Here is a 72,089-nt window from a genome sequence, read left to right as displayed (position 1 = left end):
CTTTTCAAGCAGTCATCCACGTAGAAATTTCTACGCACAGTGTCAATTACCTCTTCCGCAAAGCTGTCCTGGTGGTCATCTGCAGTTCTTCTTAATGCATAACATGCACAGCTTGGAGATGACACTGCTCCAAATAAGTGCACAGTCATTCTGTACTCCGTTACTTCCTTGGTCAAATCTCCACTGGGCCAACATAAGAATCTGAGGAAATCTCTGTCTTCCTCTGGCACTTTGACCTGATAAAACATGCATTTTATATCAGACATAAAGGCAACAGGTTCTTGTCTGAACCTGAGAAGCACTCCAGTGAAGGAACTTGTAAGGTTTGGGCCCTGCAGCAGTTGATCATTCAGGGAGGTTCCTTTGTACTTAGCTCCACAATCGAAAACTACTCGCAACTTGCCCTTGCATGGGTGATAAACACCATGATGAGGGATGTAACACACATTGGTTTCACCACACCGCAATTCATCCTGTGGGACTTTCTCAGCGTAACCACTGTTGATGATGTCTGTCAGAAAGTCTGTGAACTCTTGATGGAACTTTTTATCCCTTTCCATTTTCTTTCTTATTCCAGTGAGGCGCTGTTGAGCAATGCAACGACTGTTTGATATTGTCACCTCTTTGGTTTTGAAAGGTAGTTTCACGCTGTAATGACCATCTTGCACCTTGACAGACTGTTCCATGATTTCAATGAATTTTGTCTCGTCCCTTGACATTTCCTCTTTGTCTTCGGCAGCTCTTTCATTGAAATCGTGTTCATACTGCTTTTCCAATAGCAGCTCCAGAGACTCAACAGACACTCTATTCACAGTGGCAAAATGGCAGTTGTCATCATCACGATTGCCTTTCCAATCCCCACATGAGCCATTGAGAACCCACCCCAGTAGGGTTTTAATGGCAAAGGGTCCCTCACCTTGACTATTTACAACTTCCCATGGCTCCAGCAACTTCGATGCCTTTGTACCAATCAACAACTCTACTTCTGCATGGATTTCAGGGATGTTGATGTTATCAAGGTAAAGCCATTTTCTGAGGGTTTCTGTGCTGATTATGTTTGTTTTACCAACCAGCATGGTTTTTTGTGTGTAAACATTTGGAAGACTGTGGTACCTTTTTCCATCAAGGCCAGATACTTCGAGTTCGTTTACAATGTATGTTGATACCTTTGTCTTTTGCCTCATGGTTAACAAACATATCTTTGTTTTCTTTCCAGTGAGGTTCAGTTTTCGCATCAAAGCTTCAGTGCAGAATGTGGATGTTGATCCATTGTCCAAAAATGCATAAGTCTTAATCACTTTATTACCTTTTCTTGCCTTCACCTGAACAGGAAGGATCGGGAGGATTCCGTTGCTACCGGCCCCAGTTTGGCCTCCAATGTCTTGACTTGACACAAGTGTGTTGTTGACAGTTGGCTCTGGTTCAATGGTGTGCATGCCGTTGGTGTTGACTGCTTTATCAACCTTTTTGTTGATGTGAATATGTAAAGCTGTTGGATGGCTCTGTTTGCAATTTTTGCAGACTATGCGCTTGTTGCAATCTTTGCTCAAATGCCCAGTGTTGAGACACCCAAAGCAAGTTCCCTTTTCCTTCAAGAAGTTGATTTTTCCATGATGTGTAATTCTGGCAAATTGTTGACAGTCATCCAGAGCATGATCTTGTAAACAGAATAAACAGTTGATATTTTTTGTGTCATTATGTTTGTGTTCTTTTGTCTCCTTGTGTTTGTTGATTGCACAGACGTTTGTTGCAAAGTTTTCTCGTTTCAGTTTTGGCTTGATTGATTGTTTGACCATTTACACATCCTTTTTGATATGCATTCCTCTTTCTGTCATGTTGATATCCCCAAAAATGGGATCAGACAAAAGCTTGACCTGACGTTCGACAAAGTGCACGACATCTGTGAAATTGGGTGTGCGGTTTTGGGTTTCTCTCATGTCACATGCAATGCTTCTAAATTGCTCCCGCAATTTAAAGGGAAGCTTTGAGATAATGATTTTGAGGTTGGCAGACATGTCCAGTTCTCTCATGTCAGGCAGATAAGACATTGCATTATTGCAGCCACGCAGAAATAAAGCATGATCCTGGAGTGATGAAACATTTTGAGCTTTAACAGTAGGCCAGTTGAGGACCTTTTCCATATAGGCTGCTGTAATTTTTGTTTCATTGCCGAAATGCTCATGTAGGAGGGCTTTAGCTGTTTCAAAGCCTCTGTCGTCACTCATGTGTAAACAGCTTTGCACAAGATCTCTTGGACACCCTCTGGTGTATCTTTCCAGGTAGTACATGGAGTCCCCTTAAGTTGCACTTTTATCTTCCACACAGTGCTTGAAGGCTTGCATGAACATCATGAACTTTAAAGGGTCACCTTCAAACACCGGTATATCTCTTGGTGGAAGTTGACTTGACCTTTGCTGTTGTAGTAGCAGTGCAGATATTTGATTTTGCCGCTGTAAAATCTGTAGTATGCTGTTATCAGTTGCATGTATAACATTTTCAGCCTTTTTTCCACTTCTTTCCACTCTTGACACAGATACATGTACTGTTTTATTTTCTGTCAACTCCTTGAACCTTGCATCAGGATTAACAGGTGTTTGCTTTGGTCCTTGCTTCTCAAAATACAATTCCATTCCATCTTGTTCTGCTGAAAATGCCTGCAACACAGATACCTCAGCACCTGCAGCTTCAATCTCAGCCTCAAGGTCCACTTGCTCCATTTTTTTGCGCAGTGATTCTGCCTGGGTCTCCAGTTCATGTTTCTTTTTTAGTGAATCTGCACGTGCCAGCAGCGCAGCTCTCTTAGCTTCAGCTTGCACTCGTGCCATTGCTATTGAGGATTTGTTGGATCGGTTTGATCTCGACGATCCTGCGCTGCTGCGACTTTTAGTTGAGCGGTTTGTGGCTGATTCAACATTTGATATGCTGTCCATTGGTGTTATTTTATCATCAATGCTTTCCACAGCTCCACCACGTGCACACTCCAAATATTTAGTGACACTCTGAGAAAATTCATCCACACTTAGAAGTTTTGCCTTGAACCATATTTCATGCTTTTCTGTTTCCTCCACAGGTAACAGCTTGAGCGAAGTATTATGTGCACCTTTTGCATCATTAAGCGACACTCGATATTTATTAAAGTTGCTTTCTATTTCAGGTTTATACCCAGGTTCACACAACTCTTGGACTGTTTTTTTTAAATTCAGCAGCTTTTTTCAATTTAGATGTTCTTGTTTTTTCTAAATCATCTATTTTGTAAAGCAGTGCTTTTGTGGTAAGTTTTACTTTTCTTTTTGTCACAGAGAGTGCTGCCTCACTGACAGTTTGAGAGTCAGCAGGTAATACTGCATCAGTAATTTCCTCTTCACACAAATCAGCATCATTACCTTGATCATCAGTTTTAACCTTTGAACCCCCATGGTTTCTCAACCATTTGTTCATCAACCACACACAGTTTTTTGTTCAAAAGCCTTTTTTTTGTTTTGAAAGTTCACAAAAAGCACGACATAAATTATGTCCATGAAATAAAGTTTCTTCCCTAGAAGTACGGTCTTGAACTTGAAATAGAGTTCACTTTACTTTGAAATGATAAACCAATGCATTGGTGTTTCAAATAGTCATTTGTGTGCACACATTTTACTTAATGGCCACATGTGTGTGTTTGGTAGCGCTACCGTGTACCTCCTTTACTTGGCCTTGATCCAAAAGAAACTTTTCCTCCTCTGTCCGCTGACTCTGCGCCACTGCCCCACTGCCCCAGAGTCTCCAATCTCCATCCGCACACAGCCTGCTGCGCTGTGTCCAGTCGTCCACACCTCGCTAATGAGTGGTCCACTGCCCGTCACTGTGCCCAATGCACCGCGGCTCCTCCTGCTCAGGTCTCCCCGTCGGCCAGCATGAGCCGAGGTTGTGATAAACAATGAACAGGTCGAGATTATAACTTAACTTTTCTATATGATTAATTTAAGAGGTTGTTTTTGACTAATGTTGATGCACCGTTTGGTTCTGTTAAAGGACGGTTGCCTCCTCCTGTGGCTGGTGTGCTCTCGTCCTTCGTCGTTGTAAAAAACACCAATATATTTCAAAATTCACAAAATCAGCCGTCCACACTCATATGGCTTTTGAGCGGATATGTCAATCCATTTAGCTTGGAGTTCACAAAATTCAACAAAAAGAGCACTGTCATCACACAGTACATGCCACGGTAAAAACAATAGACCTCTAGCATGCGACACACCTGTGTCAATTAGTGTGGCCTTTAAAGGGCCACTGTGTAAAATGGGTTGAAAACCGTTGAAAACAGTGACATCAGTGGTCAAATTCTAGATTGCAGGGCTCACTCGCTCACCCCTCCCGTCAGGTAAATGACGGTGGCCTCATAGGGACAAAAAGTCTTGCGCACGAGTTTTTCAGGAGACGAGGTGAATATTTATTTAGAAATCTAAACCATGTTACGGTATTGTAATGAATCACTCACGAGCAGGAGACCAGAGGAGTGTTCGGGAAAAAGGCCAGTTTATTTGAGCACTCCAAAAACTCCAGTAACACTCCAGGGGGTAAAAGACTCTGACCCAAACGCTGACTCTTCTAGCGTAACAGACACACTTCATACACACATACTCATTTACTATACCTAGCGGGCACCCCCTCCCCTCTCTGCTCCGCCAATCTCCAGCCCGCACACTGACTGACAGCGTAGCCTGTAAATAGAGCTCAGCTGTTTATTTAGCCTAGCAATATCTCCGGACTATAGTAGCTGCAATGGACAACTTTGAAAGCGATTTTGAAGAGTTTCTTGTAGCGGACACAGACCCAGAGCCATACCTGTTTGAGCCGGAGCATACAGATGAGGAACTCCATGTGTTTGATGCTGAGTGGGCGAGAAGAGAGGCTGAATGCACAGAATGGGATTCGGTGCTACTGCTACCATCATTGGGGAGATATATCATCAGGAGGAAAAGCGCCGCAGAGAGTGCATCACAAGGAGTGAAGTTGCGTCTTCTTTTCCTCGCAGATGAGGGTTCGGGTTCATTCTCTCCTGTTGCGTGGTAAGTGTGGTCCATTCGCAAACTTTATAACTAAAAAAACTTTTCACGGGGCGTCAGTAGCGTAGTGGATAGTGCCGGCGCCCCATGTACAGAGGCGATGCCTCGCTGCAGCGGTCACAGGTTCGACTCCGGCTTGCAACCCTTTGCTGCATGTCAACCCCCACTCTCTCTCTCACCCAATTTCAATCTGTCCTGTCCATTAAAAACAAAAAGCCCAAAAAAATAATCTTTACAAAAAAAAAAAAAAAAACCTTTTCACTACTCTCTGTCGACGAACTACTAACACTCTCTGCTGTTTCCTCCTCCTTCCGCTGTCTTCATTGGTTTATTTATACACGCGAAACACGTTCTCTGGCTGGCTGGATTGTCCGCTCGGTCTGCCGTACATACATGGCGGCGCAAGATGGCGACCTCTCTAAAGCAAGGCCCTTGCTATATATATATATATAAAAGCATAATTATTAGCTACGAAAACCAAACGAATTTTATTTTATAGTGATTATACACTTGTATAAACATATTAATGGGTAGAATATTCAGATTCAGATTCAGACTGACAATAAACCATGCCAAATATTACACACTGGCCCTTTAAATAAACAGGTATATTATTGTCACAGCACCGCCCAGCAGCTGCTGATTGAAATGGCTCCAACAGTGCCTTTTGTGTATAATATTTCCCCCAATCCTTCATTGTAATATGATGTTTATATTGATTGAAATTTTAAAACTCAAGACATGTATTTTATTAGGACACCATTATATTACATGACATTACATATCCAGTGTATAATTTTCCCTAAAATTCAGCCTGTGTGTTGTATTACTGAAAACTTTGGACTATAGATTATATTTCAGACAAAGGTCTGTGGGTTTAAGCAATGTCTGGCTATAAAACAGTTCAGAACAGAGTTCTGCAGGGATGAAGAGGTTAATCCTGCTCAGATTGATAGGCACAGCACAAACTTCAGTTTTTGGAAAAAAATTTAGTCAACATTACACATCATAATACAACTCTTAGGAATATAGGCTACGAGCTGTGATACATAACGCCATATTTAATCTAAGATAATATTCTGGAACAGGACGAGAAAACAGACACACGTTCTGATGGGTGAAGTCAGCACATTAAACCTTTGTTTTCAGGCACTGAGATCCCACTGATTACTCCTTCAACCACCTGCTTTGCTCTCTCTGCTTTACTAAAAGGCTTAATCAACATAATACACTTATCTTGTTGTGAAGGTGCACTATCTGATCTTGTCCACCTCACTGGAGCTCATTTCCTACTCGACCTTGAAATCCACCTGGCACCAGATTGGCATCAGTCCTGTTCAGGGACAAAACACAGTAGTATGATTAAATCCACAAAAGCCTTCGGTGAAACCTACCTTGGTTTAATGTGTTTTATAATGAGTTTCTCGCCTATTCACACACACACACACACACACACACACACACACATATATTGTATATACATATAGATATATATGTATATTGTAGATAGATGGATATCCATGCACAGCTGGTAGGGTCAGGTGCTGGTAGGTGGCAGGAATATGTATATAACAATAATAGGAATAAACCTTTGCACACTGATAAGTAGATTTTACTCTAGATCTTTATTAGTGAACAACACGTTTTGTGTGTAGCGTCATCATGTAGAGTAACGTCTACATATCAGTGTGCGGAGGTTTATTCCTATTATTGTTATATACATATATATACAGTACAGGCCAAAAGTTTGGACACACCTTCTCATTCAATGCGTTTTCTTTATTTTCATGACTATTTACATTGTAGATTCTCACTGAAGGCATCAAAACTATGAATGAACACATGTGGAGTTATGTACTTAACAAAAAAAGGTGAAATAACTGAAAACATGTTTTATATTCTAGTTTCTTCAAAATAGCCACCCTTTGCTCTGATTACTGCTTTGCACACTCTTGGCATTCTCTCCATAAGCTTCAAGAGGTAGTCACCTGAAATGGTTTTCCAACATGATGTCTTGAAGGAGTTCCCAGAGGTGTTTAGCACTTGTTGGCCCCTTTGCCTTCACTCTGCGGTCCAGCTCACCCCAAACCATCTCGACTGGGTTCAGGTCCGGTGACTGTGGAGGCCAGGTCATCTGCTGCAGCACTCCATCACTCTCCTTCTTGGTCAAATAGCCCTTACACAGCCTGGAGGTGTGTTTGGGGTCATTGTCCTGTTGAAAAATAAATGATCGTCCAACTAAACGCAAACCGGATGGGATGGCATGACGCTGCAGGATGCTGTGGTAGCCATGCTGGTTCAGTGTGCCTTCAATTTTGAATAAATCCCCAACAGTGTCACCAGCAAAACACCCCCACACCATCACACCTCCTCCTCCATGCTTCACAGTGGGAACCACGCATGTGGAATCCATCCGTTCACCTTTTCTGCGTCTCACAAAGACACGGTGGTTGGAACCAAAGATCTCAAATTTGGACTCATCAGACCAAAGCACAGATTTCCACTGGTCTAATGTCCATTCCTTGTGTTTCTTGGCCCAAACAAATCTCTTCTGCTTGTTGCCTCTCCTTAGCAGTGGTTTCCTAGCAGCTATTTGACCATGAAGGCCTGATTCGCGCAGTCTCCTCTTAACAGTTGTTCTAGAGATGGGTCTGCTGCTAGAACTCTGTGTGGCATTCATCTGGTCTCTGATCTGAGCTGCTGTTAACTTGCGATTTCTGAGGCTGGTGACTCGGATGAACTTATCCTCAGAAGCAGAGGTGACTCTTGGTCTTCCTTTCCTGGGTCGGTCCTCATGTGTGCCAGTTTCGTTGTAGCGCTTGATGGTTTTTGCGACTCCACTTGGGGACACATTTGAAGTTTTTGCAATTTTCCGGACTGACTGACCTTCATTTCTTAAAGTAATGATGGCCACTCGTTTTTCTTTAGTTAGCTGATTGGTTCTTGCCATAATATGAATTTTAACAGTTGTCCAGTAGGGCTGTCGGCTGTGTATTAACCTGACTTCTGCACAACACAACTGACGGTCCCAACCCCATTGATAAAGCAAGAAATTCCACTAATTAACCCTGATAAGGCACACCTGTGAAGTGGAAACCATTTCAGGTGACTACCTCTTGAAGCTCATTGAGAGAATGCCAAGAGTGTGCAAAGCAGTAATCAGAGCAAAGGGTGGCTATTTTGAAGAAACTAGAATATAAAACATGTTTTCAGTTATTTCATCTTTTTTTGTTAAGTACATAACTCCACATGTGTTCATTCATAGTTTTGATGCCTTCAGTGAGAATCTACAATGTAAATAGTCATGAAAATAAAGAAAACGCATTGAACGAGAAGGTGCGTCCAAACTTTTGGCCTGTACTGTATACATATATATATATATATATATATATATATATATATATATTTATACCATTTAAGGCTTCAGTCTCCCGTCTGTTTTGATTATATGTTCTATTTTCTGTCTGTTTTGTGATCTAATACAGAGATCAGCCATGTTGTTTGTACATTTAAAAAAAACAACAAAAAAAACGTACTTTTCCTGTGGTCAGGCAGCGTCATGTCTGGGCCAATCAGAGGCAGAGTAGGGTGGAAAAAAAGTATTGTTTCCCAGAAACACAAACTTGCAGAGGTTTGACAGTATGTACGACTGGGGAGTTCAATTCAAGGTAATTCTTAAATTTAAGCTGGGAAATGAGATAACATCGGTTAGCCAAATTACTCAACAAACGGTCTGAGGAAGGCAGTTGGAGATATAGAAATGGCAAAGGTACTGCGTGACAGAAGTATGTTGATAACATGCAGAATTGCCAGTCAGAGGAATAAAGTGATGAAAATGCAAACTGTGTGTAAAAAAGAAATTGCGGAAAGAAGGATAGTTGGTGAGAAGAGAGGAGCTAGGGGAGTCATAACAGGCATCCCCACTGGAGAAAACCTAGACAAACATAGAAAAATGTTGAAAGAAGGGAAAGTAACAGGAATCAAATGGCTAATAGCCTTCAGAAATTGAGAAAAAGTTGACAGTGAATCTGTGCTGTTGCAGTTCAGTGAAGAAGAACTTACTGTAAAAGTGATGGTTGGGTATGTGAGCTTCAATGTAAGAGCTTATGTTCCTCCACTGTTAAGATTTTATAACTGTCAAAGATATGGTCATACTGCTAATGTATGCAGAGAAAGAAGAGATGTGGAAGATGTGGAGGTGAGCATGATGTGATTAAATGTTGTAATTGCAAAGGAAACCACACAGCATCTTATGGGGGGTGCACAGTCAGGAAGCAGAGAGAAAATGGAGTCAACCAGACCAAGTCCAATACAACAGCAGGATCAGGACAAGCTCAGAACAAAAACACAGGACATCAATGGACAGATGAATGCTATTTTTAGCTTATCAACTGCTCAGAACAAGCAAAAACCAAGTTTACCAAATGACCTTTAATAAGATTTAATCCTTAATCAGGTAAAGGTGCTAAACTGCATAAGTTGATTAAGAGTGAAGTTCATATAACCATGTTTTATGTTATAAGTTCCTATAAAACTGTTTGTTATGCATCTATGTGTGATAAAACAATGTTATACAAGTTTATGTAGTCATAACATAGGGATATGTATTCACATTGAGGAGCACACATACAACACACTATCTATTGTTTAAATAACCATGTATTGTTTAATAATAACACACACACACTCTTTAATGCTTGTATTGCATGACACACACTCAAAAGCTCACACTGCATGAAAGCACAGGGGAATGTATAGAGAAAGTTCCCAGGTTTCATACATTTTTAAAAAATAAAGTGAAACCAGCCCCGAACCTAATGGTGGGAGAATTTGGGGATTTCCAGGCCTAGGTCATGTTTGGACAAGGGCCCAAGGGGCCTGCCACCAATAGATTTGGACCAGATGGAAAAGGGCTAAAAAGAAAAAGATCTGCCACCAGTAGATTTGGGTTTAGGTGGGATTAAAGGAAAAGGAAATCACGACAGAAATTAAAGATTTCCAATCGGAGTTTAAAGCTTATTGTGTGGAGACTGAGAGAGACATCAAGAAAATAATAGAACAAACTACAGACAACACAGAGTCGGAGAAATGCAAGACCAACAAATATCCTGACAGAAAACAGAGTACTTGACAACTAGGATGAAAGAAATGGAGACACAGATGGACTACTTTGAAAGTAAGTTCAGACAAAATAATATCCGCATGTACAATGTCCCAGAGAAAACAGAGGGTGATGACATGACAAGCTTTCTCGCCAACGAAAAGAAAGAGACTTGACGGGGGATTTTTAATATTCTCCAGGCACATCCTATCTACAGAGATAACACAGAACAAGCCAGGCCGATTATTGTAAACTTTATGAACTATGATACGAATAAAAAAATACTACAGTACAAGCAGCATGGGCAAAGAAAGTGACCCTGGAGTAAATGCGGATTTTCTTCGACCATGACTTTACAAGAAAGGTGAAACAACAGAGAGCCATGTATAGACCCATGAGACCCCAGCTGAGGAAGAAAAATATTAAATCACATATCATTCCCCCAGCAAAGCTGAAAATCTTCAATGAAGATGGATCTTCAACAACATATAGTGAAAACCTCTGTAGAAGCATTTCATTTTTACTTCTGCTTATAAGATCAGAAGGATAGTTGATTAATTTTAGTTTAGAGGAAAGGAGAAATTTAAAAAAAAAAAAAAAAAAAAAGGGAGGAAAGGAAGTTGCCCCTTATATCGGTACATATATTTTCTTTCAAGACTAGCCATGCGATGAGATACGCATGGAGAAAAAACAGCTACCTAGTCTCTAAGGTATCATATCAGGAAGCCAACTGCACTGCTGACGCAATGTTTATGATAATATTGCACATGTGGGATTGTTGTTTTACTTCTTTTTGTTGCAGTATGTTTTGTTCAAACTCTTCAGGGCTGAATAACTACATAGAGGGTCTGTGATCCTGCCCAAACTCTAGTAAAGATGAATATTTAACTCTGCTTCATGTACAAATCTCCTGAAAATCATGGAGGACCTAAATATTATCTCCCACAATGTAAACGGCATTAATAACTGCATTAAAAGAAAAAAGATTCTGAAACTGAAAAAAGAAAAGAGAAATGTACTGTTTCTCCGAGAAACTCATTTAACACAAGAGGAACATAAGAAGTTGGGCAGAATTGCAAATGCTAAAGTCTTTTTCTCCCCATATAGCTCATCAAGGAGAGGAGTAGTGACTATTATAAAACATCACATACCATTTCAGAAGATAAATAGTGTAATGGATAAGGAAGGAAGGTTTGTTTTAGTAATGGGCAGGATAGAAAACATAACTCTTATAAATATTTACTATCCACCAGACAAAGGCATTGAATTTATGAACCAAAGTCTAGATTTAATAGTAACTCATGAAAAGGAACAATTATTACTGGAGGGGATTTGACTCTTGTCTTAAAACCTAGCTTAGATTCAACGGCAGGACATAAACATAAAGCAGACAAAAATGCAAGTATCTTAAGGAAAGCATGTAGAGAGTTAGGAATGATAGATGGAGAACACTGTATCCAAGAACAAATGATTATACATATTACTCTAAAAGACACTCAACATATAATAGATCGGACTACTTCTTTATGTTTAATAAAGACATAGCAATTATTAAAAAATGCACTATTGGAACAATAACATTATCAGATCACGCTATGGTCACCTTAACAGTGAGATTAAATTCAAGCAAAGGGATATATGTATGGAGGATGAATAATTCTCTCTTACAAGATGGAAGTTTAAAAGAGACAGTCAAAAAAAAAACTTTAATTAATACCTGAAATTAAACAATACAGAGGAAATTAACAATATAATTCTGTGGGAGGGGGCAAAAGCTGTTTTCAGGGGAGAAATAATAAAATATTCATCAGTAAAGAAAAGACAACGGGAACAAATTAAGACAGAACTAAAATTACAAATAAAAGTACTGGAGGACAAACATTAAAAAAAGCACATGATCAGAATTTAAACAAACAGCTGAAGAAGAAACGTGATGAATAAGACAGACTGCGGACAGAAGAAGTGGTGAAATCATTAATACTTACAAAACAAAAACACTGTGATGGGGGCCAAGATCAATGAAAATTTTAGCTTACAGGCTTAAGAAGCAAAAAAGTAAATCTTATGTAACCCAGCTAAAAGATGATAAATCAAAAATACTGACAGACATGACTGCAGCGAAGAAAATTATTGTTCTGAGGTGGCTTCCACCGCACCAGTTATCAATAAAACATTGGTTACAAGCTCTTCTCGAGGTGATCTACCTGGAGTGGTCATCAGCTTGTATTAATAATGCTAAGCTGAGAAGGTTGGAGATGTGGGGAAAAAGCTGCAGAGGATGTTAGAAAACTACTGTTGTGACTTTTGAGGCTCTCATCTATGGTAACTCTGTATGTCCAGTTTATAATCCTGATCATCACTTCAGCCTAATCGGTTGTTTTTATTTTTTATGCTATAAACTTGTCACTATTAATCTGTATGCACCATAAGGAGGGGGAATATGGGAGGGAATTTGGGGGGGGGGGTGTTCTGGGGGGTGTTCTGTAGTTAATGTATGTGTAGTGTGTGTTTGCGATATTAATGTTGAATGCAATTATTGAAATGAATGTAACTACTGAAATGTTACAAACTGAATAAATAAATAAAAAGTTTATTGCAAAAAAATAAAATAAAATACTCACAGACAAAACCAAAATTGTGGAAGTGTTTGCAAAATACTATGAGGAATTATACAGGGACAATGTTGAAAATATAGATACAAGAACAGAAATATAACTTGAGAACCTTAAATTAAAACAAGTCTCATTATTTTTTATTATCCCAAAATGTTAATCTTATTAAACCAGTGACTTGCAGATGAAATAATACAACAGATTAGAAAGTTAAAAAAAAGGGAAGGCCCCAGGAGATGATGGCTACAATAATGAAATTTATAAGGAATTGGGGAACTACTGACACCTGTATTACAAAAAGCCTATAACTTTGCCCTAGAATCAGGTAACTGGGCTTCAACATGGGACTTATCCATAATTACAGTCATTTATAAACTGGGAAGGATAAAATGGAAAGATCTTCATATAGACCAATATCTTTACTAAATACAGATCAAAAAATACTATCAATATTAGCAAACAGGCTTAAAGACATCTTACCAGACATAATAGACACAGATCAGTCTGGATTTATCTCTAATAAACTTCTATCTGATAATATAAGATGAACTTTAAATATGATTGATTATTCTCAGAAAAATAGAAAAGACTTAGTTTTGCTGCAACTTGATGCAGAAAAAACTTTTGACAGAGTTCTGTGGCCATATATTTTCACGACAGTAAAAGCATTTGGTTTTCATCCAATCTTTATTTCATGGTTAAAATTAATGTATAAAAACCCAGTAGCTCAAGTAAGAGTCAATGGCACCCCATCAAGACACTTATGATAAAGGAACTAGACAAGGAGATCCACTGTCAGCATTAATCTTTACTTAATGTATGGAACTCCTCACTGAAGCGATCAGACAACTAGATAAAATAAAGGGATTAACTATAGGCCAAGAATGTCATAAACTCGCACTTTATGCAGATGATGTCATACTTTATCTTACTTCCCCTGAGACTGCACTCCCAGAACTCATTAAAACAATAAGCCAAGGTATTCTCCGTGCTTGATGCCAAAGACGGATACTGGCAAGTCAAACTTGACAAAGAGAGCAGTTACCTGACCACCCTTTGGACTCTGCTTGGCAGATTCAGATGGCTGAGGATGCCTTTTGGCATAAAACCAGCAGCAGAAGAACATCAACGCAGACAGCATGAAGCCTTGCAAGGCTTGACAGGTGTGAGTGTCATAGGGGATGATATTCTCCTCTACGGCTGTGGAGATACTACAGAGGAGGCACTAGCCGACCACGACAGAAACCTCACTGCCTTGCTGCAGAGGGCCAGAGAGGTTAATCTGAAGCTCAACGAAAAAAAAGCTAAAGCTGAAACTGCACGGTGTGCCATATATGGGGCATCTCCTTACCACAGGGGGCCTCCGGCCGGACCCAGAAAAGGTGCCAGCAATTCAGTACATGCAAACACCCGCTGATGTTAAATCTATACAGAGATTCTTGGGGTTTGTGAATTATCTTGCCAAATTTCTTCCGCATCTCTCAGATGTGTGTGAGCCCCTCCGACGCCTGACGGACAAGGATGTGGAGTGGGCATGGCTGCCACTACATGACGCCTTAGACACTGTGAAGCGACTAGTCACATGTCACCCAGTACTTAAGTACTACAGCCTGCAGGATGAGGTCACACTGCAATGTGATGCCAGTGAGACGGGACTTGGTGCAGCTCTTATCCAAAATGGACAACCTGTCGCATTCGCCTCCAGGACTCTGACCCCCACCAAACAGAGATATGCACAAATCGAGAAAGAGTGTCTCGCTATTGTCTCTTGCATGTGACAAATTCGACCAATATCTCCACGGAAGAGACTGCATCACTGTTCACAGTGACCATAAACCCCTGGAAGTGGTCTCCAAAAAACCTCTCCTAACAGCCCCAAAGCGGCTGCAGAGAATGCTACTGCGACTCCAAAGATATCATCTGGTAGTGATATACAAACAGGGAAAGGATCTTCATGCAGCAGATTTGATGAGACGCTGGGAGGGGACGACGCTGGCATTGTTTGTTCACCGCTTCTCCACCCGCAATTTTTGATTGCTCTTATAGTTTTCTGTGCTAATTTTGTGCAACTGTTTACAAGCTCTTTTCTCTATTTTTCTGAACTTCGGATCCTTTTTTCTGCTGGTGGAGTAGCTAGGTAGCTAGGCACCTACCTGCTACAGACGACTTCCAGCTGTCAACCTTGTCCCACCTGGAAAAGGGCTCTCTGGATCCAACCATCATATCGCCTTGACAGACAACTTTCCTCCCTTCCACCACCAGTACCAGTTCCAGTACTTGGTGCTAACGTTGTCTGGCTAGCAGTTAGCGAGGCTAGGCAGCATCCCTCCTTGGTCAGCATGGTGTTCAGCTATTCCAGCTCACAACTCCGCCGGCTAAACCCCGCAACCACTCCTGGACTTAACATCCCCATCATCAACGAACTTGGACTTCTTCGCCGCCCTCGTTACATTCACAGAGGATCCAGTCGAAAATTCATCTTCCATAACCAGCCAAGCTGCTCTGCTACAAACATCCCATCTCTCTGGCCATCTGTCGCACGTCTGACGTGTCATCAGAGCGCTGTCGCTCCAGCTACCATCAACACGGGAAACACCACGAGATCTCTGCACTCCAGCATGGGAAACACAGCGAGATCCCTGCGCTCTCGGCTGGATGGATTTCGTGGAGTGGATTCCAGTCTGCACGGAGTGGATTTCAATGTTTTGCGACCTGTACAGAGACTCACCCCACAGTCATTGGTCAAATTCAAACTTTTCAACACTCAATCCATCAACAATAAATCCACCCTAATTGAAGAACACATCAGGGAAAAAGGACTTGACTTCATGTGTTTGACAGAAACCTGGCACCAGCCAGAGGTTTACTCTGCCCTCAATGAAGCCTGTCCCCCCGGTTACAGCTACTTGGAGGCAGCTCGCAGCACTGGCCGCAGTGGTGACCTAGCTGTCATCCACTGACAGGACCTGGAGTTGTCCCCCATCTCTCCTCACAACACTCTGTACTACCTCTGCCAATATCATAATCCTGGGAGATATAAATATTCATGTCGACACCCCCTCATGCCACTCCGCTGCCGATTTCCTTCAGCTGCTGGATTCCCTCAACCTACAACAACATGTTGATGTCCCCACACATTCCAGGGGACACACACTCGATCCGGTTATCTCTAACTCCGTCCCCATCAGCAACTTACAGGTTTACGACCTTGGTGTTTCAAATCACAAGGTCGTGTCAATGGAACTGACCTTTCCTTCCCCCCACTCCAAACCCAAGCGGCAGATCCACTTCAGAAATCTGAAAAACATCAACGCGGATGCCCTGGCCCTGGACCTTCAACTTCTCTCCTCTGGCTCTACTGACTTCCTCTCTGTTGTTGACTCAGTGGATTTTTACAACCAGTCCCTGAGCAGTCTCCTGGACCTCCACGCCCCCTTAACATCCAGGTCAGTCTCATTCTCACGCTCGGCACCCTGGTACACCTGCGAGCTGTGAAAGATGAAGGCGGCTGGGCGTGTCCTTGAGCGGCGGCTCAAAGCCTCTGGACTGACTGTTCACAAACAGGCATACAGGGAACACAAAAGGGCGTATGCAGAAGTTCTGAGGGATGCTACCATCTACCATCATCTACCATCATCAACAACAGCCCCGGTAACTCCAAACAACTTTTCTCAACAATAAATCACCTTCTCAAACCCCCTTCACCCTCCCATTCTGAGGCCACCGAGGAGAGGTGCAACATGCACGTCGCTTTTTTCAGACAAAAAGTTGACAACATCTGCTCACACCTCTCCACCACTGCTGTCCTGCCCCCCCAAACTGCTGACTCACCGTTTGAGATTGTCCAGCCCCTCTGCTCCTTCTCTGATGTCACACAGGAAGAGGTGGAGGATGTCATCAGAAAAATGAAGCCATCCACCTGTGCCTTGGACCCTTTCCCTTCAGCCCTGCTGAAGGCCAACATCTCTGCCATCTCTCCATTCATCACCAAGATCATAAACCCCTCCCTCCTGGCCGGCCATATCCCATCTGCTTTAAAAACTGCTGTCATCAGACCACTACTGAAAAAACCCACTCTGGATCCAGAAGTCCTCTCCAACTACAGGCCCATCTCCAGTCTTCCATTTCTTTCTAAAGTTCTGGAAAAAACAGTTGCAGTACAACTTCAGGATCACCTCAAACACAATAACCTTTTTGAGAAGTTTCAGTCTGGCTTCCGCCCTGGCCATAGTACAGAAACAGCCCTGGTCAGGGTCACCAATGACCTCCTGATGGCAGCAGACACCGGTTCCTCATCTCTACTCATCCTCCTGGACCTAACAGCTGCTTTTGATACAGCTGACCACAACATCCTCCTCCACCGCCTGCAATACACCATTGGACTCTCAGAAAATGTACCCAACTGGTTCACCTCATATCTGACCGACAGAACCGAGCACGTCGCCCTGGGCAAAGCTAAATCACACACCCACAATGTCACCTGCGGTGTCCCTCAGGGCTCGGTGCTGGGCCCCACCCCTGGGCAATGTCATCAGCAAGCATGGGATATCCTACCATTGCTATGCTGATGACCTCAGGACAACCCCCACTTCTTCTGCTCCCCTACCAACATCCACACTGACCACCTGCCTGGAGGAGATAGAGGCGTGGATGAAGCTCAACTTCCTACAACTAAACAGTTCCAAAACGGAAGCCATCCTAGTTGGCACACCACATCAGCTCCGTTCTTCCACCATCACCAGTATCACATGGCCAAAACATCCCCCTTACCACATCTGTCACCAACCTGGGTGTTAAAATGGACTCTCAACTCACCTTTGACACCCACATCAAACACCTCTGCAAGACCTCATTCCACCACCTCAGGAACATCACCAAACTCCGTCCAACACTCACCCTGGCAGATGCAGAGAAGCTCGTCCACGCCTTTGTCTCCTCCAGGCTCGACTACTGTAATGCACTCCTCATCGGGATCTCTGGCAAGAGCATACAGAGACTGCAATACATTCAGAACAGCGCTGCCAGAATCCCGATGAGGGATCAAACATGATCACATCACCCCCATCCTGAAATTGCTTCACTGGCTCCCTGTCCCACTCAGAATTGAGTACAAGGTCTCCCTCCTCACCCACCAGTGCATTCACGGACATGCCCCCCTTTACCTCAAGGAACTCCTCACCCCCCAGACCTCCTCGCACACCCTCCGTTCTGCAACCACAAACACCCTCCAAGCCCCCAGAACCAAGCTCCGCACCATGGGTGACCGGGCCTTATACTCTGCTGCTCCGAGGCCGTGGAACGCCCTCCCTGACCACCTCAGGGCCCCACAGACTACTGATGTTTTTAAACGAGACCTAAAAACGTATCTTTTTACAAAGGCATTCTGCTAAATGTCTTTTATAGGTGCTCCTTTTAACTATTTATCATTTCTGATCATTTTTAATAATTCTTTTAAATTGTATTAATTCTAACTGTTTCAATTGCTTTTTGGTTTGTTTGTTTTGTTTTTTATCTGCTCTGTAGCACTTTGAGATTGCTAAAATGTAAAGTGCAATACAAATAAAATTATTATCCTTCTTCTTCTTCTTCTTCTTCTTATTATTATTATTATTATTATTTCCTTTCCAGGACAGCACAGCCAAGCACACAGCATGCTCAAATGCAAACACCTGCCACAGTCTATGCCATGGGCCTCACTACCGATGCCCTACAACAGGTCAGCCACCTCACAGACATTAACATTTCAACAGCTTCGCTGGAGTCCATTAGAGCTGCCACAATCAACGACCCATTGTGCCGTGCACGACAGACTCACATATCAAAGGGATGGCCCACAACCACACTAGCAGTAGCTCCAAGGCTGCGACCCTTTTGGACATACAAGGAGGAGCTCACCACAGACAGTGACCTGATATTCAAAGGCAACAGGGTTTGATTCCTGGCATCTTGCGGCCAGAATTCCTGCAAAAAATCCACTCTGGACACTCAGGAATAGAAGCTAGTCTCAGGAAAGTGCGTGAAGCGATCTTTTGGCCGGGTTTAAGTCAGGATGTACAAACCTGTATAGGCAGCTGCAATACCTGTAATGCTTTGCAGCATAAACAACCAAAAGAAACACTCACAGCTCACCAAATACCCAGCTTTCCCTGGTCGAAGTTGGGTATGGATTTGTTTGCACTGCATGGAGCTCAGTACCTCATAAGTGTGGATTATTACTCCAACTACTGGGAACTGGATGTGCTCACAGACACAACTGCATCCACTGTCACTGAGTGTTGCAAACGTCAGTTCAGCTGGCATGGGGTTCCACATCTGATCATCACTGACAATGGGCCACCCTTCTCCAGCATGGACTTTCAAACCTTCTCCAAAACGTGGGACTTCAAACATCTCACATCCTCTCCGTATCACAGTCAGAGTAATGGCAAAGCTGAATCAGCTGTCAAAATTTCCAAGGACCTGTTAAAATAAATAAAAAAAGGCGGCATATGCTGGTAAGGACAGATGGGAGGCAATATTAGCATGGAGGAATACTTCCACAGAGGGACTCAACAGTTCTCCTGCTCAGCGACTCCTCTCCAGATGCACACGTACATTCCTACCCTCTCATCCGTCACTGCTGGTGCCTGAAATGATACAGGGGGTACTCCCTCTCAAGCTGGCAAAGGGCATGGTATCGAAGCGACTATATGAGCACCATGGCCTTGACTTCAATCAATCAATCAATCAATTTTATTTATAAAGCCCAATATCACAAATCACAATTTGCCTCATGGGGCTTTACAGCATACGACATCCCTCTGTCCTCAAGACCCTCACAGCGGATAAGGAAAAACTCCCAAAAAAACCCCTTTAACGGGGAAAAAAAACGGTAGAAACCTCAGGAAGAGCAACTGAGGAGGGATCCCTCTTCCAGGACGGACAGACGTGCAATAGATGTCGTACAGAACAGATCAACATGATAAATTAGAGAGAGAGAGAGAGAGAGAGAGAGAGAGAGAGAGAGAGAGAGATGCAGGTAATGACAGTATCTTACAACAACATTAATGAAAGTAATAATATTATAGTTATAGTTCTGGTTACTGCGGTACAATATGTTGAAAGTATGTATTAATACCTGGCAGTATACATGTGTGACAATAATCATATGTGTATAATAACAGAAGAAGTATGACTAATGACTAATGATGGCAGCAGCAGCAGGAGGCATTTGGCGGGACCACGGCAGCAGCACAACCACACACGTCACGCTGTCCAGGCACCACTGTGATATGAGTTAACCTGAGAGACAGTGGAGCACAAAGGCTCCGGAGAAGAAGCCGAGTTAGTGACATCCAGAATGGCCGGGTTAGCTAGATGCAGTAATAGGATACGAGAGAGAGAGAGAAGGAGAGAAGGGGCCCGGTGTATTATAGAGGGGTCCTCCGGCAGACTATGCCTAAGTCAGCCTAACTAAGGGCTGGTACAGGGCAAGCCTGAGCCAGCCCTAACTATAAGCTTTATCAAAGAGGAAAGTCTTAAGTCTAGTCTTAAATGTGGAGACGGTGTCTGCCTCCCGGACCGTAACAGGAAGATGATTCCACAGGAGAGGAGCCTGATAGCTGAAGGCTCTGGCTCCTGATCTACTTTTGGAGACTTTAGGGACCACGAGTAACCCTGCGTTCTCAGAGCGCAGTGTTCTGGTGGGATAATATGGCACTATGAGCTCTCTAAGATATGACGGAGCTTGACCATTTAGAGCTTTATAAGTTAACAGTAGGACTTGCCCACAGTGATGCAGGGGGACACAGTTCGGGTCCTCCTACGACCCAATGAGCCCACCAGTACATGGTCACTGGGGATTTGCACCAACTAACTGAGTGACAGGTCATATGAAGTACTTGTTCATGGCAAGGGGGCTCCAGAGGTGGTACAGGCTCCAGAAGCAGCTGGCATGCCCGGTGTCCCCAGCCCTGGAAATTTGGGCCTCAAACGTACCAGAACCAGATCCAACATCGGACCTCCTGAGAGGTACTGCAAAGAATATGTTGTTTGAACTGGCCGAGAGTTGTATCTCATGTTTCATTCGTTTTTTGCCACGGTTTGAGATGAGTGATTTTTTTTTACAGTTAAGGGGGTGAAACTAGTATTTTTTCTTATTTAAATTCTCAGCCAGATATCATTATTTACTGTTATGTGCAAGCACTTTCTTTCCATATGTTAAAGGAGATGTTATGAGAGTGAGCCACCAGGCGGCAGTCACGCACCCCCTTGCATGCAGCAGAGCTAGACAGGATAAGCATTGTGTTGTTTACTGGCCTGCAATAAAGTCGTGCTTGATCATATAGCTGGACTGGATATCAATCATTACATAAACAGTTTGATAACTCTGCTGCTGGAAGGTTGAGACAGACCCAAGTCATCACTGCTGCACTGTTGCATTTTAACAGTTTTTCAAGTATCTTAGCATTAATGATCTGTGAACAACAACATATCAGTATTCACAGGGAAGCTATTGGCTATACTTTTAGCACTCAGTTGAACTGATAATGTAAAACCAAGCAAAGTGTTACTAGGATCATATTCAAGCAGTGCATTAACCAGTTTCAAGAGTATGCAGTCAGAATCAAGACAAGACATCCTGATGGAAATAGCTCAAGCCATCTTCAGAATTGAGTAATAGTGAAATTCATGTGGATAGCAGCACATATAGGGGTAGAGGGGAATGAATTGGCAGACAAATATGCAAAAGTTGCCAGTGCCACTAACAAAGTATAAGTAGATATGACAGTAAATTAAAGGAAGGCTGAGGTAAACAGTATATTTCGTTTGTATAACAAATGATTAAAAAAAGGCAGGAAAAAAAATGAAACAGGGAAACTAAAGGTAGACATTACTACAGTATCCAAAAGAAAGTAGGAGGAAGGAGAGACACTAACAGAACTAAAAAGGAAGGAGATATAATTCCGAGAATGAGATTTGGACACACTGGTCTGAATAGTACACTTAAATTAATTAGAAAACATGAAACCAGTTTGTGTGAGTTTTGTAACATGCAGGAAACTAACACCATGTTAGTGTTTGTTGTCCAAAATACCAGCAGGAAAGATGGATTCCCATAAGCAGATTGGAAAAGGAACACATCAGACTGGAAATATAGGAAATACCACAGTTGGATTCAGGACACGTAGGATAGGGCAATATTTAGATTTTTGTAAAAGACAGGAATAGGCAGAAGAATTTCCGATCCACACTCCATGTCAGAAGGTGGCGGTAATGCACCTAAAGCTATTTGCCAACCGCAAATAAGCATCAGAAGAAGCAGAAGAAGAAGAAGAAGCAGAAGACGAAGAAGAAGAAGAACACAAACACAAACACAAACTAGCAAGCCTAGAAGTTGAATTTTTGTACAGTTTTGTTGGGTTCCTGCACATGTAGGTGTTAGTGTTAATGAAAAAGCAGACAATATTGCCAAAAGAGCTTTAAGATTAAGTAATGAAGGGATAATGAAAATTCCCTTTGGAAAAGGTGAGGCAAAATCAATAATCAGAAAGGCAGTGATAGATTCGTGGTAGAAGAAGTGGGATACGGATGTTAAAGGGAGACATTACTATAAAATACAAAAGTCAGTTAACAAAGGTTTTTAAAGGGAAATGCAGAAGAGAAGAAGTAATCATATCCAGGTTAAGACTTGGACACACTAGTTTAAAATCGGCTCTGTATCTAATGGCAAAGTCTGCGTCTGATAAATGTGATAGGTGTGATGTTCCAGAGAGTGTTGACCATGTTATTTTGAAATGTAGTAAGTATGAGTTAGAAAGGAACAGGTTGCGTGATAGGATGTATGAGCTGGAACGAGAATAGAGTTTGGAAGGAATTTTAGGGATGAGTGGGAAAATGAGGGAATGCTTCAGGGCAGTATTTAGTTTCCTCAAAGACACAGGGTTAGAAAATAAAATATGAGGGAGTTTTACCTATTTTTTTGTTTTGTTTTGTTTATTCCTGTTAGAATGTAACCTGAAGTACATACCCTGAGACTACACACTCCGGTACAGTAAGTGGCGGTATGCACCTTAAAACGTTGGTTGTAATCCGCCATTAAATGAAGAGAAGAAGAAGAACTAGCAATCCTGCATCTGCATTCACCAAGATGGCGACACCGATGACAATAAGGCAGACACCGGTTGGGGGTTTTAGTTTCGAAAACTGCAAGAGGTAAGCACTTTCCATTGATGAAAATCAGGGAAGAACAACTTTAGAATAAATACATAACTGAGTTTGATAAATAGTAACATTTTGTATATAGGCGTTGTGTAGAATAGGAACGTGTCGATACGATAGTGATGCTAGCTCATGCTAACTTGGCTTCCATACAATGACTCAGGCATTTCCCCACGCTGGTATTAACGTTAAGTTCCATCTGTCTTCTAACGAGACGTTTGGATAAAACAAGCTACATGCTTTATGGTTTAACAATAACATTACGTTAACCTTTTTTTATAAGGACAATATTCAGTCCGTCACCTGTATAGAAAACGCGGGCTAACGTTAGTTTAACGTCATAACACAACATCGCAAACTATAAAGAAAACAGCCAGCAGACTGGTGCTGCATGTCTGGGTGTTATACAGTGTTGGGGAGTAGCAAGTTATTTGTAATGATTATAAAACACCTGAAATCGTTATCGGTTTCAGTTATTGGAAAAAAGGGAATTACAGTCACTAAGTTAATCAAGGTGTTGGTGATTATAAAGTGGTCATTATCGATTATAGTCTTTTCCGTAATTAAAAAAAGGTAACGTTAATATGTAGAATAAAACATTCATTCTGTTGATAAGCATCATTTCACCCTGGACAGTTTTCAGCTTTATTTCCCAGTTTAAAACATTTGTGAGAAAGGAATCAAATAGAAATAACTACCATCACTTTAAATCATTAAAACAGTTACTTTTTAACAGAATGATTAGTAATCTGTAAATTAATACATTTCAAAAGTGACTTTCCCAGCACTGGTTATGAATTAGAAAGTACTGTCCAACATTGTTTATGGTTTAAAAGTGGTTCATGGGCGATGTAGTGTGTAGCACCAAGGATACCCATATGGACAAATGATAAAGGTCTTCAAAAACATATTATAGTTTAATTCAAAGAAAAGGATTGAGTAATATAGACTGAATTTATACATGTCAGAAACCAACATAGAAGTTTCCCTATATTGACACGTGTTATTGAAATCCTGTCAGTCAGTGGCGTCAAAAGTGAGACCTGCAGAGAGCACAAAAATGATGTTTTCTGCAGTAATAACATGCCAGCGATTAAGGACAAAATCAAGCATAACTTAAAAAAGGTTCAGTAACTCAGACAATCATACAATAAACATATATTGCAAATCTTTCGGGCTTTGGGTTTTGCAGAGTGCCAAATAGTTTGTATGTATTGTTGCTTTCATTTATAAAACAGTAAAAAAAAAACAAAAGGTTTTCTGATTTTACTTTGGTGAATGTGAAATTTTGCTATTCTTATTATTTTGTTCTTATTCTGAAATGCAGACACTATAAAAACCAAACAGTACATCTTCCCGACATGTAGTAATGAAAAATGAACAGGAATGTAGCAACAAATATATTGTTACCCAAATGTAAGAGTGTGAGGACAGCTCCAAATCAGTTTTAAGGTTGTTTCACCACTTTATCTGCCACTTCACTTTATTTCATTCAGCACTTTGTCTGCCATTTTTTAGTCACTTTATTCATCTGATGTAGCAATTTTATTGATGTAGCAATTTAATTTTATATTTTATTTATCTATTATTATGTTTAATTTTTACATTTTAGTTTTTCTCTTTAATCTTATTCTATTTAATGTCCTTTGATTTTGTCTTGTGCTACTGTGATACTTGAATTTCCTCCCTGGGGGATCAAGAAAGTATATCTTATCTTATCTCATCTTATCTTATCTTAAGCCCAGAGAATTAGCAATTAATGATTTTTTTAGTGCTGAAAGATTTTGAAAATTAGAGTGACAGGGAGTTAAACGGTTGACAGTCTTTTAAAATGCAGGGTTCCTACGCAAGTATGGAAAGTATGGAAAAATATGGAAATAAATTTGATCAATTTCCAGGTATTAAAAAGTATGGAAAATGAAAAATAAAGTATGGAAAAATATTTATGTTTCCAGACTATTACCACTGTTCTAAAATACTGTTTTCTAAAATAGAAAATTAGGTATTTCCTAAAATAATTTAATCAGTCCGGATCGTGTTTTATGCCAGGCCAAGCACAGTTTGTGTGAGAGCAAACGCCTCAGAAAACATACCGCCCCTTTTACCTGATTGACAAGTGGTATGTCCAGTCCGCTGTCCCGTGACCCTCCTCCAGCCCCCAGGTATTAAGTTTCACTCCAACACTGCACCTTCGACAAGAAGACGAGTTTCACGTGGTTCACAATGGGTAGATGCAAGTTTTTGGATGGATGGCTTGACAATACTGTATATAAATACTGGTTGGCCAAGGATTCCCAATTCACACACAGAGCTAGATGCAAGCTTTGTGTGAAATCGTTTGACATCGCCAACATGGGGGAGAAGGCGATTCTGAGCCACATGAAAGGAAAAAACACTGACGTCTCGTTACTGCATCACTTGCACCCAGTGTCCCAACCTTTTTGCCTCAGCCCAGACATTGAACTTACCTGAGTTTTTATTTGCATGCCATTATGGTACTTGGCTACAATCGCCTATTAAGAATAATTAAATATGATGTGAAATATGATACACTGATATATTTACTCAGATGTCACATATTGACTGAAAAAAAAAGAAGCAGAGAAGTCTGGAAATTAGGGTATGGAAAAGTATGGAATTTTGAAATTCCAAATGTGTAGGAACCCTGAAAATGAGTTTGGACAGTCATGGCCTGACTGCACAAGATTTAGTTTTGTATATAATTGTTGCATTTATTATGATTGGTAGCCTTTGTTTTTTATAGTGACACAGTTACTTGCTTACATGCTTTTTACATACGTGTGTATATAGCCTACATATGTATGTATGTATGTATGTGTGTGTATATACAGTACAGGCCAAAAGTTTGGACACACCTTCTCATTCAATGTGTTTTCTTTATTTTCATGACTATTTACATTGTAGATTCTCACTGAAGGCATCAAAACTATGAATGAACACGTGGAGTTATGTACTTAACAAAAAAAGGTGAAATAACTGAAAACATGTTTTATATTCTAGTTTCTTCAAAATAGCCACCCTTTGCTCTGATTACTGCTTTGCACACTCTTGGCATTCTCTCCATGAGCTTCAAGAGGTAGTCACCTGAAATGGTTTTCCAACATGATGTCTTGAAGGAGTTCCCAGAGGTGTTTAGCACTTGTTGGCCCCTTTGCCTTCACTCTGCGGTCCAGCTCACCCCAAACCATCTCGATTGGGTTCAGGTCCGGTGACTGTGGAGGCCAGGTCATCTGCCGCAGCACTCCATCACTCTCCTCCTTGGTCAAATAGCCCTTACACAGCCTGGAGGTGTGTTTGGGGTCATTGTCCTGTTGAAAAATAAATGATCGTCCAACTAAACGCAAACCTGATGGGATGGCATGTCGCTGCAGGATGCTGTGGTAGCCATGCTGGTTCAGTGTGCCTTCAATTTTGAATAAATCCCCAACAGTGTCACCAGCAAAACACCCCCACACCATCACACCTCCTCCTCCATGCTTCACAGTGGGAACCAGGCATGTGGAATCCATCCGTTCACCTTTTCTGCGTCTCACAAAGACACGGCGGTTGGAACCAAAGATCTCAAATTTGGACTCATCAGACCAAAGCACAGATTTCCACTGGTCTAATGTCCATTCCTTGTGTTTCTTGGCCCAAACAAATCTCTTCTGCTTGTTGCCTCTCCTTAGCAGTGGTTTCCTAGCAGCTATTTGACCATGAAGGCCTGATTCGCGATCTCCTCTTAACAGTTGTTCTAGAGATGGGTCTGCTGCTAGAACTCTGTGTGGCATTCATCTGGTCTCTGATCTGAGCTGCTGTTAACTTGCGATTTCTGAGGCTGGTGACTCGGATGAACTTATCCTCAGAAGCAGAGGTGACTCTTGGTCTTCCTTTCCTGGCTCGGTCCTCATGTGTGCCAGTTTCGTTGTAGCGCTTGATGGTTTTTGCAACTCCACTTGGGGACACATTTAAAGTTTTTGCAATTTTCTGGACTGACTGACCTTCATTTCTTAAAGTAATGATGGCCACTCGTTTTTCTTTAGTTAGCTGATTGGTTCTTGCCATAATATGAATTTTAACAGTTGTCCAGTAGGGCTGTCGGCTGTGTATTAACCTGACTTCTGCACAACACAACTGATGGTCCCAACCCCATTGATAAAGCAAGAAATTCCACTAATTAACCCTGATAAGGCACACCTGTGAAGTGGAAACCATTTCAGGTGACTACCTCTTGAAGCTCATCGAGAGAATGCCAAGAGTGTGCAAAGCGGTAATCAGAGCAAAGGGTGGCTATTTTGAAGAAACTAGAATATAAAACATGTTTTCAGTTATTTCACCTTTTTTTGTTAAGTACATAACTCCACGTGTTCATTCATAGTTTTGATGCCTTCAGTGAGAATCTACAATGTAAATAGTCATGAAAATAAAGAAAATGCATTGAATGAGAAGGTGTGTCCAAACTTTTGGCCTGTACTGTATATATATACACATGTGTGTGTGTGTGTATGTGTATATATTTATGTATTTATGTATGTATTTTAATATGTATTTTTAGAAATGCACTTTTGGAAGCTGAAGCTAACAAAGTGGGATGCAGCTTGCCTGCTGCTCTTAAAACAGGAACTACCATCTGTGGTGTTGTCTGCAAGGTAAGAAACACAAACCACCCTGCAAAAAATAAGTATGCTGGCCTTAAAAATGTAGGCTAGTCAGGGCCGTACATTAACTTTTTTAGCCCATAGCACTGGTGCTACACAGGGTGATAATTTTGTAGCACAGGCCAGAGAGTTTGTAGCGCCTGTCACGATAACAAATTTTGCTGGGCTATTAATTGCATCAAAATTATTGCAATAAACGATAATATTGCGTAATATTGTGCTTTTGAGACCATTTTTATTATTGTTGTAATTTTGCTGTTTTTAGACCATTTTTAAACTTATATAATGATAATAAAGGCATAATGATGCAAGTATACCCTTTTAAAGAGAAATAAATATTTATTCAACAAGAATATTTACGAATGCAAAAAAAAGAAAATTTAAATATCCGAAATAACACGTAAAAATAACAAAATAAATAAATAAAGACCATATAAATACAAAAAATAGACTCTGCCTCTCACTCTCAGGTGTGCAGTTAAGTTGGTCGTATTTGCTCTTTTTGTTGAGATGGTTTCCTCCGTCTCGTCTTCCCCTCACAAAGATCGCACTGTGTGTGTGTAGCCCATAGCCCCGCCTCCTCCACAGAGACAAAGACACTCATATATGTCGCACTGAACAGCCCTGCTAGTTAAATTATGGACATAAAGTGGAATCAGCAGTAGTGTATCTAGTTAAGTCTAAATTCTTGTGGATTTGTGGTGTAAATGAATATTAATATTAATGCAAATGGCCTTGAGTATTTTAACCCAGCAAGACTTGTCTAAGGCCACGTTTATACGACAGTGATTTCAACTGAAAACGCTAAACTTTAGTTGTTGCACTTTAGTGCATGCTTTCGCCATTGTGTCTTCTTTGTTTTAGTTTGTAATCACCGCGTTTGTAGAGGAAAGCGCTTCAGCGCAGGCGCATGGCATCATGCCGTGGTGTTGCTTTGTAAATTTACACTGCCACCCATTGGCCTGGCGTGCATACTACAGCATTTCCAGTAGATTTTGCGGCTCTGTATGGACGGGGATCGTTTCAATAACGTCGTCATATAAACGCAGAAGTTTTTTAAAACACCAAAGACAGACTTTTCCGTTTTTAGAGAAACCATTGTCATCTAAACAGGGACTAAGTAGGCTGATTGTATTTTGGAAACACAGCATTAGACAATGCTGTAGTAAATCAGCTTTGAGTTGTTGTTGTTTTGTTTTGTTTTGGTTTTTTTTAAACACAAATACCATCATATACTGTAGGGTTGCCCCCTAATAGTCGACCAAACGATAACCGACCAGAAAGGTCATTAGTTGCAGAAAAAATAAAAATCAAAAAATCAAAAGTGAAACTCTTATTAAGAGCTGCGCCTTGTCAAAATAACTTGAAACCTATTTGACTGCACCATGTGGGAATTTAATTTGAAAGAGCAGACACAGGAAAAGGCCACACTCAGCAGTCCGACAGGAGTCACTTAAAAAACCACTCTCAGCCGACAGATATTCTTCCCTTTTACCGTAAATATTCAGTCTGTGATAAACACAGAAAAGTTGATCATTTTGGTGCAGGGTTACACAGAGCTTTACATCTGTCCCATGGACTACAGGCCTACACACTTATAAACAGCACCTGGAAGAAGATCAGCTCTGCACTCAGGCTATAGGCTATGATACCATGCTTGTTAAAGTTGCTTAGCAACCTCAGATACAACCTGCCGCCACACTCTTGACAACTGGCACAAAAAAGGCACAAGAGAAGCACCCAGTATCCGACCTTCGATTTTCCAGGCAGTTAAAGACACGGCATGTGTACGGCCCCTAATTTACCGGGCTGGTTCCTGCGGTTTTTACACAGGCTACTTAATAATATGTCGGGCAGGAAATCGAAAATGTGGGATCATTTTGAGAAGGTGATGGATGAACCCAAGTTGATACCTAAACTCTGCAGGCAAACATTTGCCTATCATTAATCGACTACAAACACAACGCATCATGTGAAACATCTACGTAGCTTCATACTATTAGCCACTTAGCACAATCATTACAGCTTTGCTGTGTAATTAATAGGTGGTCATGCTCTTGTAGATAAAATATAGACTTATGTTATGTATTTCTCTGCAGTATAGCACAGTGTTAACAATGTTACTTATACTATTCTTTCTCAGACCTTGATCTCAAACCATTGTGTTGCCCTGGCCAAAATATATAATTTTTGATGATTAAATTAATATTGTTAACATACGTGCAACTAGTCGACTAATGGTTGATTTCAAAATTAATGAAGTTGTTTTAATGATTTTTGGTCACGGACGCCTGGAGATGTTATTTTGTCTTATACGGAAGCTGTGCATGCGTAATACCGCCCACTCCCCTCCTCTATTCACTCCACGAGCCAGTCAAGTAGGTGAACTAGGAATAATGTGAGGGGCAGGTGATCGCAGAAGATTTCAGAAAGTGTGTGTGTGTGTGTGTGTGTGTGTGTGTGTGTGTGTGTGTGTGCGCGTGCGTGTGCGCGTGTGACCAAAATAATAGTGATTATGATTTTTTTTCCATAATCGACCAGCCCTAGCTCTAATATACTCTGGAAGGTATGAAAATCAGTGTTTCCCCTCCCATTCCCTTCCCTGGCACCCCCTGCTCCTCCTGGAAGGTCAAGATAATTATATTTGATTTTATTTTCTATATAGCACCAGATCACAACAGAAGTCATTTAAGGCTACCTTATTAAACAAACTAAATAGCCTTGTGTTATTTATCTTATTTACACGACAGCCTGACATTTCTGTCGCTACATGGTTGCACATTTACAATTCTCCTCTGCTCTCTGTATTGCCCCAATGCGCGCGCGCACACATACACACACAGATACATGCAGGCACACACAGGTGAGCACACTAGAGCGCAGCTCACGCTGCATTTTCCTGACCAAAGAAAAACAGACTGAGCAGAGTTATTTTGTTCACCACAGAGTTGGTTGAAGTTCTTCAATGCTGCAGTGTGTGTGAGTCAGCTGGTCTCATTTGTTTTCATGCTGATTGCTGCTCTGCCCCATTAATGTTCAATTCTGGGTGGTGGTGTAGAAAGTATTTACAATATACTCTGTTTACCTTGTAAATGTAATGATTTAGACTTTAAATTAAAACATGCTTGCAACAGCTGCCTTTTGTGAAGTTGATTGCAAGTTAACTCTGGCATGTCTGCGCTGTACACTGTCCAGGTGCTGCTCTGCCCTTGTGGTTTAATTTCTGCCTGTTTTGTTCTGTCGACATCACATAATTTACTAACATTTAGATAAGCAACCTTTAGCCCCTTTTACACTGCCAGATTTTCCGTGAATGTTGGGCTATTTTGTCAGCAAGCTGCGAGCGTTTAGACACACAGAGCCAGATTGGCGAGTTGATCCGAGGTGCCCAATTTTCCGCCTCGTAGGGTAGTCATATTGGCTGTTGATGACTTGTGGGAGGAGCTGCTGATGACGCCGCATGTGCGAGCCACTGGCGGTGGATAAACAGGAAACAGCTGATAGCAGGAATTAGTGAGCAGCTAGAAGCAAGAGGGAAACGCAAACCTGACAGACACTGTAAAGATGAGCAACTGGGAAGACAAGGAATTGCGCGCCCTCCTTGCCCTCGCAAAAGAAGAGGCCATTAACTGTCAAATGACGGGAACGGTGAACAACGGGCCGACTTCCGAGAGATGTGATACCAATGAAAATATCATGGTTCTGAGTAGTATCACAATACCACAGCGAAAATGAGGCAGATGTGCCTTTTGTTGCCGGTAAGCCGATGGCCATCGTATTTGACAGGAATACTGTGTCTGTGACCCCCGTTCAACCCACAACCGATGGGATTTGCCTTTTGTTTCTGCTGGTGGTTGAAATCTATAGGCTGCTCGCACAGCGTGCTGAATGATTTAAGCCTATTTTGCTTGCTCAAAAATATTTTTAGTCGCAAATGCGAGTGGCGTGACGGGCGGATTGCCACACTGCCGACATTTTATTCCGCCTGTCACGGCACGCCGTTTGATTGCGTTATCAAAACACGCCGCTATTCCACCGAATACCGAATACGTGTTTTTTTGCAATATTCGGCCGAATATATTCGGTTACCGAATATTTGGTGCATCCCTAGTTTCTATTTTTGAATCTTGTTTAAGATTGTTCCATGGTCCAAGGTGCATAGTAGGAGAAATCAGTTTTCCCCAGATCTGTTAAAACCGAGGGTACATTGAAAAGCAACCACGTGGAGGAGCGTAGGTAGAAACTACCAGAGAGGTAGGCGGGAAGTTTGCACAATATTGCTTTATTGATAAAAAATATACCAGTGCTGTTGCTTGCGAGTGGTCAGTGATGTCCAACCCACCAAATCATAAAGAATGCAGTGATTGGTAAATGACTTTGCATTTGTAATAAAACGTAGAGATGTGTGAAAGACTGAATCAAGGCTATGTAAAATGGAGGAGGTTGCATGTATATATAATTTGACCCCATAATTAGGGGTGTAACGGTACACAAAAATCACGGTTCGGTACGTACCTCGGTACACAAGTCACGGTTCGTTTTTTTTTCGGTACAGTAATAAAAAAAAATAGACAACTATTAAATATCTTTTACTTATTGGTAACCTTATTAAAACATACCACCACAGCAGTTAACTTTTTTACACAATTTTTGAATGAAACAAATATATATAATCCTGCTTTTTCACATTGTTTGAATGAAAATAGAAATATAGAAGTGAAAAATAAAATCCTGCTGTTTTTTTAACACATTTTTTGAATGAAAAATATAAATATACATTTCTGCTTTAACAGTTTTACTCAATTAAAATAAAAAGTATAGTGCAGCTGGTCAGCTTTAAAGCCTGCTCAGATTCAGTTTTACTAGGAACTTACTTAGCTTTCCCACTTTGTTAAAGTGCAGTAAACAAAACATGCTTATATCTAAAGTGCAGCTTAAACAATTTTACTCAACTCCAATGGCGTTGATTATTTCTTTAGCGTGATGGTCAGGGAAATGCTCTTTCTTTTGAAACGACGACGATATCGTAGTTTGCACCAGATTGCTTTTTCTAGTCGTGCCGGTTAACGTTCAAGCTCGGGTGGTGTCGCTTTAGATGCGTTAGCATGTTAGACGTGTTTCCAAGTACATACCCGACCGCTGTTCTGCAGTGTCGGCACACTGCTTTTGTCTTGTCAACTCGTTTATTTCCATCTTCGTATTTTACCCTGACACCAAAGTGTTCCCGAACAGAGGACTTAAGGTTTGCGGGTGGGTCTTCAGGTTCGTCAGGCTCACTTGCCATGGGGTCCATGTCATTGGTTCGACAGCCCATTAGTCCGACTGTCCGCGGTGCTGAACAGCTCGCGGCGGGCGTATGGTGCGCCGCGACTGGCTTGAGGCGGAGCAGGCTCACAGCTTATGCGTTTGTCACTTTCTTTTTCATTTTAACCCACACCATGCACAAAGTGAAAGCGGAGATTTACAGGACTCGGTCCGTCACTCAATTATGTCCGTCGGGGAACTAGATATTTTAAAAGGTTCGGCTCGCGAAAACGGAATTAAAATAAAACTATAAAATAAAATAACATCCTGCGCCCAATAATTCGGTACAGGGTCGTACCGAACCGAAAGTTGTGTACCGAACGGTTCGACACAAATACATGTACCGTTACGGCCCTACCCATAATCAATCACAGACAGAAATGTAGCTTCGACAAGTTTTATTATTTCTGAAATAAAAGCCAGTCTTCACTCTAAGCTTCCTAACTAGAGTAGAAATGTGTACATTAAATAAAAGCTTGTCATCTATCCAAATACCCAAGTACTTGTATGAGGACACTCTTTCAATGGATTTACTGTCCAAATGAAGATGCTAAAATCATCAAACAATTGTGAGCAAGCTTTTGAAAAGACCATAAACTTCGTTTTTGAGCATTTCTGAGCGTAGTGTCCTATATTGGTCAACTTTTAGGGCCAAATTACATTCTAACACTCTCATATCTGTTTAAATATGTTGAAAAGATCATTCAAAGAGAAACAACTCAAAAAGTGTCAGCAGATGGACTAATTGGTAGAAGTGGTATTGTTTTGCTTTACTGAGACGCACTGAAGCAAGCAGCACCACTGAGTGTGGATTTACTGAGTCCAAATGATGATTTGTGTTTCCCCATGTAGGATGGCATCGTCCTCGGAGCTGACACCAGAGCCACTGAGGGCATGGTAGTGGCAGACAAGAACTGCTCAAAGATCCACTACATTTCCCCCAATATTTAGTAAGTGACAGGAACTCAGGTTCTTACCTGAAAGCTCCAAATCTGACATAGTGAGAGTTGTCTGTGCTCATAATCATAGTGGCTTTGAGAAAATATTACATTCATAGTTATTCTTGTCAAGCTTCATGTAATGAAGCGGAGGTGTTGTATAACTGACAGACTGCTTTTGTGAATATGTTGTTGTCCAGCTGTTGTGGAGCAGGAACAGCTGCAGACACAGAGATGACCACTCAGATCATCTCATCCAACCTGGAGCTACACTCTCTCTCTACAGGCAGACTACCACGTGTTGCTACTGCCAACCGTATGCTCAAACAAATGCTCTTCAGGTACATTTCTCATTAAAGTGTAGATTATCTGAAAAATCATTAAACTGTTCATAGATAAAATAACTAGATAGCCAGGTTTGGTTAATCAAGTAAAGTAAATACAAGTTAAGTTACTCAACCTTAGTAATGCAAAAAATTAGTATTGCTATATAATATCCAAAAATCAGTCTCAGAAGTTTTCTACTTGCCTTGCATCAGTAAGTCTATGATATACACAAACAGGCAAGTGTTCTGTTATGTGTGTTTTCAGGTATCAGGGCTACATTGGGGCTGCTTTGGTCCTGGGTGGAGTGGACTGTAATGGGCCTCACCTTTACAGCATCTACCCTCACGGCTCCACTGACAAGCTGCCCTACGTCACCATGGGTCAGTCCTAAACACTAACATACTAATGTTTCTACATGACTCTCATATTTCAGTTACAGCCTAACACCTTGATAGATGCAAAGTACACACTTTGACCTGCAAATGGTTATTTAATGGGATCCTAACCTCTTTACTTTATGAGGTAAATAACCCCAAATGTCAGATTTGTAATCAGAAGGATGTATCTCGAGGCAAGTTCAACAGAGCCAGGCTTTCTTTGTATTAGCTGGCTCAACAAACCCTAAAGTCTTAGTCAAAGATAACGGGTACCACGATGGTGGTTATCAACCTGCTCTGTTATCCCAGGCTTTCTTCTGCAGGATCTGTGCGCGTTGACAAAACAAATCAGAAGACATGTTCAGCATGTATAAAAAATTATTTAATTATAAAAGAATTACAGTAAAAAGCAACACTGTTGCTTCAATTAAGATGAAAGGGAAATGCTGGCAGAGAATTACTTATAGTGTGAATTCCTGTGTTGTAGCACTTGAGATCGGTCTTTGGTCTCGAGACCAGTCTCAAAACCATTTTTTAAATTTCTTGTCTTGGACTCATCAGCTTTTCTACTAACGGATTTTATTTCAAGACCACAACTGCAGGATATCACTAAATTGCCTGTGCAACAAGCATTTCACTGCAATCATATCCTTATGAATTTATGTGACAAATAATTGTTTGGTCTTAAACATGATGCAGCGGAGTTTAAATGTTTCAGTCAAGACCACACATAATTCAAAGCGTTAACATTATGGTGTGGTTTAAAACAATTATACCACATTTCATAATCTTCAACTTCATCCTGATTTATAATTGGGTGAACTATTAAGGCTTATTTTAGAGTGTGGGCAAGTGGACCTGAGAACAAAATAATAAAATAATATTCTTTCTCAGGTTTTCTGTGTCACTGATAAACAGTACATTACCTTGGCAATAAAACAAAAATGCAATGTGATGCATACAGTAAAAGCTACTGTTTTGCACACCTAATGTTAAGACCAAACAAGTTTGCTTATGTGACGTTTTCTCTTAGCTGAGAATCTGTATCACTCATATATTGACTGTTGTGAAGCTGTTTTTAAAGGAGTTGATTAGGGAAAGGCCATTTTTAGCCAATTTCAAGCTGAAACTCTGGAAAAAAAACAACCTGGTCCCAGCTAGGGATGTAACGATTACCGGTAAAATGATAAACTGCTGTAAAATCCCAGACAGTTAGTATTGCTAGGGTTGGGCACTGAGAACCGAGTGGAACTGATTCCAAAATTTAAGTTCCATTGGAACCATTCATATGTTTTAATTTCAGTTCTCCCAAACGGTTCCTAAACAATTTTCACTTGTGCTTTATTTTTATTATTTTTTTTTTGTTTATGCGGCTGCGTGGGATTGCTTTCACGACAGCTGCCAAATCTGGGTCCTTTTTAATCATATGGTCCAGTAAGGATAGAATAAGGCAGCTCCCTCCCTCAGACATGTTATCAAAAGCATCTATCTTCCCTAATAGAGGCAGCTGGTTTTCTGTTAGAAATCCCACATCATCAATGAGAGAGGAGACATAATACCTGTTCTTTCGTAGTTGATGCTGATGCTGTATTCAAGCCAGTCTCAGTTATGATACCAATCAGGGACAAATGAACGCTTCCTTCCGCTGAAAATGCTGGCAGGGTACCGCTGTAAAACAATTTGGTTGGGCTGGTCAGTCCCAAGGTCATCCATGGGTGCTATTCCACAGGTACATTTAGGCTAGCAGGTGCATTGCTAGCATGCTAGCTTCAGAGGCAGCGGTGCTGGGGCCCCACGCCTTTGCTTCCTCTTCCGTAGATGGAGCTTGAAGAGGCAGCACCGTGTAGCTTATTTCTTATATTCATTCTCCGTCCCTTCAGTCCGATAGAGCTTGCTTCACTTTGAGAAATGCTAGCGCTGTCTTGCTAACTCACTGCGCTCTCTCTTGACATTATGGCAATGAATCAAACCAGTATGTCATGATCAAGCATCGGACCAGTGAGCATACATCCCCAGATGTGACGCAAATGTAACCAACAAATATGTGGGGTTTTTTTAAAAATTTAATTTTAATTATATTTTTCATTTCATTAACCAAAGATGATTTCATGGTCAATATGATAAATTTAAAGTAATTATTAAAATAATGACACACTCAGGCTACCTTTCACTTCATAGGTAAATGTGGAAAGTCCATGACGAAGTGGCAAAATGTGATGAGGTCAGGGACAGAATGTGTTGTTGTGTGATTGGTGATTGAATACTTTATAGCATTCAACATGGAGGAACCACTATCTTAATAAAAATTTAAAAAAAATTGTGACAGAATCTGGGATTGAGAGTATGAATAGGTACAGCATCAGAGCAGAGGTGTGTGCGTCCGTCATCATTCCCCTTATGTCCCTGGGGTTAGGCCAGTGATCTCTAGTGATCTACACACAGGCCTAGAAATGGAAGGTCATAGTTCACCCGTCTGCTCTTCCCTCTGGGCCTGGGGGCAAGCTGGTGGCCTCTAATTGTCGCCGTCTTGAGCCCTCAGGATAAGACTGAACCCTATTACTATTCAGAAGATGCAATAAAGAGTGCAAGTGGTGGGGTGGACTCGTTTTAAATGAAATATCACAATGTTATTGTAATTAAGCTTTCTGTTGAAATACTGGGTGAACCTTCACAATGTACTTATACACAACATCATACTGACACTATGTGACGAACCTTTCTGAGATGATAATTCTAATGTGTCTCCATTAGGCTTATAGGACTCAAGATTTCACTATATGAGGGCATTCAAACGTGTCACACACAGCAAGTTGGGTCAGTGTTTCATGGAGTTATGATTTTATGATTATATGATTTTATATGATGACTTTATCGGATTTTTTTTTTTTTTTTTAAATAAAAATTTCCTCTGTGAAATAAGCATGCAACCTTTTTTGACCATAAAGAATCGAAATCAAGAATCGTTTGGAACCGGAATCAAAAACCAGAACTGGAATTGTTCAAATTCAAATGATGCCCAACCCTAGGTATTACTGTTTCAAATTATAATTATCATTTAAACTGTGTTTGATTACCGCATTTGGAAAAACAAACGGTGATACTGCTCATTGCCTGGAAAAGCAGCAGCAGTCCCTCAGACACAGGCGCGCATGCACAGTTTGGCCTCTGAAAACATGACGGCACCCTTACGGACAGTGCTCCAGAGATTTTTTTCACCCTCTGAAAGGACAAAATCTGAAGTCCGGACGTATTTTGGGTTTTATAAGGATGCTGAGGGGAAACTAATTGAAGATAGTAACTCTGCCTACAGAAAATGCAGAAAAAAAGTCTCCGCAAAGGGGGATAACACTTCAAATTTCATGAGCCATCTCCATGACCACCACCCACAACTATACAGCGAGTGTACCTGTGCCTGGTACACACTACACAACTTTTCTGCCCGTTCTGAAAGTCACTGTATCATCACACGATTTTGGAGTCATGAAATTATGCCGTGACTTGGCTGACAGACATGACACACTACACGATGGTACACACCAATTATCCCCGGTCATCTTTAACGACGCGTGTGATGTCATCAGGTTATTCTTGTCCTATATTTATTACTTTTACTATCATTTCAGTCAGTATTTCCCACAGGATTTTGGGAAACTATTGGGGGGGTGGCACAAGAAAAGAAAATTTTGAACATTGTAAATTGAAATGAATTTGTATACAAAATGTACAGAAAGGTAAAATCATCAAGTTTTGAAAAAGTATTGCAATTTAATTTTGTCTTTAATGTTATTATCTTATATTAACTTTGTAATATGATTATCTTATATAATGTTATTACTATCCTAAAACATTCTCCAGGTCCTCTGTAACTCTGCAGGACTTATTTCCACCCTGCCCAGCAGCAGTACCGTGGCGAACAGTCCCTAACTGCGGGAGAACGGAGCAGGCTTTCTCGGAGGTCCGCCGCTTTTCCCGGTCCCTCTTCTCCACACTTTGGGCTCTAGTTTCGCAGACCAGGCGAGGCAGGGGCCGCCAACTCGGTGTGGCCAGGCAGATTTTGCAAGTTTGGCACACCGTGCGCACTGGCACAGCTACTCGTCTGTCCTACCTCCGTCCCTCCTACCTGCGCAAGTTGGAAAGAGGGAGGAGAGAAGGCTGATGATGCAAAGGTAGCCTGGGAGGAGGTCACCACAGTTGTAAATCAATGATGCGTTTCTCTCGTGCGCACGCTCTCTCTCTTTCTCTCTCGCAGTCTCACTCTGTTTCTTTTCTTTTGACTTTTCTAAGATGACAGATGCTGAATATATACTCCCTATCTGATGCTGTGGCTGTTTGTGGTTGGCTGAGAGGGATGTGAACTGTCGACACCTCCCCCTGCTGCGCCACCACACCCATCTCAGTGCACCTCGGTCTGCCAAACTACCAAACTGAGCGCGCCTCGGGTTGTGCTGCTCGAAACTAGCTCTGCGTGGGGTTCGCCACCCTGCGCTGCGCCGGGAAACTAGAGCCCTTTGACTTATTTCCACACTGCCGACAGTGGCTTGGAAAACCGCCCATAAACGTGTCACACGGGGAAGAGGGAAGGCGGCTGGAGTTCCTCCAACATTTGCAGTTAGATTATCATATATTTTTATTGACAAAAATATAGGCTGCTTCGGCTGATTTTTTTTTTTTTTTATGCGCACATTTGCCCCTAAATATTTTTTACAGTTCGCGTACATGTATTTTTAGTCGAGTGAAACACTCGCACTGTCAAGTGCTGGATCTGACAGCCTGAGCACATCTGCACAAAACGCTACGGCGTTCAAGATATTATTTATATCATGAGAAGTCAATACTTTCGGCAGCCTAAATCTTATTTAGAAACTATGGCGGGTCAAATTAAACTATGGCGGTCCGCCATAGTTTCGTTAATTAATGGGAAACACTGTTTCAGTCACTGTGTCTGTTCACGTGCCAGCCGAAATATTGTTGTAGTAATGTAAAAAGTGCCAGCAGATGGCAGGAGCTACATTTGAAGTACTGTACGCAAACATACAAGTAACTGAATCCTCTACAACCGAGTTCCTACAAATGTTTCACAATAAAAGCCTATTTAGAAAGTGGAGGGATTCTCTCAGCCAAGCTTATAAGGGGTTTTTAATTTGAAACAAATTCACTAAGTGTTGAGTTTGAAATGACGGCGCGATGCATTAACTTTATGAAGCCAACAGGAGCGGATATAAAGTAAAAATATAAAAACACAGAGGGAATGATACATAACGGACCGTCTATAATGTAGTTTGTTTCAAATGAAGCTGGTAGCCTCTGCATTTATGGTGAGTAAAAGCCCCGCTACTATCTTTTAATTTTCTTACTTTATGTCCGTCTCCATTACGAAGAAATAACATTGTTTGCTAGCTTGATGCTAATGGCAGTACTCAGTGGGTTGACAAAGTGCTTCTGCTGTTTCACACCATCATTTTCCCTTTTTACTCTGTGTGGTAACATCCGTAGAGGAAATATTAAAAAGGCTGGAGTGTTGTTGCCCTACAGTTGTCTATGGCAGCAGCTCACTCTGTGTTTCTATTGGTCAAAGTGACGACTGTGATGGGAGTAATCGTGAACGACAAAAAGAAAATCAAACATGCTAGACTTGCTGTTGACAGAAAGTACATTGTGCTCTTTATTTTATTTGTTTTTGAAATAAAACTTGGTTAAATGATTTCAGTTTGTGTATAAGTACTTTTTGAACATTTTGAGCACATTTAAACAATACCGCGATAATAATGATAACCGTGATAATTTTGGTCACAATAACTGTGACATGAAATTTTCATACTTTTACATCTCTAGTCCCAACCAGGTCAAGTCTGTAACATGGCGATTGAGACAAGTTAAAGGAGAGTCACCTATATGACACAGAAAACTCTGGCTTTAGACTCAACTAGGGATGGTCATTAAGATTTTACCAGTACTGCTACTTTAATCGGTACTCCTTATCGATTTGGTATTTTATTGGTACTTTTCAGTTCTTTTTCATTTCCAAATAATTGTTTTTTTAGAAAATATATTAATTTAACAATAAATAAATTCAGAACAAGATTATTGAATATTTTGACTATGACTAAATGTTGTTTCGAGAGCAGCAATAGTAATCTTTGCAACAGCAAGTCATCAGATAAATAATATTCCTGACATGATAATGCTGACTGAAGTTTAGTATTTATTAATCACTTTAAGTCATTTCTCCTGTCCTCTGTCCTGCTCCCTCTCTGCATTTGTGATTCACTGTGTGACGGTGGATGAGAGACAGTGGACAGAGTATATTAAAATATGGCTGTGTGTGTGTATGTTTATGCTTGCTAAACACATGCATTGATTAAGTATTGGCTGTTTACTTGCTAAGGTTTTAATTGTACTTACAGTAACGAGCATAGTTGCCGTCAGCTCGAGTAATTTTTTAATTAAAAAAAGTTATCTTTACTTTGTTTCTACTGCAGCCTCTCTACTGTTCACTGACTTATCTGTCTCGTGTGTGTGTGTGTGTAGATGTGTGTGCATATGGAGGATGTCAGCCTCAGCACAGATGAGAGGCTACAGGATGATAATAAATTAAACCAAAACGTTTAAAAGTACTGGTAAAAGAATCAATTACGTCGGAGCTTATCAATACTATGTTCTTTGATAAGTAGCCCAGGTGCTCATTTAGTACTGGGTTTTGGTGTCCATCCCTAGACTTAACATACCTCATCAATCCACTTATCTTGCTCCATGGAACACCCCTGAATTTTGTGAAGAGGGGGATGTTGTCTTTCCAAGTGGTCCAAATTGTCATGATGTTACAGATCTTTTCAGGCTTTTTTTTTTTTTTTTTTTTTTGCCCATGATATCATTTCTCAGGCTCCATACAGCCTGTCATACCTTACTGGTGGAGGAGTATGCAGCCTGGAAGGAGAATAGCAGACTGTCTACCAACTCCTCTACATGTTTTTAGGGTACATTTAATGAAAGAATCAATTTAATATTATTCAAGAATTGAGCAGGAAAAGAGCAAAGCAGGGGTCGTGTATTAACAGTGCAAATATTTATATAGATGTTGGACCCACCTATCTACACACTTCTGAACCAAACCTGCACCACTGCTTGTTTTTCTCAAGCATATAAAAGTTGAAGAGATGAGGGCTGTTTACAGTCTTATTTCTTATAGAAACTGACTTTAAACACCATGTATTGTAATGTCAGTTTGGTGAGCTGCTTTTTTCTTTTCTGAAGGCTCTGGGTCCCTGGCTGCCATGGCAGTGTTTGAGGACCGCTACAAGCCTGAAATGACAGTGAGTTAACCTCTCACATATAATGCAATACACAAGCCTATAACAAAGTTTATTCAACAGCATGCTGCTTTTCATTTGACAATTACTATTGTTTCTTTCTTAAAAGGAGGAGGAGGCCAAGCGGCTAGTGCGAGACGCCATTGCTGCAGGGATCTTTAATGACCTGGGCTCTGGCAGCAACATTGACCTGTGTGTTATCACCAAGGGCAAGGTGGACTACATTCGGCCCCATGATGAAGCCAACAAGAAGGGGGTCAGGTGAGAACTATATCAGTGATGTCTCAAAAACAGAATTTCTCTAGTTTAATTTTATCCTGGATCTATTCACCTACATAATTTTCTTTGAATTCCTAACATGTTAAACAACCTGGGTGTTACTTTGGTTCAGCAAAAACTGAGTTTTTACCTCCAGAAACAGGTCACTTTAAAGAATACTTTACAACCCATCTGTATATCAGTTACATACACTGTGTTTTGTTGAATCTGTGAACTTTGGTGATCAAAGGATCCAAGAACTGAGAGAATTCGTGATGAATTGAGGTAAAAAGGGTCTGTGTTTAACAACAGCAAAACTAAATCAAAACATCCATTTACAAACTCTCACACAATTCATGCAGTATAATCCAAGTCTCATTCATCCTGAAGGTGCTGAGCATACAACTATAATAGACAGTTCTTTCCGATGAAAGAAACTAAACTTTCTTGACAAAAAAAACACATTACATATAACATTTTACTTTCGGGAACACAGGAGCCGGGGCTTGTTTCATAAAGAGCACTAAGAAAAATGAGTGTGAAAGTGCAAAATCTGATGCGAATAAAAATCAGTATGGGCTAAAGCGGTTCCATACAGGTCAATGTCAGTTGAAGTTCACGCCATCAGACTAATTTGAAACAGGTTCGAGTAGTCACGATAATTGTGTGAGCACGTTATTGTTAAGCAGCCCGAGAGATTAAATTGATATATCATTGCTAACAGCAGTGGTAAAGACAGAGCGGCTATGTTCACAGCCACTGAGCAGAGCTTACTTTACTTACTTTATGTTTACTCCCATCAGTGCATTGGTCATGTGACCGCAACTGTCCCAAATTCCTGGTTTATACACAAATTATTGTCTCATGATTACATGGAGTATGTATACATTTTTGTGCCTTACTCCTGTAAGAAAACATACAAACAGTGCATGAGAACAGCCTGTTTAGTTCCCTATCAGAAAGGACTGTCTGTTTGGGAAGTACATAGTACATAGTACATGACTGTATCAATGAGACTTGTAATGTACTGCATGAATTGTGAGAGAGTTAGTAAACTGATGTTTTGATACAGTTTTTCTGTTGTCAAATGCGGTCGCCTATGACTTAAGTTCATCAAGAATTTTCTCTGATTTCGGATTCTTTGTTCACCGATGCACAAAAAAACGTTTTCTTCACCAATTCAATGTAACATGGAGTCATTAATAAATATACAATTGGTTATCTGGGGGAAGAAGTAGTCCTTCCAGTGATTTACTGTGGTAACATACACTATGAGTTTCTCTGTCTCCCTCTGAGCTGTCCGACACAGTATGTCCTCAGTAATCAAACAGTTTGCAGAGATTTATGCTGAGATAACGATATCAAAGTCTTTATTTTGACCTTTTTGCACTATGCCTTTGAATTGACTTGTTGCCATGATGAATTGTTGTATCAGAGCTCAGTTGATGGAGGCTATTTTCATTCACCATTCTTGCACTTACCTCAGTGTAAAGTTACTCAGAGTTGACTGAACGAAGTCTGATCACCTGTCTGTAACCCAAAACTCTTAAGTTTCCTATCTTAGGATTATTTAACTCAAGAGTTCAGGATAAAGGCCATTGCACAATGTGTCAGTTTTTGTAATCAGTCATCCGAAAAAAATCTTAACGCACAGAAACCTTGCACACTGGGTCCGATGCATTTTGTTGTTATATTAGATGCAAAAATTTGAAATACGAGACAAAATGAAAAGACACAGTAACTCCTTCGCCTCTCTTCACTGGAGTTCCCTATCTACCTTTCACCACTCCCTCATCTTGCATTTGACACCGCAGCTGCATGAAGGGGCAGAGCTGTCCTCCCTCCCTGTCCTCCACATTCTGTGTGCAGTTCATATCCTCCCCCTCATCATCATCATCCACCTGAATATAACTATCTTACCTGTTGAAAGTAGCTGTCTGAGTTATGAAAGGATACTGTGCGACCTGTTCCTCTGTCTTGTCACGCATGTGTCTGTTTCTTAAGCCCTTTTTAAATAGGAATTGTGCAAATTTGCAGGAAAGCCCACTCGGTCTGCTTTCAGCATTGGCAGTATGAAAACAAAATTGGGGAGCAAAATGCCGCCTACCTACAGTACAGGCCAAAAGTTTGGACACACCTTCTCATTCAATGCGTTTTCTTTATTTTCATGACTATTTACATTGTAGATTCTCACTGAAGGCATCAAAACTATGAATGAACACATGTGGAGTTATGTACTTAACAAAAAAAGGTGAAATAACTGAAAACATGTTTTATATTCTAGTTTCTTCAAAATAGCCACCCTTTGCTCTGATTACTGCTTTGCACACTCTTGGCATTCTCTCCATGAGCTTCAAGAGGTAGTCACCTGAAATGGTTTTCCAACAGTCTTGAAGGAGTTCCCAGAGGTGTTTAGCACTTGTTGGCCCCTTTGCCTTCACTCTGCGGTCCAGCTCACCCCAAACCATCTCCATTGGGTTCAGGTCCGGTGACTGTGGAGGCCAGGTCATCTGCCGCAGCACTCCATCACTCTCCTTCTTGGTCAAATAGCCCTTACACAGCCTGGAGGTGTGTTTGGGGTCATTGTCCTGTTGAAAAATAAATGATCGTCCAACTAAACGCAAACCGGATGGGATGGCATGTCGCTGCAGGATGCTGTGGTAGCCATGCTGGTTCAGTGTGCCTTCAATTTTGAATAAATCCCCAACAGTGTCACCAGCAAAACACCCCCACACCATCACACCTCCTCCTCCATGCTTCACAGTGGGAACCAGGCATGTGGAATCCATCCGTTCACCTTTTCTGCGTCTCACAAAGACACGGCGGTTGGAACCAAAGATCTCAAATTTGGACTCATCAGACCAAAGCACAGATTTCCACTGGTCTAATGTCCATTCCTTGTGTTTCTTGGCCCAAACAAATCTCTTCTGCTTGTTGCCTCTCCTTAGCAGTGGTTTCCTAGCAGCTATTTGACCATGAAGGCCTGATTCGCGCAGTCTCCTCTTAACAGTTGTTCTCGAGATGGGTCTGCTGCTAGAACTCTGTGTGGCATTCATCTGGTCTCTGATCTGAGCTGCTGTTAACTTGCGATTTCTGAGGCTGGTGACTCGGATGAACTTATCCTCAGAAGCAGAGGTGACTCTTGGTCTTCCTTTCCTGGGTCGGTCCTCATGTGTGCCAGTTTCGTTGTAGTGCTTGATGGTTTTTGCGACTCCACTTGGGGACACATTTCAAGTTTTTGCAATTTTCCGGACTGACTGACCTTCATTTCTTAAAGCAATGATGGCCACTCGTTTTTCTTTAGTTAGCTGATTGGTTCTTGCCATAATATGAATTTTAACAGTTGTCCAATAGGGCTGTCGGCTGTGTATTAACCTGACTTCTGCACAACACAACTGATGGTCCCAACTCCATTGATAAAGCAAGAAATTCCACTAATTAACCCTGATAAGGCACACCTGTGAAGTGGAAACCATTTCAGGTGACTACCTCTTGAAGCTCATGGAGAGAATGCCAAGAGTGTGCAAAGCAGTAATCAGAGCAAAGGGTGGCTATTTTGAAGAAACTAGAATATAAAACATGTTTTCAGTTATTTCACCTTTTTTTGTTAAGTACATAACTCCACATGTGTTCATTCATAGTTTTGATGCCTTCAGTGAGAATCTACAATGTAAATAGTCATGAAAATAAAGAAAACGCATTGAATGAGAAGGTGTGTCCAAACTTTTGGCCTGTACTGTACTTTTGTTTATACAGAATGTGCCTTTTTCGGTGCAATGGGGGGGGGGGGTAGCCCAGCATGTGACGTAAACAGTGACGTACTCCGAGGGAAGCTGCGGCTGGTCAGTCCTTCGGCAATTCTCTCATAAGTTGGCCCATCCTTCACCGTTCCCGTCATTTGATGGTTAATGGCCTCTTCGTTTGCAAGGGCAAGGAGGGCGCGTAATTCTTTGTCTCCCCAGTTGCTCATCTTTACAGTGTCTGTCCAGTTTGCGTTTCCCTCTTGCTACTAGCTGCTCATTCCTGCTATCAGCTGTTTCCTGTTTATCCACCGCCAGTGGGTCGCACGTGCAGCGTCATCAACAGCTTCTCCCACAAGTCTTCAACAGCCCCTCCCGTGGCGGAAGGGCGCCCTAACCATTATATTACGGGTGCCCCCTAATATAGTGGTAGGGGAAACACTGCTTAGGAGTGTTTTGCTCTCTCCCGCTGTTGTCACTGAGAGCAGGGGGGTATTCCATCAAGCAGGCTAAAGGCAAATCCAGGCTTAAATGGCCAAGTCTGGCTAATGTGAGCCAGAGTTCTGTTCCATCAGAGGGACTAAGATTAGCCTCACATCGGTAACTATGGAAACCATGGTTCTGGCTAAGCCTAATACATTGAGCTGAACTCCGGTTTCCGTTCCATCAAGGTGGTTAACCTGAATCCCAGCCTAGTAACCATGGTAACTCATGCTGCCAGGCAATCCTGGTCTGTAGCAGGATTAAGGTGAGGATTAGCTCCATCTATGATCAGAAAATCAATCAATCAATCAATCAGTTTTATTTATAAAGCCCAATATCACAAATCACAATTTGCCTCACAGGGTTTTACAGCATACGACATCCCTCTGTCCTTAAGACCCTCACAGCGGATAAGGAAAAACTCCCCAAAAAAACCCCTTTAACGGGGGAAAAAAAACGGTAGAAACCTCAGGAAGAGCAACTGAGGAGGGATCCCTCTTCCAGGACGGACAGACGTGCAATAGATGTCGTACAGAACAGATCAACACGATAAATTAACAGTAATCCATATGACACAGGGAGAGAGAGAGAGAGAGAGAGAGAGAGAGAGAGAGAGAGAGAGAGAGAGAGAGAGAGCGAGAGAGAGATATGCAGGTAATGACAGTATCTTACAACAACATTAATGGAAGTAATAATATTATAGTTATAGTTCTGGTTACTGCGGTACAATATGTTGAAAGTATGTATTAATACCTGGCAGTATACATGTGTGACAATAATCATATGTGTATAATAACAGAAGAAGTATGACTAATGATGGCAGCAGCAGCAGGAGGCATCTGGCGGGACCACGGCAGCAGCACAACCACACACGTCACGCTGTCCAGGCACCGCTGTGATATGAGTTAATCTGAGAGACAGTGGAGCACAAAGGCTCCGGAGAAGAAGCCGAGTTAGTGACATCCAGAATGGCCGGATTAGCTAGATGCAGTAATAGGATACGAGAGAGAGAGAGAGAAGGAGAGAAGGGGCCCGGTGTACTATAGAGGGGTCCTCCGGCAGACTAGGCCTAAGTCAGCCTAACTAAGGGCTGGTACAGGACAAGCCTGAGCCAGCCCTAACTATAAGCTTTATCAAAGAGGAAAGTCTTAAGTCTAGTCTTAAATGTGGAGACGGTGTCTGCCTCCCGGACCGTAACAGGAAGATGATTCCACAGGAGAGGAGCCTGATAGCTGAAGGCTCTGGCTCCTGATCTATTTTTGGAGACTTTAGGGACCACGAGTAACCCTGCGTTCTCAGAGCGCAGTGTTCTGGTGGGATAATATGGCACTATGAGCTCTCTAAGATATGATGGAGCTTGACCATTTAGAGCTTTATAAGTTAACAGTAGGATTTTAAATTCAATTCTGGATTTTACAGGAGCCAGTGCAGAGAAGCTAAAACAGGAGAGATATGATCGCGTTTCTTAGTTCCTGTTAGTACACGTGCTGCTGCATTCTGAATTAGCTGGAGAGTTTTTAAGGACTTACTAGAGCTACCTGATAACAGAGAGTTACAGTAATCCAGCCTTGAGGTAACAAAAGCGTGGACCAATTTTTCTGCATCTTTTCGGGTCAGGATAGGCCTAATTTTCGCAATATTACGCAGATGAAAAAATGCAGTCCGTGAGGTTTGCTTTAAATGAGAATTAAAAGACAAATCTTGATCAAATGTTACTCCGAGGTTTCTTATGGTAGTGGCAGGGGCCAGAGCAATGCCATCTAGAGAAACTATGTCATCAGATAAAGAGTCTCTGAGTTGTTTGGGGCCAAGAATAATAACTTCAGTTTTGTCTGAATTTAACATCAGGAAATTGGTGCTCATCCAAGTTTTTATGTCTTTAAGGCAATTATGGAGTTTAGTTAATTGATTGCTTTCTTCTGGCTTCATCGATAAATACAACTGTGTATCATCCGCATAACAATGGAAATTTATAGAGTGATTTCTAATGATGTTACCTAAAGGAAGCATATATAGAGTAAACAGGATTGGTCCGAGCACAGAACCTTGCGGAACTCCAAAACAAACTTTAGTACGTAAGGATGGTTCATTGCGAACGTCAACAAATTGAAAACGATCAGATAAATAAGATTTAAACCAGCTTAGTGCTGAACCTTTTAAGCCAATTAAGTGTTCCAGTCTCTGCAGCAGAATTTGATGGTCAATTGTGTCAAACGCACTAAGATCTAATAAAACAAGTACAGAGACAAGTCCTTTGTCTGAAGCAATCAGAAGGTCATTTGTAATTTTAACTAGAGCTGTCTCAGTGCTATGATGCACTCTAAATCCTGACTGAAATTCCTCAAATAAATTATTATCCTTGAGAAAATCACACAGCTGGTCTGCGACTACTTTCTCAAGGATCTTTGACATAAAGGGAAGATTAGATATTGGTCTATAGTTGGCTAACACCTCTGGATCCAGGGAGGGCTTTTTTAGTAGAGGTTTAATTACAGCTATCTTAAAAGACTGTGGTACATAGCCTGTTAATAAGGATATATTGATCATATCTAATATATGAGTGTTAACTAAAGGAAAGACCTCCTTAAGTAGCCTAGTTGGGATGGGGTCTAAGAGACACGTTGATGATTTGGATGAAGAAATCACTGCAGTCAATTCTTGAAGAGAAATTGGGGAGAAGCAATCTAAATATATATTAGATTTTACAGCTGTGTTTGAGGTTAGATAGATACTATCTGAGGACAGGAGGTCATGAATTTTGCCTCTAATAGTTAGAATTTTGTCATTAAAAAAGCTCATAAAATCATTACTGCTAAGGGCTAAGGGAATACAAGGCTCAATAGAGCTTTGACTCTCAGTCAGCCTGGCTACAGTGCTGAAAAGAAACCTGGGGTTGTTCTTATTGTCTTCTATTAGAGCTGAGTAATAGTTTGCTCTGGCATTGCGGAGGCCCCTCTTATAAGTTTTGAGACTGTCTGTCCAGATTAAACGAGATTCTTCCAGTTTGGTTAATCGCCAATTCCTTTCAAATTTTCGCGATATTTGTTTTAACTTACGGGTTTGAGAGTTATACCAAGGAGCGAACTTTCTTTGCTTTTTTAACTTCTTTTTAAGAGGAGCTACAGAGTCGAGCGTTGTTCGTAGCGAGCCTATGGTGCTATTAACAAAATGATTAATTCGGGAGAGGTTAAAGTCGGCACGGGAAACCTCTGTTACTGAAGGTATTGGTATTGAATTTAACGACGAAGTAATCTTTTCCTTAAGTTTTGCGACAGCACTATCTGATAAACATCTAGTATAGTAACTGTTGCTGAGTGGCGGTAATCGAGTAAAAGAAATCAAAAGTAATCAGATAATGATCCGATAGCGAGGATTCTGTGGAAAGACTTTTAGGTTATCAATTTCAATTCCATACGTCAGAACTAGATCAAGGGTATGGTTAAAACAATGAGTAGGTTCATGTACACCCTGACTGAAGCCAATGGAGTCTAATAATGAGATAAACGCTGGTAGCCAGGAGTCATTATCAACGCGACATGAATGTTAAAATCGCCTACAATAATAACTTTATCTGATTTAAGAACTAAACTGGATAAAAACTCTGAGAATTCAGATAAAAATTCAGAATACGGGCCAGGAGCACGGTACACTATAACAAATAAAAGTGGCTGCGAGGTTTTCCAGGTCGGATGTAAAAGACTAAGAACGAGGCTTTCAAATGAATTATAATCTAGTTTAGGTTTAGGGCTGATTAACAGACTAGAGTTAAAAATGGCTGCAACTCCCCCTCCTCGGCCGCTGCCTCGAGGAATGTGGGTATTATTATGACTGGGAGGAGTGGACTCATTTAGACTGACATATTCATCTTGACACAGCCAGGTTTCAGTGAGACTGAGTAAATCAATATGATTATCTGATATTAATTCGTTTACTAACACTGCTTTAGACGATAGAGACCTGATATTTAACAGTCCGCATTTAATTCTCCTGTTTTGTCTTTCTGTCACAGAAGAGGTTTTAATTTTTATGAGGTTGTTATGCACAACTCCTCTTTGTTTAATTTTAGATTTAAATAATTTAGGTAGTCGGGGGACAGACACCGTTTGTATAAAACTATTAAAACTATGGCTGGGTAACTGAACTAGAAGCTCAGAGAGGCGTTAAGGACTGCGACTCTGAGTCCTGGTCTCAACTCTGGGTTGTCAGGGATTTAAATTACTAATAAAGTTTGCCAGGTTTCTAGAAATGAGAGCAGTTCCATCCAATGTTCAATAGACAAGAACAGACACCTAAAAGACAGTTCTGCCAGTGCTTTACGCACTCACAACTGTCATGTAATGATAAAATAATATGTAGATCATAAAATCAATTTAATAAAAACAAAACTATAATAAAATGAAACTGAGGCATTAAAAAAAAGATTGTACATGAATATGTGATTGCCCTCCCATCCCCACCCCACTCTGTTTCCAATTGGCTAGCAAATTCACAGCCAATTAAGGTCAACTGACAACGGCCAGAGAAGGAGAGGGACACACCCAGAGAGACACAGAGACAGAGCAAGAGAGAGTAAATTAGGAAATAATGGCATGCCCCTTTATCGAGGATCCTGTTGATGAGGAGGCCCACATTGTTCAGTGAGCCTTCCAACCACCACCAGCCCCAAGGGTCTTCCAGGACAGGTCTAACCCATTGATACAGATAGACTCCTATCTGTGGGAGAGGTACCAGTTCAGCAGGCAAAGCATAGTGTATCTATGCAGTTTGCTGGAACCACACATTATAAAGGTCACACACCGCAGCCAAAAGTCAGTCTGTATTGCACTGAGGTTCTTTGATAGTGGTACATTCCTGTATAGTGTTGGTGATGCTGAGAGGCTAAGTAAGGCAACTGTTTGCAGAGAGGTAAAAAAGGTATATTTTCTATTCATTTTGATTATTTCTAGCATCACCATACATCATGCATAGGGCTTGATTTGTTCACATTAACATATGGTTATCTTTTATATTTATGAATTAACCATGACACAAAGCAACCACATTAAAATGGGACACACCATTGTGGTTTGTCTGTTCCTCATCCTATAGCACATTCCATACATTTAAGGGGATTTTCCTTATTTTGATATAATAAGGGATAGAGCTTACAATTGACTCCCAAATGATGAGAAATAGATAATTGATTCACTATCACCTGCATTCACTTAATAGGTTTCCTCATCTCCACTGAATTGATGAATTTGCTAAATGTCATTTTCTACAATCAATAGATAAATGTCATGTGATTATTTCCTATAAACTGATCATTTCAGAAATGTCATAATCTACAATCAATTATGTGATAAATGCGATGATTGACATAAAACAGTTTGATTGAATGCATCATCTGAAATGTACATAGGAATCAGTAGATAAATGTGATACATAGTCTATCACTAATATTAATTTACAATTTGATGAATTTCATTAGGCATACTTGAACTGTTAGATTTAATAGGTGTTCTTATCTACATATATTTTGTCCCTTTGATGCGGGATTTATATAACATGATATTATGCTGAAATGCTGAATTTTCTTTGTCACTTGCGCATTAAGCCTGTCGGCAATATTTTGCCCCGCCACCTCCCTTGCTTTATTAATTGCTGCAGTATTTTTCTTGCAGTATTTACAGCCTTTTTCTTAATTATGTCCGTTTACAGGGTGTCCGCGGGGTCTTAAAAAGTATTAAAAGTTGATAAATCAAATGTCGAAAAATTAAGGCCCTTAAAAAGTATTAAAAAGTCTTAATCGCAATTTTATGAAGTATTAAATTTTCTTGGCATTCAAGCTTTGACAAAAAGTATCCATGAATGTATATTTTTTTTCCCTCCTCGCGACTATTACAAACAACGTTGTGTAGGTAGACACACTTGGACTGCCACTCGGGGGGCTGAGCGAAAAAAGAAGTCCAAAAAAGTTAATAACTTAAAAATTATGGCGAAAGGGTAGTTTCTTGCAACCTTAGAATTAAGATAAAAATATTCACAAACGAAAAAGCACTTCTCGACTCAGGGCCGAATTCACAAAAGGATTGCTTGGCTTTTGCGGCCGCTAAACCAGTAAAAATGGAGCAGAGAGATACCGTCTAATTCACAAAGCACACGCAGAGGGTGAAATGCTCCAGTAACTGCACAGCCAAGCAGATTGTGTCTCGGTGCTCCGGTGTTATTTGCACGTATTTAAATGAGGTAATATGCATATATTTGGCGCAAAAATTTCCCCTTTCTATGCAAATGAGCCTTATTGATAAACAACGTCTAATTCACTAACACCAGGGCTAATAGCCACACGCAGTTTGAGTGAAGTAAATAACGTCTTTAGAAAGCTGGTGCAAACTGGGCGCTCCTCTGTGGAAGCCTCTCGCCCAGACTTTCCAGTGATTGTGGCAGCAGTGATCGTCTGTTAAATCAGTCTGTAAATAATATTTTGACATTATTATTATAATCATTATTACTTTAATGGCATCCGAAGATATTGATGCGTTGAACAGGTGACAGTCTGCGGTCGTTCTCAAAATGCACTTCTGTCATGCACTTCAAAAGCAACTTTCAATAATTTATTTTACAAAACGGGGGAAAGGAACGTGAACAAAAACGGTTCCATAACTCATATTAAATTCAAAAGATAACGAAAAAACAGCTACAGGTGAGAGGGAATAGTGATAAAGTGGTCAAACTTGGTCAAATCCACAGCCTCAACCCATCCGACACTGTTAGACTGACTCACCAGCAGACATCACTACATGAGGGTATACAGTATTCAGTACTTTGCCAAACAAAGTCTGCCATTGTTCTGCCACGGTGTTCTTGATGCAAAGCCAGCATTTATACTTTGCCATGCGGCTAATTGCAATCAGGGGCAAATTAGGGGCAAACTGCACTCAGCTGCCAAACTTTGTGGGCGTGTTTGCGCTGGTATATCATTAGTGCAATATCCTTTGTGAATAGGACGTTAAGACGGAGCAAACTGCGGGTGCAAGTGAAGTGCAATTCAAGGTGCTATCAGCGGCCGCAGTTCATTCTTTGTGAATTCGGCCCTCAGAGCGCAGCGGACCAGTTGAAAATGTCACCATCAGCGTATTATTTTACATCAGTAAAATGTATTTTATCATTATTTTGAGTCACATTGTTGAAAGAATTTAGTTGTCTGTGTTCAAGCAGGATAATAGGTCTCCATTCATTGCATATCGGGCTTTCTATTTCCTTGTTGGAGATGTTTTCTTTTTTTAATAACCAACCAAAAACAATCAAAGAATTAAAAACACAAACTGGAACTGGAACATGAAATCTTATATGCCTAACAGACATTGCTTCTCTTTCTTTGAGTTTACATATGGCTAAAGGGGGAAAAAAAACAACCGTAAATGGACGGCATGATTAGTGTTGCGTTCACGGTCCCCCCAAAAAACGGGAGGAAAAATAGGCAGAATATTCAGGGGGTTTTTTTTCTTCACAATCGAATCCTGTGCCATCAAACGAAGCTTTGAAGCTTCGAATTTTTTGGGTCAGCCCTAAATCCCACATGTAAGGGGCTAGCCATAAGGTTGTTGTTTTCAGCAAGTTGACCTTAAATAGTTGATGTTGAGCTGTAGAGCTGTGTTACTTGTTATGACCTAAGGTGTATTTAATAAAACCTGCCTTTGGTTTAATTTATTCTTTCAAGCTTTATTCCTTCTCATTTTATCTGAGTTCTGTTGTATGTTTGTGCTCCATAGATTTAATTGCAAGCTACAACTGTTTAGTAAGTTAAAGATGCGTTGCTGCTAACGACAGCTTGGAGTGGCGATGAGGGCTTAATGTGTTTTTTGGAAGGTCTTAAAAAAGTCTTGAAAAGGTATTGAAATTAACCTCAGGATTCCTGCATATACCCTGTTACAGTCCTCATACACTTCCATAAGGAGCGTTTGCTCCGCTGTAGAAAAAGCCTCCGCTCGCTCCTTTCCTTTGCTTTTTGACATTTTGCAACATTTTCGGCACTCAGCTAGTGTGGGCTTTTTATTTTCCCTGGGCGCGTGCATGAGTTGAGACTTAACAGGTGAGGCTTGAATTAGTGTCAGTTGGAGCCAGCTGATTTCACTTGATGGAACGGGTTGGAGCTAGATTGGGAGTTGGCGTTTAGTCAGACTTCAAGATTACACCTTAGTCTGGATATTCTTAGCTACGTTGATGGAATACCCCCCAGGGCCTCTGTGTGTGTGTGTGTGTGTGTGTGTGTGTGTGTGTGTGAGACACAGAGTGGCAGAGCTGGCCCTGCCCCTTGTACATGCAGCCGACTGTGAGGCTCGGACACAGAGAGCTCTCCTCTGGAGTGAACAACAAAAATGCATCAGTCATCTTTTACCTTAATCGTTTTGCAAATTATAAACAGAGGTGTTGAGATAGAAACTTCACAAGATAACATTTATATAACCTAAATGAACAAGAAATAGGTTTTGAATTTTCCAATACTGATAGCAGAACCGTTAACATTAGAGCCTATCAATACTGCCGTCTGTAATAATTCGGCCCGGGGGTCCATTTAATACCAGGTTTAGGTACCCATCCCATGGCACATGGGAGACGTTTCAGCTGGTTGCAGTCTGCAATCCTCACAGCTAGATGCCACTAAACCCTACACACTGCTCCTTTACATCATAAACTTCCCATCACTTGATGAACCAGTGGATGACTTGTTGTCTTATTGCTTGTTCTGCTAGAAGAGTAAATGAGCTTGAAGCCGTGCAGCTGTGAGTACAGACTTGAAATGTTGTGGTAGAGTGCACACTTAACAGCTCTCACACTGATCTCAGTTTGCTACTAACCAGCTTTTTAATAATCTGTCCACTTGGCCTGCTCAGTTTGGATTTGCATAACTAGTGTGCATGGCTGTATATGGTTATGTAAAAAGGCATGCTGTGTTGATTAAGTCTCTTAGATGTGTGGGCCCACATTAAACATGCAAAGACATGTTTAATGTAACTGTTGCACCCCAGGTTTGATTAAAACATGTCTTTTTCTCCTGATGCAGAACTGGTGACTACAAGTACAAGAGAGGAACCACTGGTGTTTTGACAAAGGTGGTGACCCCGCTGAACCTGGAGGTTGTGGAGGAAACTGTTCAGACTATGGATACCTCCTAAAATTCTTACAATATGTTTGTTAGTGTAACTTACTATCCATCGCAATTCCTAACACAAATGGCATGTTTTCCATGTTTACAATAAAAGTGTGTGAGGTGATCGTGTTTGCTTCATGACTACCTTTAAGCTACAAATAAAATAGCGGAGTCAATTTTAAAGGTATACCTTCGATAAAAGCTTTTGCTGTCTGAACTGTAAATTAGTAACAACCCCGTTGTGATGTATGTTTTATCTGGCAGGGTCACTAAGGAATGAGTTAATTAAGTGGTTTAACCCATGTTTTTACCTCCCCACTGGTGATGGTAGTGGCAGGAGGCATTTTTTTCAGGTAGTCCTTCCATGAGTACGTCCTTCCCATCCTTGTGAACATGATATCTGAAGAACAACTTGAGGGAGGCTGCGGTTGAATAGTCTTTTTTGCTTAGGAAGGTTCCTAACTGAGTGAAATGACCCGGAAAGTATCTTAAGTGGCAGCCATGAGAAGAGCTGGTCAAATTCTCTAAATTTTAAGGAAAGGTGCTTCAATGCTTCCTTTCTAATCTCCTTTAGCATAGGGTACACTGGACCATCCTTTACAGAAGGAAAGGAGATAATTCCATCCCACAAGTCCTTGCGGCGGCATTGCGGCGATATTTAAAGTGACCAAGCGACTCACCATTCACAAACTCAAATGATTAGGAAAGAAAAAGATCAACATGACTGAGAAAGGAAGGAGATTACCATGTAAGTTACCGTTGTTTATGAAGCATTATACATCTCATGACATATCTTGTTCATATGCTATATTTTTTCAACTTTCAACATTATGTTAAACTTAGACATGAACTATGAACATTTCGCTACTGTTGGTGTACCCTCCGTCCACAGCTTTGTTTAACTTGTTTTATAACAGGATAAACAAATATACAATGTATCATTTTAATTTTCCGATTATCGCGTGAATAAGAAAAAACACAAATCCACATGCTTTTCATGTTTTCATCTTCAAATGGCTAATAGAAATTAAAACAAAACCAGAAACCTACTTGTTTTTCGCCTTGATTGTTATATCTATAATATCTGCCCCTACTGCATCTCAACACATTGGCAGTGCTTATTGGATGGGTGGATGGATGTTCGTTAGTTTGTTAGGTCTTTCGTTCGTTCGTTCCACTTCTCTGTGCCCCCCCTTTTCTCTCTCAACCCAACCGGTCAAAGCAGATGGCCGCCCACCTACATCTCGGTTCTGTTCGAGGTTTCTTCCCATTAAAGGGGAGTTCTTCCTTATCGCTGTCGCCAAGTGCTGCTCATGGGGAAATTGTTGGGTCTCTGTAAATTCAAGAGTATTATCTAGACCTGCTCTATGTGTAAAGTGCCCTGAGATGACTTTCTTTGTGATTTGGTGCTATATAAATAAAATTAAATTGAAAAATAATAGATAGATAATCAATGAAGTAACGTTGCTGTGCCTCATGCGTGGATGCGCATATAATTGGCGTATCTGGAGATTTAAATAATCAATGAAGTTACTGCTTCCCACTTTTTATTCCCCTGTACAGTGTTTCCCTGCAGAGCTACAGTGGAAGGATCTTAACAAAAAATACTAAAGACTGTACAGTAAAAGATATCTGCCTGAGGTTATTAAATACTTGCAGCGAGCGCCCCACCCAACAGAGACAGAACAGAAACAATAAGTGTGTTTCCCCATAAAGAGAGACGCTGTGCACATTTATGTATGAGGCACAGCAGCGTCACTTTTATTATTATTTTTCACTTTTATTACTAATATTATTATTTATCTATCTATCAGTCTAGCATCTATCTAGCAGTAGGGTCACATGATTCTGATATAAGAATAAAAGCCAAGCACAAGTTGGTTACTGGTTGTGGTCTAATTTCTACTACAATTGCCCATTTGAAGAAGAAAATGGGAAAAAGTACGTGGATTTCCATTATTTTTTTATTCACATGGAAAAACAAAATAATGCATTTAATATCTGTTTATTCTGTTATAAAACAAACAAGTTGAACACAGCTGTGGACAGAGGGGACAAACACCCGTAACATATGCTCAGTTTGCATCAGTCATTTATTCATTTGAGCGTTGTTGCATTGCCAGCCTTTAGTAATATCATGAATTAATTTTACTACTTGGGATTCAGATGGATGAGCAAGCATTCTCAATGTGACAATTTCGTTTCAGTTTGTGGCTGGTAGCCTATATTACTTTTTTTTAACTAATTCCAATCTTTGTAATTAAACAATATCTTTCAGCGTGTTGTCCATGTTTATATATCCTGCATGAATCAACATGATGAGAACATACGAGGCACATTATCTAAGATGCGCTTTTTGTAGTCCATCTTCAGAACATTGTAGTTCACCACAGCAGACCCACGTCAATAACATCCGCCATGGCATCATTACGTAGCCCAGTGTAAGTGCAGTCGGATTCTCTCAGCACCGCAGTTGTCTTTTCCTAAGTCCTTATGAAATCTCCTTCACATCTTCCCTTGACCTCGTTACGTTTTCCATCGACATCAAGGAAAAGTGGTTCGGAAAAGACGGTAGGACGGACTTTTTGACCACAGCCGGAATTTCTTCAAATTGGGCACAAACATTCACTTCCTGTTCACAAGAATGAAACAGATGTGAGTCACACTGACTTTGACCTTTGACCACTGAAATCCAGTCAATTCATTGTTGAGTCCAAGTGAACGTTGCCAAATCTGAAGAAATTCCCTTGAGGCGTTTTTGAGATATTCTGTTCACAAGGATAGGACGGTGACGGACACAGAGGCATAAAAAGATACCATAAAATATGAACATACAAGGAAACTACAGTGCATGACTTTTTATATTAAAGGAGAAAAACAAATAAAAACATGAAATGCTAAGCCATTGATCATATAATATAATCAATTACTATGTTCCTATCCTATTAAGTTCCCAGAGAATTAAAGCAAAGCAAGTAATGCTTCTGTCTTACAGAACACCATGTCCTAACAGAAAAAAAAAACAAATTTCACTGCGTCCCCTGAGAAGTGCCGAAGTCACAGCACTAGAGGATTTAAGACTTCTGTTAAGGACACATTTGTGTTTTCTCGTTCAAAGCTCCTCTGTCCTCTCTCATCTCCTCAAGCTGCATTTAATTGATTGGAAGATCCTCCATGATAAATGAGGGGGAACATTTTCTAGGTCACAGAAGGAGAGAGGAGGCGAGGAAGCATATTAACATGATGGAGTGGACCCAAAGAATAGGGATGTCTTTCGGGATAGAGCACTGACATTGGGGTCACAAGCCAGAGGATTGAGGAGATGAGGAGGCACAAAATGGGGAAATGGGAGAGGCCTACTCTTTCTATTCAATTCATGAGTCTGGGGCCTCATGAGAACAACATTGAAAACATGGGAGTTGTTATGTCTTCACTGTTCCTATCTGTAGATAATAATGATACGGACTTAGGTGACCGGTTAACCTTTAATTGTCACTAACACCGAACATACACAGAGTTGTATTCCCGCTGCCTCTGAATGACTACACACAACAACCACGTGTCTACCTTACCCACAATACCTTGTGTCCCTGTTACAGCCCTAGGCAGCCCTAGTAGCTCAAAATACATAACATCATCTCCCCTCTTACAACAGATGTCCTCTTAGAAAAACAACAGAAAATTTAGCTCCCTTTTCAATGAAACATAAACATTTACCTTATTTGTGGTATCAAATATTATGTCATCACATCAACACATGACTTGACACAATCAACTCAGTGGCACTAAGCACTTTTTTTCCCTCCTTTTTCTTTTTTTTAAAACACACAACAGGCATGTGCTTAAGAGGCCGTTTACACGTACACAGTGATTTTGATAAACAGAGACATCTTCCTTCGTTTGTGCCCTTCGTTTACACGCAAGCGGAGATTTCTCCTCTGAAAATGAGTCTTTCTAAAATCTCCGGCCAGAGTGGAAATTTTGGAAAACTCCGGTTGCGCGTTGGCATGTAAACTGAGATAAACGGAGATAAATGGAGTTACAGGTAGTCGACGTCACGGTATGCGCTGGAACTTGCACCTGTGTCAAAAGTGCGACCTATGTTGCTATGGTGACAATGGATACATGGAAGGCTTGAGCTTCTCGTTACACTGCCACCTACAGGTTTGGCATTCTCTTGTGTATATATACACAGGTAAGTGTAAACGAAGATCTTTTTGAAAACGGAGACAGTGAAATGTCCGTTTATGAAAATAGCTAGCAACGTGTAAACGGCCTCTTAAACTCTAACTCAGGGATGAGGGTAGACTGCCTCGATCCCTCAACTGATCCCAAGGGGATTATTCTGCCCCTGATAGTTTGGGATAGTTATTGAACTGTTCTAAAGACTCAAGCGTGCAGGGGGTCGCCACTCTCTTGTAGGATACCTGCGCTCTGCAGGAACATCAGTCTTATTGTCCACTGAAGGTAAAATGTCTCTAGGACTCAACTGAACAGGTGTCTCAGTTCCATCTAGAGTCACATTTGCAGCTGGGACAGATATCTCTGGCACTGGGTGTTGTACTTTGGTGTGGAGAGGAACTGAAGGGTTGGTCAGTGCATCTATCGGATGTTCAGAGGACAGCTCCGCTGACACTGGTGACGCAGACAGGAGCTGATCAGCATGTCTTCGCCAGACACTGTCACCTGTCTGGATGGTGTAGGAGATTGTTCCGGTCTAAGCAATGACAGTAGCAGGACCCCATTTAGGTTCTCCACTGTAGTTCTTCCCTAACACAGTCTCTCCGCATGTGAAGACTCTGTTCTTAGCCTGTCGTTCTCTGCGTTGTATCTGTTTTTCCTTTTCTCCTCTATGTTTTTTTTTACTGCTGAGGGCTTCGACAGGTCAAAGGTCGTACGTAGGTCTCTCTTAAGCATTAGGCTTGCAGGGGATGCCTTTGTAGTGCTGTGAGGAGTGTTTCTGTAGTTCAGCATAAAGTTATGTAGTCTTTGGTGAAGTGTCCCTTGTCCTTGTGATGCTTTCAGTGTATGTTTCAGAGTCTGAACAAACCTTTCAGCAAGGCCGTTAGTGGCAGGATGATAAGGAGCTGAGGTGACATGCTGCACTCCATTTGCTTGTAGAAATGCAGACATTTCCTGCGACACAAGTTGGGGTCCATTGACAGAGACTAGTAGGAGATCCAAACCGACAGAACATCTCTCCTAGCTTTTCGATGGTTCTTTCGGTGGTGGTAGGCCTCATTATAGCCACCTCAGGCCATTTGCTGTGTGCTTCGATAGCAACCAAGAACATTCTGTCTTCCAATGGCCCTGTGAAGTCAATGTGGATGCACTGCCATAGCTCTTGTGGAAATTCCCACGGATGAAGGGGAGCTAAAGACAGGTTGTTTCTGGTTTTGTGGCAAGCTGAACAAGATGTAGCTATTTCCTCTATTTGTTTGTCCATGCCTGGCCACCAAAAATAGCTTGTCACTATTTCCTTCATCTTGACTATTCCACTATGTCCTGCATGAAGCTGTTGCAACATTTTTGCGCAAAGTGACAGTGGAATGATCACTCGCCTTCCCCATAGCAGGCATCCCAACTGGACAGAAAGCACCAGCCTCCTTCACAGATAAAGTTTCAGGCGCACAGTGTCGCCAGCAGGTCGACCTTTACGGCCGGGCTCCACCGGGCACGTCAGCGGTGCGACACATCTGCAGCGCGAGTCTCGTAGCAGCTCGCCTCCCTGTTAATCAATTACAGCGGCTCCACCGGCAACGGGAGCGGCGCGACAACCCTCTATTTTACGTGTCTCTTCTATTTTTTGTCACGCTACGCTCCCCTACGCGACCCTCCAGCAGATAAGAACTACATGAAATAGTGTGCTAAAGGAGCACAGTGTGTTTTTAAATGAATTAACCATTATCAGAGGTGATATGTGATGATTTTTTTTTTCATGCATTTACCCATGTTTATCCGTGATCCTACCGTTTAAACTATGTATTTTAATACAGTTGAAACTGTTTATTCTATTCTATGTAACCCTGCATAAAAAAAAATAAAATAAAAAAGTCAATAGGCCTATGCAGCCTACATGCAGCCTCTCAGCTCAGCAAACGGTAAACAACCCCCTGGCTTCTCTACGTGTCGCTTCTGTATGCCGTCAGTGGAGCCCAAATGAATACGCCACGACGCTATGCTGACGTGACGCTTACGTTTGCAGCCGGTGGAGCCTGGCCATTAATAATGTCCATGATCTCTGACAGCTCTGGGTCGTTGCGAGTCTCTTTTTTGATCTGCACAGCTGAAACAGGTGCTTTTTCCACCTCCCTGAAGTAGAAAATGTCCACAGTGTTCGAATCGGGCTTTGTGACTTCAGACTTACGATACTTGATGTCGTAAGCGTGAGGAGATAGCAGCAAAGCCCACCTTTGCAGTCTTGATGCAGCGAGAAATGGTATCCCAGTGTGTGGTCCCAGGATGGTTGTGAGAGGTCGATGATCCGTTAGGAGTGTAAACTTCCTCCCATACAAGTACTGCTGAAATTTCCTCACCCCGAAAACAATGCTCAGAGCATAGTTAGACTCTGCCTTGTTCAAAGTTCTGACGAAAGTGATAGGCCTTTCCTCACCATTTGGCAGTATGTAAGATATTACTGCCCCTACTCCATATGTGGACGCATCACAAGTGAGCTGAAGTGGGAGTGATGGGTTGAAGTGAGTCAGCACCTCTGATGTAGTTGGCGCACCCTTGGCTTTCTTAAAAGCCTCCTGACAGCTGGCTGTCCATTTCCATGTCTTGGCGTAACAGCTCATGCAGTGGTTGTAGCAGTGATGCTAGACTAGGAATAAAACATCCATAATAGTTCAATAATCCTAAAAAGAATCACAGCTGGCTGACATTTTGAGGTGGAGGTGCTTCCACGATGGCTGTGATTTTGGACGGTGCTGTATGAAGTCCCTTCGCATCAATCACATGTCCGAGGTATTCCACGGATGTTTGAAAGAAGTCACATTTGTCTTTGCGAACTCTTAGAATGAATGAATGAATGTATATTTTATTTTCGTGTCTGGACATTTACATGACCCATACCACATGGGATTATACAGACACATTAAATACAACATAACAAACATGCCGGCTCATTGGACAGCACAATATCTATACATAAGCCTCACACAAATAAATCATACTCCAGAGATACAAAACAAAACAAAAAAAAAGAGTTCTTTTAGTATCAGACATAAATAAATACATAATTGATCCAATTCATAAACTAATAATATATATCCTGTATCCAGACAAATAAACAAAATTTAAATAAATCAAGATAAGATTTGAGACATTTATCTGTTGTAGGTTATTTTTCTTCTCCTGTCCCATGCTTTAAAAATAAATTCAGCAAAGGCAAAGACATTATCAAAAAGATATTCAATTAAATCTCCATCCTCCATACTAAATGAATCAAAATCAGACGCAGAAACACTTCTAAACAAAAATTGTCGTAAATCATGGTATAAAGGACAATATAGGATAAAATGAATTTCATTCTCCACCTCATTCATTTCACAGTATTCACAGATTCTGTCCTCTTCAGTTAACTGTGCGCACAGTGACCTCTTACTTTTAGATGAATTATACTTAACATATTTTTCACATTTATAAACTTTCTTAAATAAACAGTAAGTTCTCAGTTTTGGTTTTTGCAGGATTTCTACTGCCCATGACTGTGTGTGTTCAGTCCTGATTTGTTTTTTCAACTCCTCTACCTTTACAGCTCCCATTTTAAAGTAATCATCTTCAAGTCCATGTTCACCTAGTACATCAAATATTTCTGAGACCCATTCTCCTCCAACAGAAAAATCCCAGAGAAATATTTTACTGGCAACCCTGTTGATTGGTAAATCCAATAACCTGTTCCATAATCTCACCATGCTAACTTTCCATCTCATTTCACAAGAATCCCGCCCCATATCTCCATTAAATGCCAAAACAGGTGCATATTTATGAAGACCTAGAAAGAATCGAATTGCTCGATTATGAACGTGTATGTTCTTTTGAAACCCTTTGAACCCCCAAATACCTGACATATAATCTACAACAGGACACACATGTTTGATACAGTTTTGAATATGTAGAGTAACCCATATCTTTCAGCATTTTGGTTTTACCTGTAATACCTCCCAACGCTCTACTTGCTGAGTCTGCTAGAACTGACAAACCTAGTAAAAAAGACATACTTTCATCTGAAAAGAAACCAAGATACTTATATTTATCTGTGAACTCAAGTTGTTTCTCACCAACATAAAACTGAAAGGTACTCCCCACTCTACCTGGTTTCCAAAAATGCATAATTTGCGTTTTCTTTTGATTGATACAGAGTCTCCACGTTTTACACCATTCAGCAACACATGTTAACATTATTTGTAGATCCTCTTCATTTTCTGACAGTAAAATAATATCGTCCGCGCAGAGTAAAATGTTTACAAGCACATGACCACATAATACCCCTTTCCCCATCTGCTTTACTTCTTTTGCCAAATCATTAATAAAAATAGCAAATAACGTTGGTGATAAAACATCCCCTTGTTTAACACCAGAGGGTGTGGAAAACCATTCTGTAAGATATTTGTTCACTTTCACACAAGCAACAGCTGCCTTATATATGGAATTAACAGCGTGAAAAATTTTACCATTAACCCCTATCTGGTTAAGTTTGTATTTTAAGAGGTCATGGTCAACAAAATCAAACGCTTTTTGGAAATCAATAAAACAAGCAAATACAACTTTATTAATTTTTAAACTATTTCTAATTACTGTGGTAACTGTGTATATATGGTCTATACAGGCTCTTCCCTTTCGAAAGCCATTTTGCTCCTCCTCTGGTAGACCATTTTCTTCTAGAAACTGAACTAGTCTATTATTTAGGATGGAGGAATACAGTTTATATACAGTGCTCAATAAACTAATGCCTCGATAATTTAAAGGCACTTTCAAATCATCTTATGAGGACTTTAGAATAGGGTTTATAATTGATCTGGACCAGGTAGAGGGTACGACACTATAATCAAAACACGTTTTCAACAAACAGTACAATATATCAAGCAGTTTGGGAGATTTCAACACCTTGTTTGGCAGCTCATCTACACCAAAAACTTTTTTAATCTTAGCTTTCTCAATTGCTTTTTGGACTTCTTTACCTATGTCTCTATTTAAAGATTCATCATCATAGAGGTGATGAATTAAATGATCTCTCTTCAAATAACAAATCTGTTCATAGAAATCATCATCAGAGTTTTCACCCTGTCTTGAGAAGAGGCCAGAAAAAGCTCCCTCCCATACATTTAATACCTTAACTAAATCAGATGATATTTGTCCTTCATACCAAACCTGCATTGGGATCTTTCTAGTGCGTTTAGGGCCCAAATTATTAATCTCATTCCAAAAATGTTGTGGGTTGTTTGTTTGTATCTGCTCCAAAAATATTAATTGTCCTGTATGGTATCTACGTTTATAAAACCTGAGCTTTTTATCAAAAGAGTTTTGTTTAAACTTATGATTTAAGTTAAGCTGCGTTTTTAATCTACGATCTTTACACTTTAAAAAAAGATGTTCAGCGCTATGCATATCTGACCATAGTTCATCCAACTCCTTATTCCAGTAAGGTTTATTCTGTTTTAATTTCTTAAATTTGTCACTCAACTCTGAATGTACCAGTATGCAAAATTCATTATACCATTTATGCATTTCCTCTTGTGTTTTGTTAACACGTTTGCAGTCTCTCAATAAGTTTCAACATAGCTGCACGTCCCATATCTGAATTTAAAAAGGTATCTGGCACTGTACCATTCACCCGTTTTTTAATTTGTTTGGGCCTAATTGGAGCAGATACCTCCTGAGACTGAGGCATTTCACATCCAACCCTAAACTTCATCCACAGCAATGAGTGATCTGGTAATCGGCAATGATCACCAATCAAATTAACTAAACCTCCCTCTTCTACCATCTGCGAAACAAGCACTACCTTAAATTCTAAACATTTTTATAAACAATCAGATAGAGATACTATGTAATCGACCACATCTTTATCCTTTGGTGACACTGACGTAAAATTATCACATAAAGGATTGATTCTGCCTTTAAGCACACACATTCTTGTGTCTCTTAAAAATTCAAGAAATATTTTGCTGTGTTTATTAACATAATCATCAATAGCAACTTGCCGGGGAATATAATCAATATCAGGGATAAAATCCTCCATATTTCCAATTCTAGCATTCAAATCCCCACATATATAGATTGCATCCGTGTCTGAAAACTGATATATCTGACTTAACAACTGACAGAAAAAAAGGTGATGCATCCCTTCCCCAGGGAGAGTTTTCAGGTGGCAGGTAACATGAAAATACAACAAAACAATAATCAGATAGCTTATGTTGAAACAAAAGGCCTATAGTGCCATCACTTTTTTCAATAGTTTCAATCTTATATTCTTGAAATAAATTTAACCTTACTAACAACCCTACACCCCCAGATGCCCTGGCTGCTTTCATGTGAGTTTTCCTATTTAAACCAAACCATACGTACCCCTCCAACTCAATAGCATTTTCCCCCTGAAGATGAGTCTCATTTAAGGAGATAATGTCAGATTGTAGAATGGACCCTCTGAGATCACGATTGGCTAAAGTCCATCCATTAATGTTCCAATGTAAAAGTGAAATATGCTCACGTAGGCTGTGCGGGTGTGGAGGTCCTCATGCACTCTCATAGTCCGTTTCGGGTCGGCCTCAGCATGCGGTATGGTGACGCTTGTTGACAGATAAACAACCTGTCTTGTCGTCCACTACATGTCCGATAAAAAACAATTATCCGGACCAACTTGGAGAAAAAAAAAGCATAAACAGTCAAACAAACGAGCAAAAAAAAACACAAGAAAAGAGAAGTATGAATAAATTTCAAAGTTCTTTGTGCTGACTGGCGTGGCTGGCGTAGCACACACTGGAGCCGGAAGTGTAAAGATGTTAGAACATACTCTCTCAATCTTTGAAGAGTAGCATCCAAGTTACGCAGGTGCTCTTCATTGTTTGCCCCCGTACACAGGATGTCATCTAAATAGCACTACACACCTGCTAGACCACTAGGATCTGGTCCATAGCTCGCTGGAAGAGAGCTGGGCCTGAAGTGATACCAAAACGCAGTCTACAGTATCGGAAAAGCCCTTTGTGTGTGTTGATAGTGAGCATCTCACGTGACTGTTCATCCACCTGCATTTGCAGGTAAGCCTGATTTAAATCTATTTTGCTGAATGTTTGACCTCCACTCAGTCCAGCAAATAAGTTGTCGATCAGGGGAAGTGGGTACTGTTCTGCTACTGAGGCAGGGTTGACGGTTACCTTAAAGTCCCCACAGGTCCAGATTCCACCATTTTTCTTTTGGACCAGAACCATGGGTGTAGCCCACTCACTAGTTGTTACAGGCTCCAAGACTCCATTTTTGACCATAGCCTCCAAATCAGCTTCCAGCTTGGTCTGATGGCGTACCGCACTGGTCTCACTTTCAAAAACACAGGTTTAGTATCTGGTTTGGCATGTAGCTTCACCGTTATATTTTCCATGCAGCCCAGTTAATCACAAAAGACCTCTTTATGCTTTTCCAGTATCATCTGAAGCTGTGTGGAACTGTCACACTGTCAAACATTTTTCTCACCTCGTGCCAGTTGAGATGGATCACCTTTAAACCACACTCGACCCATTATGGCAGCGTAGTTTCCTTTGGTGATGTAGACTGGGAGTCTCTGATAATTACACTGTATCAGTACATCGGTCATCCCTTTCATGTGCACCGGGTGTCCAGTGTATGCTCTGAAGACAGTGTCTGAAGGACGTAGAGGGAAATGTCTCATGTGTTTTCTGTTTTTATAAGACACTAATGATGCCCTCGATCCAGTGTCTGTTTGCATCTTTATGGAATGTCCTTCCAACTTGGCTTTGGTCCAGAAACCATCTGAGCTTTCACCCACAGTCATTACTTGTTTTGTATTTACTGTGGCAGACATGTCCCCCTCCGAAGAATCACTGTTACTCTCCTTTTCATATTTGACTGTGTGAACGTGTCTTTTCTTCTTGTAATGTACACTTTTCGTTTTATTTCCAGTCCTTGAACCTTCCTCTTTGCTCTTTTTATTTTGGCATGCTCACTCCACATGGCCTCTTTCCCCACGTTTATGGCAATCCATATCTATCATATCGATGCAAGATGGCCAGATTTACCACAGCGAAAGCATGGCCCTTGAACATCTTGGTTTACAACTTTCCCTATGGCATACAGCTGCTGGGCCTCTTTAGATGCCATTTCCATGGACACACGTATATTAATGGCCTTTTCAAGAGTTAAATAACTTTCTGTAAGCAATTTTTTTTTGTGCTACTTCATTTTTCAGTCTGCATACAAGCCTGTCGCTTAGAGCATCTCCAAACTCACAGTGTTCAGCCAGTTTACATAAAGCTGCCATGGACATGGTGACAGACTCACCCTCTTCTTGATTTCGTCGGCGAAATCTGAATCTTTCTGCGATTACCAGAGGTTTGGGGGAAAAATATTTGGTCAAAATGTCCACAATTGCTTTATACGTTTTGCCTCCTGGTCTCTCTGGCTGTAGGATGTTCCACAGCAGGGTAAAAGTCTTTGGGCCAATCACACTCAGAAAAGTGGGTACAATCTTTTTGTCATTTATTCCATTTGCTGCAACAAAATAGTCAAACCGCTCTGTATATGAGCTCCACTGCTCTATACTTTCATCAAAGGGATCAATTGAGCCGATAACTCCAGCCATTTTACTTTTAGCTCCTGGTTATGGCGCTGCTTCGTTACCGATAGCTTCCACAGGTTAGTCACAGCATTTTTGGTGTCGGTGGTCCTCTCCTCTCCTCTCAGCAGGAAATGTCGGGACACTTGCAGCTAGCATTAGCATTACCGTTAGCCCGGGGCTCCCGCGAGGCAAACAGAGGAAAACTTCTTCTCTTTCGACACTGACAACACGCATCGATTCACACGTCCTCGTCATCACTTTTGATATGTCTTCACTGTTCCTATCTGTACATAACAATAATACGGACTCAAGTTACCGGTTAACCTTTTATTGTCGCTAACACCGAACATACACGGAGCTGTATTCCCGCTGCTTCTTAATCACTACACACAACCACCACAAGGCAGCACCAAACAGAGGGACACACAGAGACTGGACAAACTCATCAAGAAGGCCACCTCTGTCATCGGTGCAGAGTAGGAGTCTGTGGTGTTGGTGGCAGACAGGAGAACGCTTTCCAAACTGCTCTCCATCATTGACAATAGCTGCCACCCACTGCATAACCTGGCGATGGGGCAGAGGAGCTCATTCAGTGGGAGGCTGCTCTCACTGAACTGCTCCAAAGACAGGCTGCGGAGGTCCTTCCTGCCCAGAGCCATTAGACTATTCAACACAACACTGGAGAGGGGAGGGAAATGAGTAGCGGGTGGGATTTTTTTTATTGCTATTTATTCATTCATTCATTCATCTTCTAACCGCTTCATCCTCTTGAGGGTCGCGGGGGGGCTGGAGCCTATCCCAGCTGACATCGGGCGAGAGGCAGGGTACACCCTGGACAGGTCGCCAGACTATCGCAGGGCTGACACATAGAGACAAACAACCATTCACGCTCACATTCACACCTACGGACAATTTAGAGTTACCAATTAACCTAGTCCCCAATCTGCATGTCTTTAGACTGTGGGAGGAAGCCGGAGTGCCCGGAGAGAACCCACGCTGACACGGGGAGAACATGCAAACAGAAGGGCTCCCACGCCCGGGATCAAACCAGCAACCCTCTTGCTGTGAGGCGAGAGTGCTAACCACCACATCCCCGTGCCGCCCTTGTTATTTATTCTTGTACTTTATTTTGTTTCTATGGACTGTGTGTATAATTTGTGTTTTTATGTTTATGTCTGAGCAGCTGAAAATGCACTTTCCTTCGGGATTAATAAAGTTTTTTTTTTTTTTTTTTTTTTGGGTGTTACCATGACATGTCTGTATTGGCTGACAAAGGAAATAGTACCTTCACGTTAACATCATGATCACAGTCACCTGGTGAAGGAAGGAAGAAAAGAAATGCTGGTGCAGAAATATTATAGTGTGCAGATCATAATGGCCCCAAACTGGACCACATACTCCCAGTCTAGTTTGTCTACACACCACTGAGGCCGACACGTCCTCCAGTTCTGACCTGAAACTAGTAACAGTGACTTGGAGACAAACAGGATTGTGTTACACGTCTGAGCCTGATGTTCTCCTGAGTCTCTCACAGCTGCACATTTAAAACAAATGGAAATAATGTTTAAGGCAACATGAACTGAAACAGAGTGAGTAGCTGCATTCAAAAATTAAACATATTGGTAATTATATGGAGAAAATATCAAACAATCACAGCCTTCAGACAGATGACGGACAGTAACGTGGCCTCTGAAACACAACATGACTGATTACTGTTTGATCGGAGGAGGGTGGCAGTGCGTGGGAAATAAACTCCAAGTATTTTTAGACAATTCAAAGAGAGTTCGGGATTAATAAAGTACCTACCTACCTACCTACCTACCTACGTATCTACCTTACCCACAATGCCTTGTGTCACTCTAACAACGGCAGCCCTAGTAGCTCAAAATACATAACAGGAGTCATTTAGCTGTGTGTTGCCTCATGATTTGAATAACAAGGGTTCAATACTCATTTAATGATGTTCTTCTGCATCTGCAGTTTTTTTATCTTTAATTCTAGGGATGCACGATATTGGATTTTTTTTTAACCGATATCCAATATGCAGATATATAACAAGTTAGACTGATACCAATATCGATATATCCACATTTTTCCAACCTACTTGTAGTTATCATCTTCATCATCATCATCATCATCATCGGCTCTGCCAGTTGAGTTTCACTTTTCTGTTAACTATTGAATGCTCATCTTTTGTAAATTGTATGTTTGAACCATAATTACATTTTAACAAGTAGTCCACTAGGCTAAGGGGTGATAGAGTAGTTGGGTAGAGAGGGGTGTTGGGGGAGAGAACTCAGGTGGAATTCCTCCTGTTTGTACTGCATGAGGGTGAAGAGGAGTTGCCATTGGCAACTTTTGCCATGTTTAGCATGCCTTACGAGTGGGTCTGCAGTGTAGTCTGCCTTATGTGCCATGTGCATTTGAGTCTGTACGGAGTGGTTTTGTAGTAGATACTGCTGCAGTGATTTGATGAGGTTAAGCCAGTAGTTTTACCCTTGACGCCCGGGATTGCCCTGTTCCTGCCCGCCTCAACTCAGGACTTGTTTTGATTAATGTTGTGACTTATGAAATAAATATTAACTACTATTTTTGTTAGCAGTGGTGTGATTGTCATTTCTCAGCCTCTTTCTTGCCCTGGTTAAACAGGTTTATTTAAAGGTCCACTACTTCTGTTAAATCATCCCTAAAACAAACAATATTACAATATAATGCATGCATACTCTTATTGTGATGGTCCACCAGCAGATGGAGACATGGAATAGAATGCTTTTCAATGTATGGAATATTCATACATTGTGCAAAACAAGAAAAAGCATATTGGCCAATTCTGATATTCTTATTGTGCATGCCTACTTAAAGGGCCAGTGTGTAATATTTGGCATGGTTTATTGTCAAATCTGAATCTGAATATTCTACCCATTAATATGTTTATATAAGTGTATAATCGTCGCTATAAAATAAAATTCATTTGGTTTTCATAGCCTTATAATTATGCTTTTATATATATATATATATACACATATGTATATATATATACATATAGTAGGGCCTTGCTTTAGAGAGGTCACCATCTTGCGCCGCCATGTATGTAAGGCAGCCCGAGTGGACAATCCAGCCAGCCAGAGAACGCGTTTCATGTGTATAAATAAACCAACGAAGACAGCGGAAGGAAGGAAGAAGAAGGAGACAGCAGAGAGTGTTAGTAGTTCATCGATGGAGAGTAGTGAAAAGTTTTTTTAGTTATAAAGTTTGTGAATGGACCACACATACCACGCAACAGGAGAGAATGAACCCGAACCATCATCTGCGAGGAAAAGAAAACGCAACTTCACTCCTTGTGATGCAATCTCTGCAGCGCTTTTCCTCCTGATGATATATCTCCCCAATGATGGTAGAATGGGAGAGACAGAATGGGATTCGGTGCAGCAAAATGGGAGCGGAGGATTCAGCCTCTCTTCTCGCCCGGTCAGCATCAAACACATGGAGTTCCTCATCTGTATGCTCCGGCTCAAACACGTATGGCTCTGGGTCTGTGTCCGCTATAAGAAACTCTTCAAAATCATGTTCAAAGTCATCTATTGCAGATACTATAGTCTGGAGATATTGCTAGGCTAAATAAACAGCTGAGCTCTGTTTCCAGTTTACACTGGCCCTTTAATTCCAAAACCACTTTTTACTACAAATGCAACACATGAAGCAATTGATTTCCAGCAGAGCTAAATTTAATGTCATGTTGCAAAGAAAAGTACAATGGTAAAAACATAATGGCACAATACATTGAGTGAAAAGGCAATATTCAACAAGTACAGTAGATGG

General features: G+C 41.0%; 2 protein-coding genes across 7 annotated transcripts in view; one reads left to right on the top strand and one right to left on the bottom strand.

The window, feature by feature from the left end:
• The first annotated feature begins 22,807 nt into the window (after positions 1-22,807).
• On the top strand, positions 22,808-55,604 carry psmb7 (proteasome 20S subunit beta 7). 2 transcript variants are annotated; one of them, XM_049604122.1, is made up of 9 exons: positions 22,808-22,949; positions 27,511-27,604; positions 33,770-33,867; positions 34,056-34,196; positions 34,447-34,562; positions 41,811-41,869; positions 41,976-42,127; positions 55,083-55,112; positions 55,394-55,604. In XM_049604122.1, exons 1-9 carry the CDS (start codon positions 22,837-22,839, stop codon positions 55,503-55,505), a joined length of 915 nt encoding a protein of 304 aa, XP_049460079.1. In that variant the 5' UTR covers positions 22,808-22,836; the 3' UTR covers positions 55,506-55,604. The 2 variants fall into 2 exon arrangements, with proteins under 2 accessions (XP_049460079.1, XP_049460080.1); XM_049604123.1 differs by lacking the exon at positions 55,083-55,112 and having other exon boundaries at positions 22,809-22,949.
• A 16,373-nt stretch (positions 55,605-71,977) lies between these two features.
• Positions 71,978-72,089, bottom strand: part of nek6 (NIMA-related kinase 6) — a 116,168-nt gene continuing 116,056 nt past the window's right edge. For all 5 annotated transcript variants that reach the window (XM_049604114.1, XM_049604116.1, XM_049604113.1 and 2 more), the window contains exon 10: positions 71,978-72,089. This exon is cut by the window's right edge and continues 3,975 nt beyond it. The gene's annotated coding sequence lies outside the window, so the exon portion shown is untranslated.

Source organism: Epinephelus fuscoguttatus, linkage group LG18 (assembly GCF_011397635.1).
Source record: "Epinephelus fuscoguttatus linkage group LG18, E.fuscoguttatus.final_Chr_v1".
NCBI lineage: Eukaryota > Metazoa > Chordata > Actinopteri > Perciformes > Serranidae > Epinephelus > Epinephelus fuscoguttatus.
The sequence above is the reverse complement of the archived record's forward strand: the minus strand, read 5'-3'. Positions and strand labels throughout refer to the sequence as shown.

Bases quoted from the DNA above. Each gene is read 5' to 3' on its own strand.
- psmb7 (XM_049604122.1), top strand. From the start codon at position 22,837: ATGAAGAGAAGAAGAAGAACTAGCAATCCTGCATCTGCATTCACCAAG. The intron at 42,128-55,082 runs GTGAGAACTATA...TTGTTCTGCTAG, and splicing joins GCCAACAAGAAGGGGGTCAG to AAGAGTAAATGAGCTTGAAG. The intron at 55,113-55,393 runs GTGAGTACAGAC...CTCCTGATGCAG, and splicing joins GAGCTTGAAGCCGTGCAGCT to AACTGGTGACTACAAGTACA.